The sequence below is a fragment of the Gobio gobio genome, assembly GCF_949357685.1.
Source record: "Gobio gobio genome assembly, chromosome: 1".
Lineage (NCBI taxonomy): Eukaryota > Metazoa > Chordata > Actinopteri > Cypriniformes > Gobionidae > Gobio > Gobio gobio.
Genome location: NC_137097.1, coordinates 13,805,430 through 13,877,518, shown reverse-complemented (window position 1 = coordinate 13,877,518; position 72,089 = coordinate 13,805,430). Strand labels below are relative to the sequence as shown.

At 41.8% G+C, this 72,089-nt stretch overlaps 2 protein-coding genes across 2 annotated transcripts; one reads left to right on the top strand and one right to left on the bottom strand.

The window, feature by feature from the left end:
* Positions 1 to 25,159: 25,159 nt before the first annotated feature.
* Positions 25,160 to 26,012, top strand: LOC307117351 (putative nuclease HARBI1; the record flags this gene model as incomplete). Its single annotated transcript, XM_079802155.1, has 2 exons — positions 25,160 to 25,829; positions 25,897 to 26,012. The coding sequence occupies 2 exons, from the start codon at positions 25,160 to 25,162 to the stop codon at positions 26,010 to 26,012; spliced, it is 786 nt and encodes a 261-aa protein (XP_079658281.1).
* An 8,057-nt stretch (positions 26,013 to 34,069) lies between these two features.
* Positions 34,070 to 47,121, bottom strand: LOC307129160 (uncharacterized protein). Its single transcript, XM_079821364.1, has 3 exons — positions 47,062 to 47,121; positions 44,317 to 44,514; positions 34,070 to 34,845 (listed from the first exon to the last, which is right to left on the bottom strand). The coding sequence occupies exons 2-3, from the start codon at positions 44,456 to 44,458 to the stop codon at positions 34,229 to 34,231; spliced, it is 759 nt and encodes a 252-aa protein (XP_079677490.1). The 5' UTR covers positions 44,459 to 44,514; positions 47,062 to 47,121; the 3' UTR covers positions 34,070 to 34,228.
* Between the last annotated feature and the right edge of the window lie 24,968 nt (positions 47,122 to 72,089).

The window sequence follows — 72,089 nt, the reverse complement described above, 5'->3', positions numbered from 1 at the left end:
GATAGTCCCTGTTCTGTCTGCTATGGTGCAGTTTTTGACTTCTCATTCCGCTCCATAGGCAGTAACCGGCGCATCATTGGAGTAATTCATAGAATTATTAGATTATATCCTTACATATAATCCAGTCATGTGCAAAAAGTTGATAACAATTTTTGTTTGTCTCATATTCCTTATTACTAAGTAATAATTTCTTTATGATGTCAGAACACCACACCAAGAGAAATGTCTGTCTACTAGTTTTACTAGATAATTCCTGTATTAAACTTAAAACAGTGACAAATGTGATCATGTTTGTTTGAGTGTTTTTCACAATATTGTAAAAACGTATGAATGTTTTTTATCAAGTTACCATGTGTCCTTACAACATTACAGAAATGAAAATTACCATATTAGATATATGAATTTCTATGCTGTTCTGTGATTTTAGACTCAGCAGTGAACGGGACTTTTATTTTGGTATCTAAGAGTGACGTCATAAGGCCGCGCCGCTCCTGCATCTGCTGTGATTCTGCTGGAGGAAGGTTTGTGTTTTGAGCGTTTAAAGTGTTTAAAGCAAAGCAGAATGAATGATATATTATTAAATGTAACACTGCATTGCTTTATCTAACATTTATCAGCGTTGTGTGAGTAAAGTAACAGAATAAACTCATTTCGCTCTTTATCGTGAATCAGTTCAAACATGAGTTCAGTCTCTGGCGAGTGACGAGAGAACCGCAGCTTTAGACTCTCCGAGTCAATTGAACCGATTGATTCACAACAAATGATTCAGTGATTCGAAGTGCTATATTTCTATCTCTATCTCGATTTCATTATGAAATCTGCAATAAAGAACATAAAGTCATTATTTGAATCAAGACGGGAGAACAAGTGAAATAAATCATTAAATAGAAATGCTGAGTATATTAAGGATTTGTATAATTTGTATTCTTTTATTAATTTGTTGTGTTAGTTTTGAGTATTTTTGTCTCATCAGGGGGCCGTTCTTCATACCTCGCTTCTGAAATTATTTGACAGATCCCAGATCTTCTAATCTTAGAACTATTTCTAATTTGGTTCTTCAAACGAGTTTGTGTATTATGTTAAAATATCTGGATTAAATTGTCTGAGATTACTGTGTTCACTGAAGAGGGCAGATGCATCGATACTCCAAACCACGATTGGCTTCAAGACCTTATGAAAAACTTGACAAATTTCTGGAGCTTCATAAACAAAACAGCCAAGCAACCAAAATGACATAAATCCTTATTATAATAGATATTATAATAGATCCTTATTATAATAGATAAATTAAATGTGCAGTTGTATCCCCCCAGTCATTTATATTAACGATTTCTAGTATTTCTACAGGCTTTACATTTTTATTTTAATGTTGTAATTAGCAATTAATTTAATTTGACCTTTGAAGCAGATTTGTTGCGTGTCAGCATTAATATACTAAAAACATATATCCATCTAATAAAGTTTCTTAGGATCAAGATCAAGTTCTCTGCATCTCATGCGCTGCATTAAGCCATCCCAAAATCATTATTGCCCCTGGTTCAGTAATGAACTCTTGTAATAAATGAGTTAGCGATGTATGAAGAGCAGACCCCAGGTCAATTAGGTCCATTAACTGGACGACTGAACTAGAGCTGATTGACACTCAGAGATTAAGGGATTGGTTTTTCTTTCTGTTAATTATTCTCCTCTTAAACAGGACAGAGTATTCAAACACAGAAAAACTCCTGGAGAAGCGACTGAGATCCACGTCTACATAAAGATGGAGTTTATTAAAGAGGAGAGAGAAGACATGAAGATTGAAGAAACATTGAGAGTGAAAGATGAAGAAACTGAGGAACAAACAGAGAAAGAGGAGAGAGAAGAGATGAAGATTGAAGAAACATTGAGAGTGAAACATGAAGAAACTGAGGAACAAACAGAGAAAGAGGAGAGTGAAGACGTGAAGATTGAAGAAACATTGAGAGTGAAAGATGAAGAAACTGAGGAACAAACAGAGAAAGAGGAGAGAGAAGACGTGAAGATTGAAGAAACATTGAGAGTGAAACATGAAGAAACTGAGGAACAAACAGAGAAAGAGGAGAGTGAAGATGTGAAGATTGAAGAAACATTGAGAGTGAAACATGAAGAAACTGAGGAACAAACAGGTTGGTTTCATTCTCAAAGCTCAATCAGTTGATCCTTATTAAAATGTCCATCTCTAGAGAAATTAATGATGTTTTTGAAGAGTCCTGATTTAAAGCAGTTTTATTTGACATGGAGTGAGTCGCCTCATGTGGACAGACATGTTGAGATCACATGACCCGACAAACACTAATGCTGCCTTCAAAGCTTTTTACAAATGAAAAAAAAAAAAAAAATGTTACAAATGAAAAGTGGATATAACATTTTGTGTTTATATATTAATATGACTAATGATAATTTTGATTATTATTATTGCTAAATGAAAATAAGAAATATTACTATTACAATAACATTCATTATTAAAAAATTTAAATAGAGGATTTAAGAATAAATATTACAGTATAATAATAATATTTATATTTTACAGAAAACTAAAAAAATTATGGGTTACCTGTTGAAATATGAGCCTCTTATGAATCCACTGTGGGGATTAAAACTCCTGTACATTGAAGAAAAACATATGGATTGTCATATATTTATTTAGAAGTATTATTTTTCTTATTTTCTACCCAAAAGTTTAATTCATACTGGAGGCCAGAGGGCGCCCTCGAGCAGAAACTCCACATTTGCATCAGAGAAGTAATTGTTTTCAGGAAATCCCTATGGGAAATCCCTAATGTGAAGCTCCTGTAGGCTGAATAAAACGCAGATAGAAACGCTTTGACTGATTAAACATGAAGATAATACTATAGATACAAGATATGGTGTATTTGAGTTCTTCAAGCCTTCTCGGGTATTTTCATAATAATAAAGTATTCAGTGCTGATTGACATTCTGTGATAAGAAGCCACATCAGCTCGACTGACTATATGAAGTGAGTTAAAACGTATTTTGTTGAACAGCAGGTTTATGAACATTTCACATTACTAGTTTGTGAAGATATTTGTTATAAGCGACTCAAACGGAGCAGCGTTTACTCCTGTTCACAGAGCCGCTCTTCACTGAAACACTGGGCATATATTTATTTAATTAAAATCGCAGCCTTTGCGCTTTCATAATCGCACATAACCCAAATCGCGATTGCGGTTAAATTTCGATTAACCTTGAAGCCCTAATTATAACTGACTGTCACTATTGTTTTGTTTTTCTCCCTCTGATCTCATATTTTGAGAAAGAAACACAAGTTTGTCCACATTGTTGGGAAGAAGTGAGCTCCATGTCTTGCTCAAAATAAATCCGGCCTTTGAGAAGATGTGCTCCGATGGACTAGATGGGGAAGGGATGTAGTGCAGGCACTTAGCACTTACTTTGGATCATCTACGGTTGTGTTAAACCTGTGCTCTATAAATAAATCATGACTTGACTTGACTCTAGCAAGCTTGAGATAACGTTCCTCATTTCTTTCCACCATGTCAGTGGCCAGAATCAACCTTTGTTTTGTCCTTAAAGTACATGTTCATTTCTTCCTTCTCTCCTTCTTCCTGCTGCTCTTCCTCAATGGCCATCAGCTTAGATATTAGGGATGGGCATTTTTGTCAATTTCTCATTTCGATCATCGATAGGTCTCAAAAACGAGTACTCGGGGGCGGGGCATGTGCAGGGGGCGGGGCATGTGCAAAATACTGTTATGAAAATGGTTGTTGACATACAAACGTGACATGAAAACAGGTATATGAAAACATGAACATATAAACAAAAAATAACTGCTAGATTATGATGCATAAATGTCTTTGAAAAAGAAACATCTTTATAAAATGACCGTCTCAAATAACCAAGTCAATAATATCGAGCATTGCATTTGAGCTGAAACTGTGAAATAACACCACCCTGCAGAGCTTGCTAGCTGGTTAATAAACTCAACCAAACGCACCCTATATCAGATTAATATTAACCAATTACAACTTAAATCAACACAAACGGACGTGAATGCGCACGTGAACTTCAGCGTGCTAGATTTTACAAGCTGGTTTGAAACAGAACATTTTGAATGCGCTCTTCCCTTAACAACGCTGATACACAGACAACGAATTCCCACAGAAACAACATTTTATTAAAAACGTGTTCTCATTATAATGCTATGACAGATTGACTGCACATCTTGCACTTAATTTTATTATTCATGATCGAAGTGTTTACAGACATCACTGCGCGTTTTCGAACTCATAACGGAAAACAACTTTAAATAAACTAGTCTACTGTTAAAAAATACGAGAACAGTATAGCACTGCTGCATTACTAATATCCATGATTCTGAGAAAGAAATAGCCTATCTGAAAAGAATATGACCGTCTCTAAACCATTTTATAATGTCGAGCATTAATGCATTTGAGCTGAAACTGAAGAGAATGAACAACAGCCGGTATAACGGCAGCGCTTTGCTAGCTTATTAAGCTCAACCAAACGCGTTTTATATTAGATTAATCAGATATAGAAAACATAAAAGTAATCTTACAACGTGCATCTGCAGAAAAGGACGCGAATGCGCACATGAACTTCACGCGCTAGTCTGAGTGTTCCCGCTAGTTTCTCTGTTGATTTCCTTTAACTGCTGATACACGGGGAACTAAGCACAGATCATTTACAGCATTCTATTTCCATCGTGTTCTCATTATAATGCTATGTAGGCTATGACAGATTGGCGCTGCACATCTTGCAATAACCATTTAATGATCACAGTGATTCCAGACATCACTGCAGTGCACGCCTCAGTTTCACTTTATTTTGCCGCGGTCAGGAGGCGTGCTGTATAACGCTAACCAATCAGACCTCAGGTACCGCGCAAAATGGCGCAATAACCAATAAAAAAAGAGACAATTTTTTTTTTAAGTCAGGGTGATCATCGTTCTCATGATCGATGGTCGCTGTCACATTCGAGTACTCGATTACTCGACCACTGTTGCCCATCCCTATTAGATATCTCCACCTGCTTTTCCCTTCTTTTCTGACAGAGATGTATTTTCTTCCCGTGAGAGGAGCTCGGTGAGAGTGATCATAGGTTTCAGCACTGACACAATGTTCTCCGCTGTCCGCCACTGTGTTGTTGTGAGACCGTTTGGTAGTAAGCACAGCTTTAACAGGCAATCTCTGTTCCAGGAGAAAAAGCTTTTCCAATTGTCTATGAACCTTATGTTATTCTGCACACAACACTTAGCAAACTATCATCACTCAATGTCTGGTTGTCTAAGTATCTCATCCCTCTGGTGAACATGAAGCGGGCCATATTACAATGCCTAACATCGTACTTGTGAGTTCACACACCTCTTTAATGTTAATTTTGGTGATCTCCGACTTGCGAAGTCAAACATCATTAGTGCCGACGTGAATAATATTCTTACGATTAGCATTAGTCAGCACTTTTAAATTTGCTTTGATGTCAGGCGCTCTGGCTCTCTGTAAACATGTGACTATGGTGTCTGGTGTCTCTGTTTTCAAGTTCTGTGTAATAGAATCGCCAATAACTAGGGCACTTTCAACCGGACACTCAGTGGGTGCGTCACTGAGTGGGGAGAACCTGTATGATGATCTAATCTGAACAGAAGAGGGGTGTTTTGCCCGTAACTATGCCGTCTCTCAGTTGCCCTGCTGCACAAGTACTGTTTTTGCTGGAACCGAACAATGCACAGAGTTCACTAAGCCAGTTGCATCCAAAGCAGTGTCTAGGGCTATTACATTCTTACTATTCTGATTTTACGTTTTGATCATTGAATAATTTTCGTGTTCATCACTCTAAAGCTGCTTTGAAGCAATATGTATTGTATTAAACAGTATTTAAATGAATGAATTAACTTTATTTCTAACTATTACAAAAATAAGAAAGAAACACATAAAATATACACAAAAACTATAATAAAACAGAAACAAAAATTCAGCATAATAATCACCCAGTTAGAAAAGAGATAGGCTTATCAGGACCTACCCCCAGTATTTACCTAAACCAAATCACAATCGAACAAGATAAATCAAACGTACCATTTAAAATAATACAGAAACAATACTCCAATGTACATCCTACTTTATCATGCTATGAAGATACAGAAGAACTAACCGAAACAAAAATCAGGCAGCATTAACATCTGTTGTTATCAAAAATAAATCTTTTGTACCTTTTTTTTTTAATAGCAAAATATTACACTTTGTTTGATCAATTTGTTCAGACTATTCCACAAAATCACCCCACAAATAGAAATACACATACTTTTCAAGCCTTCTGTTGTCTCCAATTTAAATCCCCTCTCAAGTGATAACCCCCCTCTCTATCTGTGAACAGTTGTTGTTCCTGGCCGCTGTTTTTTGCTTTATAGATTATTTGTGCCCCAGATCATTAAACTTTAGAGTGTGCAATTTTAAATACAGTAAATTGGTATGTTCACGATAACCTACTTTATTTAATATCCTAATTGCTCTTTTTTGTATTGTGCTTAATGTTTGTAAGGTGGTTTTGTAGGTGTTGCCCCATACTTCAACACAGTAATTTAAATACGGTAACACAAGTGAACAATACAAAATATAAAGTACATTTTTAACTTATTCATTTCTGTTGTGACCACCTCCAAAAGCTGCTGCAAATTTTCCCCATAACAAAATATTAGTATCATCCACAAAATCACAAATTTTAAGAGTTTGTTACCCTACATATGTCATTTATACATAATAAATAATTTGGGACCCAAAATTGACCCCTGTGGGACTCCACAAGTGATACCCAAACACCAAACATCGGTACTCCCCTTTTTTTAACAAATTGAAGTCTGTTACTTATGTAACTTTTCATACAATCTAGTACAACCCTCTGATACCATACCTTTCCAGTTTATTGATTAATAAACAGTGATCAATTGTATCGAAAGCTTTTTTCAGATCTATAAATACTCCTATAGCATACAGGTGCTGGTCATATAATTAGAAAGTTAATTTATTTCACTAATTCCATTCAAAAAGTGAAACTTGTATATTATATTCATTCATTACACACATACTGATATATTTCAAATGTTTATTTCTTTTAGTTTTGATGATTATAACTCACAACTAAGTAAATCCCAAATTCAGTATCTCAGAAAATTAGAATATTACTTAAGACCAATACAAAGAAAGGATTTTTAGAAATCTTGGCCAACTGAAAAGTATGAGCATGTCCAGCACTCAATACTTAGTTAGGGCTCCTTTTGCCTGAATTACTGCAGCAATGCGGCGTGGCATGGAGTCCATCAGTCTGTGGCACTGCTCAGGTGTCATGAGAGCCCAGGTTGCTCTGATAGTGGCCTTCAGCTCTTCTGCATTGTTGGGTCTGGCATATCGCATCTTCCTCTTCACAATACCCCATAGAACACAGTGGACCAACACCAGCAGATGACATGGCACCCCAAACCATCACTGACTGTGGAAACTTTACACTGGACCTCAAGCAACATGGATTGGGTACCTCTCCTCTCTTCCTCCAGACTCTGGGACCGTGATTTCCAAAGGAAATGCTAAATTTACTTTCATCAGAGAACGTAACTTTGGACCACTCAGCAGCAGTCCAGTCCTTTTTGTCTTTAGCCCAGGCGAGACGCTTCTGACGCTGTCTGTTGTTCAAGAGTGGCTTGACACAAGGAATGCGACAGCTGAAACCCATGTCTTGCATACGTCTGTGCGTAGTGCTTCTTGAAGCACTGACTCCAGCTGCAGTCCACTCTTTGTGAATCTCCCTCACATTTTTCAATGGGTTTTGTTTCACAATCCTCTCCAGGGTGCGGTTATCCCTATTGCTTGTACACTTTTTTCTACCACATCTTTTCCTTCCCTTCGCTCTGTAAACAGCCAGCCTCTTTTGCAATGACCTTTTGTGTCTTGCCCTCCTTGTGCAAGGTGTCAATGGTCATCTTTTGGACAACTGTCAAGTCAGCAGTCTTCCCCATGATTGTGTAGCCTACAGAACTAGACCGAGAGAACATCTAAAGGCCTTAGCAGGTGTTTTGAGTTAATTAGCTGATTAGAGTGTGGCACCAGGTTTCTTCAATATTGAACCTTTTCACAATATTCTAAGTTTCTGAGATACTGAATTTGGGATTTTCCTTAGTTGTCAGTTATAACCATCAAAATTAAAAGAAATAAACGTTTGAAATATATCAGTCTGTGTGTAATGAATGAATATAATAAACAAGTTTCACTTTTTGAATGGAATTAGTGAAATAAATCAACTTTTTGATTATATTCTAATTATATGACCAGCACCTGTTTTTCTTGTTATATATAGCACTGGTAATGTCTTCAATTAACTCCATTAATGCCATGGCTCTAGATCCGTTCGACCAGAATCCATACTCGCTATCAACTGACAATTCATGCTTCTCAATGAAATTATCCAATCTATTTACATACAATTTTCCTAATATTTTCAATAACTGAGAGAGTAAAGACAACGGCCTGTAATTAGTATTGATTACGGATTTCTCTCCAGCTTAATATTGGAATGACTTTAGCAATTTCCATTTTGCTTGGAAATCCGCCTGTTTTGAAAGACAAATTACAAATATAAGTTAGCGGTTTTATAATTGCATCAATGACATCCTTAATTAAAGCCATATCAATGTCATTCTAGTCTGTAGACCTTTTATTCTTAAATTTGCTAACAATTTCAATAATCTCCTTTTTCTCAGCTGGTTTCAAAAACATTGAGTTTGGGTTGCTGTCTAAATAATCCACAACCTTCACCTCACCTTCTGTCTGTGGACTATTCATTTCCTCTGCCAGTTTTGGTCCCACACTTAAAAAATAGTTAAACCCATTGACCACATCATTCATGTTGCTTACAGTCCTCTCATTATCTTTAAAATACTGAGGGTGTTTTATATTCATTATTTTATATTCATAATAATTCTTTTTTTTTTTTTTTATTAAGTGTTATGACATGTCATTTGATCCAAAACATAAACAATATATAGATCAAAATGTGCTTCTTTGAGCGCCTTGCGATTGCTTAGCATCTCATTGGTTCTGGACATATGGTATCTGACAGACTGCGGAGTGCGGTGCACATAAAGTGGCAGAGAAGTTTGTGGAGAGATGATCGGGCTCCAACAAACTTCCTTGGTCCATTTCATTGCGGACTGTTCCAGTAAAAGAAAGGGCGATGACCAACTCTAAAATAGCAGGACATTTTTAAAAAAGTCAAGCTTTAATTGTAAAGCTCATATATTAGCCTCATATATTATATGAGGTGCCTCATATATTAGCCCTCTGGTGCTCTTCGCTCATTTCTGACCGGAAAATGTTCTGTTTTGAAATGTTAAAAATCACAGCATGGTGACTTTTCATGCATGAGGTATGTAAACACATACAAAAATTGGGGTCATGATTTGAGCATACTAATTGGTCGTAAAAAAAAAAAAAAAAAAGTAGCGTTCATTGTCTTCGGTCATAAATGACCGACCATAGGAAATTAATGGGAAATCGGCAAAAACACAAAAATTCACTGAATATTTGTGTGTACAATCTACAAATCGGCCACAATGTTGAAAAAAAGTACACAGCAGTAAAGGGGTGACACTCTAAAGCATCAAGAGTGTGTTATTGACACATCCACTCACACACACACGCACACTTATACACGCACACACCTATGAAAAACTGAGCCTATGAACCACATTTGGAATTTTTTTAAATCACAGCTTCATCAGAATGATATGAAACTTGGTATCTTTTCTAGCATTAGGTATGTAAACACATAAAAAAAAAGCTAAACAAAATTGAGGACATGATTCGAGCATGCTAAGTGGTCGGTCAAAAATGACAGCATAGGAAATGAATGGGAAATCTGCAAAAACACAAATTCACAGAAAACAATCTATATTTCTAACAACAAAAAATATCTAAAACTTTATAATAAATAGTCTGAGATTTTTTAAAACATGTATTCAAATCCATCAACAACAAAAAAAACATTAAATGTGTTCAAAACAGAACTAGGGAATTCTCAAGCCTCTCCATAGAGACCTCTAGTGGTTACACCCATGGTTGCATGATTTCTTAAATAATTCCAAAAGAGGACGCTAATCTGCCTTCAAAAATTCTTTTTTTGAAGGCCTAGTCTCTATTTTAACCTGAAATACTACAATAATAAAAAAATAAATAAACAAAAATGTTTTTGTATAATTTTCAATGGCAAACCATATTATTGCATACATATTAAAAAATACAATCAAATCATCTCAAAATACAAAATTAAAAAGAAAAAAATATTATTGAAGAAAAATAAATTGCATTGGTTTTACTGGGGTGGAGGAAGTTTAATTTTTAGGTGTCCGGTCACTTATGACCGGGAAGACAACCAATGCAACCCCTAAACGAAGAGCACCAGAGGGATAGTGATAGGTTTTTATGTACATCTCAGCATTAACCCTTTAGTTAATCACCCACATTATCCTCATTATTTTAATCCACTTCATATGAATATAAGTGTGGCCTTTTTCCCCCCTTTGTTTTCGCTCTCTCTCTCTCTCTCTCTCTCTCTCTCTCTCTCTCTCTCTCTCTCTCTCTCTCTCTCTCTCTCTCTCTCTCTCTCTCTCTCTCTCTCTAAGTGAAACATACCCTAGACATATGTTTTTCATATAAGGAGGCTCTACTGGGTCTCATGGAAAAAGGGTCCCGAGTTGCTGGTGGAAATAATGATTACCAGATGTGTTGTATACATTATACTGATATCACGTGGCTCACGTTCTTATACCATGAGATATATATATGATGTAATTCTTTTCCATTGGATAAGTCTGTTCTCCACCTCCTTTCTTTCTCTTATATCTATCTGAGAATTGTCTGTTAAATTGAAGATTTTCCTTCCCTCAGATCTGAGAAGTCATTGTCTTTGAATCACCGAGAAAAATGCTGAGAAGGGCACAAAACGGGACAGATTAATTTAACCTATCAGTTAGGTAAAAAGTCAAGCTTTAATTGTAAATACGATGCCTCTTATATTAGGTATGGATTTACGGCAACAGGCGATTCCGTGGTGCCAAATCCATTGTATATGCAAATAATTGATAGGCTGTTACTGTTTTACACAGTGCTATGGTTAAAAACGATGCATCTTAAAGGTAGGGTAGGTAGGATTTGGTTAAAAAACTTTTTTTCCAAATTTGTTTAAACTTTCTTTATATATCAATACATAATTAAAATGTAAGTACTCTGAAAAAGAAAGTATGAAAATTGAGTGTCTGTAGACCTCTCACGACTGTTTTAAAGACAGCTCATTTCCATTCACTCCACCTTCTCCCTTCTGGGCTCTTTCCAAAGCCACGCCCCCAAAACACATGAACGCGCCACGCCCACCGCTCAGCTAAGCTGGAGGAAGACGCATTATTTACCTGAGACGAGCGGAGAAGAAGGAGCGGAGTGCATGTAGTGACATCATGTCAGAATCACATGTAATTAAAAAAATCTAACTTTATCATTATGAATATAAACAAATAAGATGTCTTTTAGTACTCACTCTCAAGCTAGAATAACGATACTGGTAAAGTTTAAAATACACACACAACACAGTGTCTACAACACACACACATACATGTGTAAACATTGGTAGAGTATATGAAAACAAACCAAGGGCCGAAATAAACGTGCAGGTAAAGTTCCCAGTGAACATGGTAAAAGAGTTTAGACAGAGGGTAGTAGCTAAAGCTAACTTGGTTCTAAAAAAAGTTCCTGGATGCGGTGTACTAGCTTTTACCCATGCATTTTGTTATCTAAAGTTACATTTTGCGAAATTCAACACGACAGCGATCAACTTGAGCTAAGCATATTGAGTATTTATCATCTCTACTAATGGCTCGCTAAGTGTATAACATTGTAACTTTATGCTAAGTAATGTTATGTTAGCTATATTAGGCAGCTACGTGTGCTAGTGAGACATGCTTCATGAAAACATAAACCAAAAAAATGTATAATCAAAATGAAAGATTACCTGTCCAGCAGAAATACAGCCTCTTGAACTCAAACGGGTGTGGCAGGGTTGCCAGGTTTTCACAACAAAATCCGCCCAATTGCTACTCAAAACTTGCCCAAAACAAGCCCGATCGTGTTTCTCCGCTAAAAATCGCATTTGGGGGGTAAAATATGTGTCTTTTTGGTAGGGCTGCCTGCTAAAATTCGCAAATCCCGGGGCAAAACATCACATAATTGGGGTCGCTTCAACCCGCGGACATGAAAAACAGCCCGCGGCAACAGTTTTTGAAGTAGCCCGACTTGGCAACACTGGAGCGCGCGCATGTGGGCAGATCCTGGAGCAAAAGCGGTGGTAGCCATGGTAGAGAGAGAGAGTGACAGTCGCCCAAGCCAATCACTTGATTCGGCCCGAACGAAAATAATGAGCGGTGTTTATTGCAGATTAAAAAGTCTAGAGTCACTCGATTTTTATACTCTCTTTTTCAGAGTACTTAAATTTTAATTATGTATTGACATATAAAGACAGTTTAAACAAATTTGGACAAAAGTGTTTTAGATCAGACTTACCTACCCCACCTTTAAAATTGAGGCATTAAAATTGACAACTGGTCCCTGGAATTTTTTTTATGCATATGCAGGTCCCTGGCACAAAAAAAAGGTTGAGAAAAGGTTCTGAGATTAAATGTAGCCCCTCTTTCTGTAGCTTAGTGGGTATAGGATCTAGCATACATGATTTTTGTTTTGATGCCTTAAATGTTTTAATGTCTTGATGTCTGTTGTTTTGTACCATTAAACGGGGGTTAACTTGTATTTGTCTCTTTTAGATCTGATGGCACTGAAAGTGGAGAGTCAAGAACTAAATGAAAAGGAAGAGAAAGATCCGTATGGGCAAAATAATGATTTCATAACTTGCTCACAGACTGAAAATATTTCCTCACAAAAAATCACTCAAAAGCCAGGAAAGAGTTTAATTGAAAAACGACACCTTAAAGTCCACATGAGTGTTCACGCTGGAGAGAAGCCGTTCACCCGCCAAAAGTGTGGAAAGAGCTTTATTAAAAAAGAAAACTATAAAAAACACACAAGTATTCACATTGTAGAGAAGCCTTACACCTGCCTAGAGATTGGAAAGAGTTTCACTCAAAAAGGAAACATTGAGCAACACAGGAAAGTTCACACTGGAGAGAAACCTTACATCTGCCAACAGTGTGGAAAGAGTTTCACTCAAAGAGAGCATCTTAAAGCCCACATGAGTGTTCACACTGGAGAGAAACCTTACACCTGCCAAGAGTGTGGAAAGAGTTTCACTCAAAAAGGAAACATTGAGCAACACATGAAAGTTCACACTGGAGAGAAACCTTACATCTGCCCACAGTGTGGAAAGAGTTTCACTCGAAAAGAAAACCTTAAAGTCCACATGAGTGTTCACACTGGAGAGAAACCTTACACCTGCCAAGAGTGTGGAAAGAGTTTCACTCAAAAAGGATACATTGAGCAACACATGAGAGTTCACACTGGAGAGAAGCCTTACACCTGCCAACAGTGTGGAAAGAGTTTCAGTCGCAAAGTAAGAATTGAAGAACACCTGAGAATTCACACTGGAGAGAAGCCGTTCACCTGCCAACAGTGTGGAAAGAGTTTCAGACATAAACAAAGCCTTATGGTCCACATGAGAGTTCACACTGGAGAGAAGCCTTACACCTGCCAACAGTGTGGAAAGAGTTTCACTCAAAAAGGGCATTTTAAACTCCACATGAGAGTTCACACTGGAGAGAAGCCGTTCACCTGCCAACAGTGTGGAAAGAGTTTCACTCAAAAAGGGCATCTTAAAGCGCACATGAGTTTTCACAATGTAGAGAAGCCTTACATCTGCCCACAGTGTGGAAAGAGTTTCAAGCAAAAAGGAAGAATTGAGGAACACATGAGAATTCACACTGTAGAGAAGCTTTAAACCTGCCAACAGTGCAGAAAGAGTTTCACAATAGGAAAGGGCAATAACTTCTCGTTTGCGACATACCGGTAACATTGTTCCCACAATAAGAATTTGTCTTTCTGTGATAATAACGATAAAGCCTAGATGATGATTTTTTTCTGTATGTGACCATTCGCATCTCACGTCCAGAGCGAAAACAACTATGGTGGAAGGCGGAGGTGAAGATGAGGTGTTTATCGCTAAACGAGGAGAATTCTCTACAATCTGGAACTGGTTCACACAGATATACACTATATTGCCAAAAGTATTCTGGATGCCCTCCAAATCATTTAATTCAGGTGTTCAATCACTTGCATGGCCACAGGTGTATAAAATCAAGCACCTAGGGATGCAGACGCTACTACTAACAGAGTTTGTAAATTGTCCTAAAGAAATGAAAGGGTTATGAATATTGAGAAAAGGTTCTGAGATTAAATGTAACCCTTCTTTCTGTAGCTTAGTGGGTATAGGATCTAGCATACACATTTTTTGTTTTGATGCCTTAAGAATGGGTCTCTCTCAGGAGCTCAGTGAACTCAAGCGTGGTACCGTGATAGGTTGCCACCTGTGGAATTAGTTAATTCATGAAATAATCTCACTACTAAATATTCAACAGTTAACTGTTAATGGTATTATTACAAAGTGACAGCAATTGGGAACAACAGCAACTCAGCCATGAAGTGGTAGGCCACGTAAAATCACAATAGTAGGGTCAGCACATGCTTGGGCGCACAGTGCGCAGAAGTCGCCAACTTTCTTCAGAGTCAATAGGTACAGACCTCCAAACTTCTGTGGCCTCCAGATGATCTCAAGAACAGTGTAGAGAGCTTCATGGAATGGGTTTCCATGGCCGAGCAGCTCATCCAAGCCTTACATCACCAAGTGCAATGCAAGGCGTCGGATGCAGTGTAAAGCACACCGCCACTGGACTCTAGAGCAGTGGAGACGTGTTCTCTGGATTGACCAATCACGCTTCTGGTCTGGTAATCCGATGGACGCGTCTGGGTTTGGCAGTTGACCGAGGGGGGGCCATCCCTACTTCAGCATAGAAGTAGGCCTGGCCTGACACAAGGGTCTGGGCTCGAAAGGGCAGACTTACTGGACTGGTGTCGGCGTAACAGTGCTGGAGAAGATCAGGGCTTCAGGGAAGCTACCTGAGAAAATATTGCATGTATCCAGTCCGTGGAGTGGACGGGTGAGCAAGCGAAGACACCTGAGCCTAGTCCAGTACCACTAGTGGAGGCGAGTACATAGTCGGACACAGGCTCCACTCGGAGATTGTAGAATCTTGTGAATATGTTCGGTGTCGCCCAGCCTGCAGCTCTGCAGATGTCTGTTAGCGAGGCACCATGCGCTAAAGCCCAAGAGGAGGCCACACTCCGAGTGGAGTGTGCCCTGACCCCAAGGGGGCATGGATGACCCTGCTGCTGGTATGCCAAAACAATGGTGTCCACTATCCAGTGGAACAGCCTTTGCTTTAAGAAAGCCTTTCCCTTCAGCTTCCCACCATAACAGACAAAGAGCTGGTCTGAGGTCCTGAAACATTGCGTCCTGTCTACGTAAGTGCAGAGAGCGCGTACTGGACAGAGCAGTGCCAAGGCTGGGTCTGCCCCCTCCAAGGGCAGCGCTTGCAGGTTCACCACCTGGTCTCTGAACGGAGTGGTGGTAACCTTGGGCACAAATCCAGGCCGGGGTCTCAGGATCACGTTTGAGTTGGCCGGCCCGAACTCCAGGCACGCTTCGTCAACCAAAAATGCCTGAAGGTCCCCCACCCCCTTGATGGAGGCCAATGCGGTCAGGAGCGCTGTCTTCATTGACAAGAATTTAAGATTGACTGAACGCAAAGGCTCAAAGGGAGGCCTCTGCAGAGCATCTAAAACTACTGAGAGGTCCCAAGAGGGTACGAGGGGAGAGTGAGGGGGATTCAGTCTCCTTTCTCCACTCAGGTACCTGATGACCAGGTCGTGCTGACTTACCTTTTTGTTCTCCAAGAGGTCGTGGTGGGCAGATATTGCGGCCACATATACTTTAAGGGTGGAGGGAGACAGCCTTCAATAAGGCGATCTGGCGCTGGAATGTGTTTGTGAAATCATGCGGAGCTCGTGGCCGCTGTTTTCAGCAGCGGTGGCTCGAGCAATCGATTGCTGTTGCGGAGACTTCATTCACGAAATATACCCTAATGTGTCCCTGTTCTTGATATACAATTACTGATTAACATCTTTGGTTTTAATGAGAAAATAAATAAACTATACTCAGCGGATCTATGTATTTATTTACTACCATAAAGAATCGCTGGACTGCAAAATATTGTGTTATAGCAGACGTAAGGAACTATCATCCAATTTCTGGACACACACACACACACACACACTCCTATCGCAGATTTTTTATTTATTTATTGACCTGAGGGAAGGGTTCTGGCAGACCAATCACAGCGCTTACGGTCCGCGTAGAATTGACGCGTTGTTACATTTTTGGAGAGGTGCGCGTCAGGGTACGGCGTATCCAACGCGTCTATGCGTAGGGTACGCCGTACCCTCTGCGTGCACTCGACGCAGAAGTATAAATTGGCCTTTAGGCAACCTTTTGTTTTTTGTTTTGGCTAGACCCTTTCCTGAAGATTGATTGCTTACATTTTACTTTGTTACCTGAAATAAAATATTTTTTTGCCTAATCTAGTGGTTGACTCACATCCTCCACGTTTACGTTTCTTTTTTAAAAACTTTAATGGAGTCCTATACCCTCTCCCAACACTAGACTGGGAGAGCTTGTAACAAAATGGAAGGCATTCTTGATAGTGTCACTCAGCTCACTCTGGCTACTCGCGGTTATCTGTATGTATGTTTTAGGCAACAATAAAACAAACTAGAATTATACATTTCCTGAAGAAAATGTGAGTGGTGCTTGGTTGTCACAAGCCCTATCGCTGGGTGACAAACTATTGTAATATGCAGACAACATTTTGAAAATAACATCTTATAATCTATAATTAGTAATTTATAAATATATATCTATAAATTATCTATAATCTTCTTTTAATATAAATTTTCTATACGTAAACGCCATCTCCCCCTGGTTTTTTGCAACCTAGCTGTGCGCACATCCTGTATGTTTTACAAACAGTAAATTGGTCTAAACAATAATCCCAAGTAGTTCATGTAGTGGAAACACGTGACAGGTTTGCAAAATCTTCTATGAACTGCAATAAGTGTGAAAACACCTTTAGTAAAACTTTTGCATATAAGCACAATGAAGTTGCAGATTTTATTATTAATGATTAAAGAACAGAACAACAATATTAGGTCCATATTCTGATTATATGCAAGCAATAGTCTGTCAGTATAGCAACCATCATGTAGTTAACGGGGAACAGGGTTCCCCAACTTTTCTCCACATCAAATTTAAGGACCTTCAAGTATATTTCTAGGCTTTTAAAATGAAATGTTCAGAGACATGGATCAAGGCGAAATCTTATCGAAGTGACAACAAAGAAATCCCTGGTGATACAATTAGCACTATTGCTATGCACATACTATACATATTTCATACATTAGAAATTTAGCAATAGGACACACTCCACTGCGACCACAGGAGATACAGTGGTTAGCTTTGTTGACATCTAAGCAGATGATGCAGATCCCACCCATTATGGTTTGCTTTTGTTTGGTTGGAAGTACTCCGGACGCTGTAACACTTTGTCCTGTAGGAGGAGGGCAAAGATTCTATTCTGGACCATCCTCAATCCCAGCCCCTCTGTCCAAACTCATGCCGGCTGTCAAATCTAACGATGAGGAACAGTGGAAAGATGTTATCTCTCAAAAGTGTATACACAGATTACATAATATATAGTCCAATTAGGGGCTGTATTCACAAAGAATCTTAGGGATGAAAGTATCTCAACATTCTAGGAGAAATTTAGCACAAAAATTAGCTCCTAGATTTTAATCCTAATTTTTTTTTTGTGCTAAAATTACATTCTTTGTGAAGACAGCCTAGGGCTGGGCGATATGGCTGAAAACTGTATCACGATATAAGTGTTTCATATTGGTCGATATCGATATTTTTTTAATTAATTAATTAATTTAATTGATATTTTTTATGACCTATTTAAAAAAGGACCAGGAGAAAAATTAAATTTAAACATTTTTATTTTAAACTTAGAAATCCCTCACTTATAAATGCAGAAATGTCAACACAACCATGAAAAACACTCAAATAATTAAAATGTAAACATAAGTCTAAAATCACAATGAACACTTATTAACTCTTAACATTAAGGTGCTAAATTAAATAATACGTAAGAAATGCTTAATAAAGTGTAATAAAATAGTGCAAAGTGTTCAATATAAACATAGAGAAACCTGAGAAGAACTATTTTCTGCAAGTTTAGTGCTAGGAAGTTCACTAGCTGATTCACCTTCTAGTGAATAAAGTGTTTTAAAATATGTGCAGTGTTTTGTAAACATAGGAGAAATTAAAATAAAACTGAGGTAGACTTTACATCTGTAACATAAAAAACAAACCTGATACAGTAAGTAACATTGATTGAAATATAAAACCAGCATAGAAATATGAAAAAGTCACTCTTCAAGTTGTTCTTACTCTAAACATACTTGAACTATTCAAGTATATTTTCACTTCAGGTTTTGTGCTAAGAAGACCAGCTGGTTGACCTTCTCTGGGTCTAAAGCATGTAACAATATTACCCCCAGTACTAAAAATTCTTTCTGAGGGGGTGCTGGTGGCTGGGATGCACAAATACTTTTTTGCCAGCTGAGACAATCTGGGGAAGTTGTGTTCATGCAGTCTCCACCAGTCCAGAGGTTCAGACTCACTGTCTGCATCAGGGCACATCAGGTACCTTTCCAGCTCACTCTCCACTTTTTGTTTTTCAGTGAGAGGCAAAGCATCCTCTTCTTGACACTGTTTTCTGAAGAAGTTCCCCAATGACTTGCGTTGCTTCTTTATGCCCAGTGGCAGAGGTGGTCCACTGGCAGCTCCTCCTTCTGCACCTTGGTCTGCTGCTCCCTCAGAAGGCCCTGCCTGTGAATGGCCTTGGTCTTCATCCATGATCTCAGACACTGCTCTCATTTGAATGGCCCCTACCTTCTCTGGTCTGATGTATTGGCATTTAAACCTAGGGTCCACAAAGGTAGCCATGTCAAGGAGATCATCTGTCTCAGGAGCAGCATATTTCTCGTCGAGATAAGACATTATTTTTGTCTTCAGCTCTTTTGTGAGCTGAGTGTCCCCCTCATTATCTTTCAGCAAATTGGAGCGGAAAAGGTGGAGCACAGGCTTCACATACGAGACCGTCACATATGACTCCCCAGAAAGGGAGTCTGTAAACTCCAGGAGAGGAGTTAAAGCCGCATGCATTGACTCAAGGACGTCACTATCTTGCCATGTTGGGATCAGGCGCCTGCTGTTTTTGTCAGAAGACAGAACTTCAGTGATGGCCTTGTGTTGCTCTAGGACCCTTGCCACCATCTTTTGTCTTGAGCCCCACATGGTTAGTGACTCTGTGACCAACTGGTGTGTGGGAAGATTGAGACGTTGCTGTGCTTTAGAGAGTGTACTCTTTTTCTTCCATGAGTAAGAAAAGGCAGAGACCACACACCTACAGCCCTTTCCACTCTTTTATCCTTTCCTGCAGCACCTGCAGAAAAACAATGCCAGGGTAAATAACTGATAATAGATCACACACACACACACACACACACGTCTGGTGCGCTATCCTTCTGGGGACTCGCCATAGGCGTAATGGTTTTTATACCGTACAAACCGTATTTTCTATCCCCCTACACTGCCCCTGCCCCTAAACCTACCCATTACAGGAAACATTCTGCATTTTTACATTTTCATAAAAACTCATTCTGAATGATTTATAAGCTTTTGTGCCCATGGGGACCTCAATTTAGGTGACATGAGTCCCCATGAGTCTGTCTACAGTCAAGTTGAAGTCCCCATCAGGCTAGAAAAACATGTACACACATACACGCGCAAACACACACACAGACAGACAGAACACACACACACACACACACACACACACACACACACACACACACACACACACACACACACACACACACACACACACACACACACACACAGAGACAGACAGACACACACACAGAGAGACAGACACACACACACACACACACACACACACACACACACACACACACACACACAGACACACACACAGAGTCCATTGAAATGATAATGAGTTGGGCCACTGCTACTCACAGAAGCACTTAGTAAATTTATAATATTCATAAAATTTAAAAAATATATATAATAGAAAGAATGAAATCAAACAATTGTTTAAGGGAAATTGTATTTTATTAACAAAATTATTAAAAGGTTACATTACAACAAAACCAAATAAAGAAAACCATATACAATAACAAAACTAAAGAATCTAAAAAAAACTTTAAAAATTCAGTCCTCATCCTCCTCTTCGTCATCTGCAAAGTACTGGAGATAAATAAAAATCAAACGAATAATTAACACCAGAATTGCAACTAGAAAGTTTGACAGCCTAAATTGAATATATACATTACTCAAAATCATCATAATTTGCCCCTTGGCCGGGGAGATTGGGGCTGTTGGGTGGAGGAAGAGGAGGCGGAATATTTCCTCCTCCTACGATTTCCTCAGAGGAGGATGTATGTTCGCTGTCCTGCAAAATAACACAATACAACATCGGTCCAACTGCACTTCATACGGTAATCTCTGTCTAAAACAGATGCACTGTTTAATGACAAGTGTACTCACAGTACGGCTTAAAATCACAGTGGATGCCTTTGGGAAGAAAAAAAAAAACATGGAAAAAATAAATGATAAAAATTTAATTTTTTACCACAAGCTTTAATTTGTTATAAATCAAATTAATAAAGATTAAGATTTGGCCAAATTAAAAAGTATTTTCTATCAATATTTCTACTTACCAAACTCCCACTTCCACAGTAAGTGTTTACCCCACTGTCGCTGGTCACGCTGTTTCCCATCCCACACAGATATTTATTTATTGTAATTGATGTTGACAAATGGGACTATTTTGCAGGAGGACTATCCATGCCAGACGACGAAACAAAGAAACTCTTGGAGAGTTTTTCCGGCAGAATGTTCTCAGGCCTGATGGATGTAAAGTACAGCTCCAACCACTACGAAAAAAGACCAATGAGTTATTAAATGTAAAACACTGGTGGTAAGCAATAAACAGTTTGTACCATAGTAAAACTTACAGCTTGCTCCTCTTGGGTCAGAGCGATCTGAATACTCGTGGTTGTATCCCTCTGTATGCCAATCACAACCCTGTCACCCAGCTCGGTCCTGTTCACCCACTCTGCATCCTGGAAAATATTGAAAAGATGTTATTTACAAATGCATAAGTGTGCCAACATTAAAGCATTTCACAAGTGTAAACTCGATGAAATTACCGTCAAGGCTTCCACGGCTCTTGGACGCTGCATATGGACAAACACCAAGAGCGCCTTGCAATAGTAGCGGTAGAGCGTCTTGTCGGTGTTGGAGAGCTCTCTGCCCACCTGCAGGTCCCTCTGGATCCTGAGCACGTCCAGCTTTGCCACTCTCAAAATCTTCTGGCAGTCTTTAAAGCCAGGAGCCCTCTGAACGACCAGGCTGTTTGGAACATAATAGACAAGACTATCAAAGTTATTGATAAAAATACTAAGTAAGAAAAGCATTTATATTTAAGTATTGCCCTTATGTTTGAGGAAGATCAGACGGAGCAGCAGCAGCTTCTTTTTCCAGGTCACTGTCAGACTCACACTCTCTGGGCTGGTTCGTGATAAAAAAACCATGTCGAAGAAGCTCCTTGACCATGGTGAGCCGAGAGCGTCAGTCAGGCAGGAGCACACAGAGCTGCTCGAAGTCCCAGGTCCTGTTGCTGCGGACCCACTCTCTGCCCGAAGCCTTGGCTTTCTGAACCTCGGCTGCTCTTTCCTCTGGCGTACTGCTCTTCATGCACACCCTGGCCAGATGAACTGAGAGGTTGTCCTGGGGCTTTTGGCACAGCAAGCAGTGCACAACGGTGCGATCAACAGACCTTCAAGACAAAATGACATGATATAGAATCAATAACTAAATAAACTAGTTTTAACAAGAGGTTCAAAGTTGAAATCAGGTAATGTGCTCCCAAATGGTCACCACTCCAGAACATCACAAGGCCAATTTGACCTATTCTCGGTCACTTTCATTCACACAGAAATCTTTGTGTCTTTAATTCTCTAAATGAAGGAAACATCCTCTGAATGAACCACAAATAACATAAGCACATACAGTTAAGAAACAAAAACACAAGCCTTACCTCTTCTGAGCTTGTGCAGCCATTACAAAAGTATCAAACAAAGTCAAATGGTGTCCTCCAGCTGATTATACTGTAACAAACTAATGTGTCAATCTATTCATAGATAAACCTGAAGCTCTGTTCAAATTAGCCAATGAGGTCGCAGTATTACACCCAAGCCCCCGCAGGTGAGAATGGCCCATAGAGCTATAGGACAAGCTAAAAAACTGGTTTGAGTCAGCTCTCAGAAAAATATGTTTTTATAAGATTCAAATTAGTTAAAAATAGGTAAATGTGATAAAATATTTGTAATCTAGCTGAACTGAAAAGAATGATATAAGTGTTACAAAAGATGTCCTGTATTTTTGAACAAAGGTTAGGCCTATGTTGGAAATATATTTTTTTTAAAAAACGAGAAGAGTAGACCATAATGATATACGAACTATTTATAAGAAATGTATATTTATTTATTTGTTTAACTTTTATTTAAAAATTTTTATTCAAATGATTAGTCATCCTCTTCTTCCTCGTTGTCTGCAAAATACTGGGGAGAAAGAAAAATCAAATGAAAAATTAACAACACAGTTGCAACTGGAGAGTTTGACAGCCTACATTGAGTATGTCTTACCTCATCATCAAAGTCCTCCTGAGATGGAAGAGCTGGGAAATCGGGACTTGGAGGAGGTGGGGGTGGAGGTGGTGGTGTTGATGGACGATGAGGGAAAATCAGACCGTGAAGAGGAGGAATAGCACCTAGGATCTCCTCCGAAGAGGAAGAGTGCTCGCTGTCCTGCAAAATAACACAATACAACATTGGTCCAACTGCACATCAAACGATAATCTCTGTGTAAAACAGATGCACTGTTTAATGACAAGTGTACTCACAGTGCAGCTTAAAATCACTGTGGATGCCTTTGGGGAAGAAAAAAACATTGGAAAAATAAAATGAAATGTGAATTATTACCACAAGCTTTAATTTGCTATAAATCAAGTTAATAAAGATTAAGATTTGGCCGAATGACAAAGCATTTTCTATGAATACTAACCACATCACTTGCTCCTGATGTCACCAAACCACTATCACTGCTCGTGTCACCACCGCTGTCACTCATTGGCCCTCATTTATCAAAAGTGCGTACACCAAATTTCCAGCGTACACCCAAAACCACGGTGACTTTGAGATTTATCAATATGGACTTTGGCGCACGGCACGCTCAAATCCTACGCCAGCTCAGGAGGTGGTGTACGCACGTTTTCAGTTAGTGCGAAAATGCAGAAAAACAATTCCTAACACCACAAAACGCACTGACAAAAATATGCTATATTATGACCCACTGTAAAAAAACAACAACATAGTAATTATAAACTTCAGTGTTTATTTTTGTGCAACATGGACTTCAATGTTTAATTTGTGTGACTTTACCAAAGCATTTGATTTGTAGGCATATGTATTCCTCCACTTGCGAGCCTGTGCGCTTTGCCTGACGTTGGTTAGGCCCGGCAGCTGCGCACGGACTGGGACTGAACATAATTCAGACTGACAAAATAATAAAAATGACATTCTTCTTCTTTTAAATAATAATAATAAAATAAATAATAATAATAACGACATTCTTCTTCTAAATAACAATAAGCGTCATTAATAATAAAAATAATTATAATAAGAAGAAGAAGAATCTTACAAATTGTCATGCAATTATTAATGTGAATGAATGGTACTCCACATCATATCCTCATCATATTGTACACCCCAATACATGTGACGTGATACGAAATTAAATGCTAATTGTTTCAAAACACGTGCTGTAAAATAATGCATTGTGATAGTTCATTTCTCATCCAAACAGCTATTTAAACTGGATTTTCACCATACACCAATTGTTAGGGGTGTAACCGTACACAAAACTGATGGTTCGGTACGTACTTCGGTTTTGAAGTCACGGTTCGGTACAAGTTTGGTACAGCCGTTTTACAAAATGGCTTTTTATTTATTTTTATTAAACAGTGGTTTACTGAAGTAGAAAAAAAAGTGTCTGTCCTTGAATGAATTAAATTATAACAAAGTTTATTGAAGATATTTCTGTAAATTATATAGGGAGCCCTTACTTGCACATTAATATTAAAGGTTAACGATAGAGCCCAAACTATTAGCCTAAATTCAGTTGCTATTTATTTTTAGATATAATATTCAACACTCAAATAACATTGTACGCAAACATGTATTATTCTAATTATAAAATATTTTTTTCACAAATTCGTTGTTGAAATATAATCATTTATACACAGTGTCTGTCATTTTCATGACAGGTTTATTTTCACTGAATGACTGCCTGAGGAAAATGTGATGCTAACGCTAACGTTACATGACATTGTTTAGTTTACAAGCAGTTATATTGACGTCTTTCCGCCGTTGAAACACTGATTTAGCGATTACACCACATATGATACGTGACAGTAAGCTGTAATGTATCCTCAGCATACCTTCAGTTGGTCATTCATGTTTATTTAGGAAGAGATGATCGATCGCCTTCACAGATGATCGCGTTCATGAGCGGCCGCTTGAACTGTGACCAGTGATCAGTCACGCCACATAGAGCGTCAAAATGGCATTTATCGTTTGAATTTCGTGATAAAATGGACTGAATACTTATGTTTGTGTGGGAACTCAGATTGAAGTGTGTTCCGCACTTAAAACAAGTTGACTGTTAACTGTTAAAGATTGCACTCGGAAACCGTTTCGGTACAGGTGTGCACCGAACCGAAAGCCCTGTACCGAAAGCGGTTCGGTACAAATACGTATACCGGTTCATCCCTACCAATTGTCAATGATGGCTGACCTGGCACTTTTAGAAGACGCATATGCGCCCTTGAGAAGGGAAAGAGTGTTTCAGGATAGGCGAGATCTTCTGAATGAATCAGATGAATGGCTGATGAGCAGATTCCGTCTTCCAAGGCATCTTCTCCTGGAGCTGTGCAATAACCTGGAGCCCTACCTCCAACGTGAGACCCGGCGGTCAAGGGCCTTACCTGTTCCAGTCCAGGTTCTCTCCACACTGGGGTTCTTGGCCTCTGGAACCTTTCAATGGGAGATTGCTGACAGGTCTGGCATATCCCAACCCACCATGAGCCGCATGCTGTCATCCGTGCTGGCTGCCATCAGGATTCTCATCCCACACTACGTCCAATTCCCATACGACAATGCCCAGCAAACAATGATTAAAAGGGGGTTTTATGAGATTGCTGGGATTCCAAATGTCATAGGTGCAATTGACTGTACCCACGTGTGTCTGAAACCACCATCGGTTAATGATTACGCATACATCAAGCGCAAAAATTATCATTCAGTCAATGTGCAAATTATTTGTGATGCCAGACTCTGCCTATTAAATGTTGTGGCACGATGGCCTGGAGGCACCCACGATGCCTTCATTTTTGAGCACAGCAGCGTGCGCAGACGGCTGCAGGAGGGCGCATTGAGGGGTCATGGTTATCTTTTAGGTGAGTAATAAGAGCAAATTCATTTTGAAAAATATATTCGTTTCATAATCTCTCTTTTCCCATTTAGATGACAGGGGTTATCCTCTTTTGGACTCTTTGATCACCCCTGTGACAAACCCCGTGACGCATCAGGAGCGCAACTTCAACCACGCGCACACAGGAACACAAGCCACTGTGGAGTGATGCCAGGGGCTCCTAAAAGGCAGATGGCTCTGCCTGGCACACGCGGGGGGCACCTTGCTCTATTCGCCACAGAAGGTGTGCAAGGGCATGTGCCGTCTTGCACAACATGGCTGAGATAAACCGTGTGCCATTTGACGTGCTGGCCCCAGACCTAGAAGTGCCAGTGGAGCAGTGAGCAGCACCACAGGCTTTAGGAGCTGTTCAGCTCAGACGGGACCTTGTTCGGTGGTTTTAAGGGTAAGTTAAAATAACACAAACTTCGTTTTCATTGTTTTATTTTTTTATGTTTTCATTTATTTGCTTTAATGTCGTATTTATTGACACTAATGAATGGTTAATTTCGACCAGTAGTCTACAAATTTCTGTCTGTCTCTCCAGGACCTCATCCGTCAGGACCCTTGGCCGTGGTGCACGGGAGGCTGGTGGACAGGCCTCGGCTTCCCCCACTTGCACCTGCTCAGGCTCTGGGTGGGGCGCAAGGATGGGCTCAGACTCCTGGATGGGCTGAGGGGGCGATGCCTCGAGGGCGCTGGGGCCTGCAGTGTCATCATCTGCAAAACAAAATTTAAATAAAATGAGTTAATTATGGACGTGTCTTTTTAAAAAAAAAATTTTATTGGTCTATCAAATTTAAGTTTACTTACCATGAATGTCGTCGGTATCTCCCCCACCGGTGATGCCTTCTAAAGACACTGTTTAGATGAGGGCTGCCACCCGCTCCTCGTTCGGTGTCAGCTGGAGGCTTGGATCCGGTGGGCCTCCCCCAGTCTGACTCTGGCTCCTCTTCAGTGCCGAGACGCGCCTCTTTGTGGCAATCTTTAGATCTGACCACTTTTTTTTCACCTACAATAAACAAGAAAACTCATACTTAACTTGATCACTATTGGTCTATATTAAGCAATAAAACATTATTACCTCTGCTGGAGTGCGCTTCTCAACCCCCACACTATTAACAGTACTCGTAATTTGGGTCCATATTTTGTTTTTGTGGGCGCCTTTAATCCCACTCTTTAAACTCCCAAATAAAACAATTTAGTTTTTTTACACTTCCCTGGTGATGGTCTCGATCTCCACGTCAGAGAAGTTTCGCTTCTTTGCCGTCTTCCGTGTGTCCATGGCATAAAATGTGGGCGTGGGGGAGGCAGAGACTTGAATATATAGAGGCGTGTTATTCTAATGATGATCGTTTTCAGCCGCAGCATTTATCAAGGGCAGGTATTGCGTACACCTGGATTTCAGAGGTGCGCACAGCTTCATAAATCAGGCGGTGAGAGGAGTGTAAGCATAATCTTACGCCAACATATACGCCCGTTTCTACGCAAGATTGATAAATGAGGGCCAATGTGTGACTGGCAGAGAGCCAAAAGGATTTTGTTTGTTTTATTTTGTGAGAACGGGAATAAAAGTTATTTGCTGACTCCAACTTCTTCATCCTTCTTCATTTGAACTTTGAACTTTGAAACAGTTTGTGTTTGAAACAGTTTGTGTTGGTCTTGTTGACCCCGCCCCCAGCGCCTGACGTGATCGGTTCTTACTTCTAGCCCTGTTCTAGCCCAGCAATGTTTTGGTGCTACTTAAGAACCACTTTTCCTGGCTCGGAGCTGGGGCTTTGGGTGTGGAAACACAAAGAACCGATTTGAAACTAGGCTCTGGCTCCGATCTAGCTCTAGCCCTGCCTTGGTGGAAAAGGGGTAAGAGTTTGCTGCATCACATTTTTTCTTATTTGACGATGAGGGTCCACGCTCTGATGGCTCTTTTGCTAAATAATACACATGGTCCCCCATTTGTTTCAAATTTTGCTTCTAACAAAGAATGGTCTCTGCTTCTATTAAACCAGACAACTTCTTCAACATAGTGACAATGCAAGCTGCCTCTAAAAACACCAACGAAGAACGACAACGATGACGAAACATGCTCTGTGGATCAGTTTGTTCATTTAGGGCTACTGGAGAAACATGGCGGTGGAAACGGGCGACTTCCATATAAGGGGACCTGCGGCGTATGTTGATAGAAATTACTCATTCTAAGGTAATAGAAACATTACGGTTCTTTATACACCACTGAAAACATAGTTGTGTATTATATTGCATTGCATTGCTATCAATAGGTCCTCCTAAATATTACACACTTGACCTTTAAGTTTCAACCTGTCAAACAGCTGTGATGATGGTAAAGCACCAGCTCAACAGAGCTCCTCCTGTAATCAGCGCAGCGCACAGCAACTTTATTACATATGACAGCGAAGTGGCATTGTGTTTCAGTCCTGGTCAAACATTCTTTTGGTGGGAGGTAAAACTTTCATGGTGGTGCCAGCTCATCGTTTGCTGTAAATGTATAATCCTAGACCTGCCTGTAGACCTGTTCGCAATTTGGTGTTGTGGGAATTTCTCACTTGAACTGAGTTAGTGGGTCCCTAGACATGAAAAATCACTGGAGGTGCTCATCCCCCATAGTGCCACGAATAACGTAATTGTCAAATCAAATATGGTCGCCATCGGATGAGGATGAAAATCCATATAAAACATAAATAAAGAGTGAAATACAGTACATTTAGCCTCTCCGTCATCCCAGACAAAAGGCCTGTGTGGCCCACTTGAGGAAAAAACTCTGATTCTCATTCGCTCAGTCTCAGTGTAGCATTAGTCAAATGTTTGAGACATCCAATCAAATCGAAGGAGGCGAGATTTACTGTCCACAGAAACAGAACAGCGCTGCACTTTGTAACACCTGAATAATGCGAGGTAAGATATGAACATGACGAGACAATACAGAAATATTTGCCAACCGTTGAAGAAAAAAAAAGTTAAACACTGACATTAAGTTCCAGGGATTTAACCTACTTCTGACCTTTTCAAATTCTTACATTATTTCACAATCATTTGAAAATTATTTTAAAAAACTCACAACGTAATAATGTCCTGTTTCAGGAAAGTGTCATATAATAAAATGAAAATATAATTTGATACTTAGTTTACATGCATTATTTTACACACTGGTGATAGAAGGTTTTAAATAATTAAGACTTTTCTATTGTTTTTGAAAGGCTAAATGTATTTGATAAAATCAGTAAAAAACACAAAATATTAATACACTTAGAAAAGAAATAGATGTTTGTAAATTGTAAAATGAAACTCCAGTCTTCAGTGTCACATGATCCTTCAGAAATCATTCTAATATGCTGTATTTTTCATAAGTGTAAACATTTGTTCATGACAGGAAATGTTAAGATCCTGAAAGGACAGATACTACAACCACTAGAAAGGCACCATTAAAACCATCCACACTCTACACTACATTCAACAAACATGAAAATCCCTCACCTTTCGGCGAAATTCGCATTCAATACACTACAATCAAGTCTTCCAGACATTGTGTTGTCTGGACTGATTTTATGGATGTATTTAACTTTAGTGATATTAAACTTCCCTGTATGGGGAGCTGAATTGCAGATCTGGTGAAAACATATCCACATCACTATGATCTGATGCTTTCACAGCTGCAGTTCTCTCATCTAATTTATTTTGTTACTAAAAGGAAAATGCACAGCACATATTTATGTTAATTTAAATGCCACTTGGGAAGTTCACCTAGCCTGGTTAAAACCAGACCATTCTCAGTAGTAACTGAGTTATGGTCTGGCAAAGCTTCATAGACAAATCATTTCCAAAGGGGCGTCACCAACGGGCGTCGCTCAAATGCCTCTCGGCGCAATTGGATAGACCTAAAACCAATCAGAGCGATGAGGGAGATGACGTATGCAGAGCGACGGAGAAACTGGACGGGAAACATGTTTCTGACTGGCCGTTTCTCAATATGCGTTCTTGTCTGTACCACTGTCTATGGTCTGTGCTTGTGTTCTCAAATAGGAAATGTCCCCGGTTTCCATTTCAGAAATCTGGTCACCTTACCTAAACCACATATTAATGTTTAATTATTTTTAAAATGTAAACGAAAAGAGCCATGGTGTTTTATACTTCGTTTTATTATAAATATATAAGATAATGAATGTAGGCCTAACTACGCGTTGCCTGAACCACATGTGTGTGGCTAATATGTTTAAGTTTTTTTTGTTTTTTTATGAAATGAGGCAGTGGTGTTTTATGACATATTTCGTACGCGAACTTCTGACTTGCGTCCGTGACTTACCAAGTTTGACTCCGAAGAATGAACTCCCGATGACTGTAATAGTTTTTAAACATATTATAGCCACACAAATGTAGTGAAGGCAATGCATATTATCTTCAATGCATGTATATAACAAAACGAAATATTTAAAAAACCCGGCCTCTTTCCGCTTACATTAAAACATAAAAACATGTAATATCATGTGTGCATAATATAGCCTATGATTATCACTGTAATAATATGAGATATGACAAAACCCAGTCTCTTTTTGTTAAATGTTAGTTTAATGCGTGATCAATATCCATTATAAAAGTATAAGTAAAAGGTATAAGAAGCTATACAATACATAAAGCAATTCAGTCAAAGAAAGTCAGCGCTAGGAGACTACAACAGTAAAGTTTAATAGCTTACAAATATAAAGTTATGAAACTTCACTTTGCCCTCAGACAAAACGATCTGTCAGGGAACAAATGATAGATTAATGAGAGCAAAGATCAGCCGTTAGATCTACACAAGACGAATCATATCTTCACATCAGAGCCAGCGGCAGACGGCAGAAGGAAGGACTGGCCGAGGAAAGGCGCCTCTCGGTGGGGTTGAGCAATTGAGCACCGCTGGACAAATTTTCAAAAAGGCGCTCTCTTCATAAATAAACCACAGATTTTGGCTTTAAAAACAACTACATTCTCGCCTGAAAAGGACTTAAAACTATATTTTGTGAAACATTAACACTACCAGAGGGCTCTCGCTAAGACAAGCAAGCTGGTATCAGACTTTTGCCGAATCCAGTCGGTAAGACAGCGATAACATCTTTTTTTAGATATGAAGGCTTCTTGTGTTGTTCTTTGCTCTGGTTTTAACGGAATGGAAAAGTTTAAATCGCTTAAAACAGCCGCGATAGCTGATAGTGATGTTCCACTGCTGCATCCATCTTTGTAGTCAGTGTACAGAATCTGCTTCACTGTCGCTGCGCTGTCGTCATCGTGTAAAGCCCGCCTCAACGTTTCTGATTGGTGCCTCGATTTCTGGGGCTTAGAAATGGGTTTGAATGGGCTCTTTGCCAGACTACTTGCAGAGCAAATCTAAATTTGCCGGAAGTTGTCTGGGTTTTCCCAGGCTAATGTTCACCTGCACCAAAAAGGCCTGAGGGCTGGTGAAAGGCCTCTGTATAACTTAAACTCTTATGTGAACCTCAAGGTTGGCTTTGTTTCTATAAGTCTTTTCAGTGATGCCACATGAAATTATTCACTCAGGTATGAGTTATCACATCAACCCTAAAGGCCAAAGTATACTTCACTTTTTATATGTGTGAGGGTCAGTGTACAGTGCGTATGACATCAGAACGATGAGCGTACTCTACTGTTTTTGTAACATGCGCTTTTAATTTTTTTGTTGTTGCAGAAATTAGTTTATCCACAAGGTAGCAACTGTGCTCTATAGGGTGTCCATTCACAAGTAGTCAAAATAAAACAGACCAGAATGCATGCAAGCTACAATGGAGGGCTACTACACTGCAAAAATGCTCTTCTTACTTAGTATTTTTGTCATGTTTCTAGTCTAAATATGTAAAAATTCTTAAATCAAGATACATTTACTAGATAAGTAAAACTACATAAGATATTTTTTCTTGTTTTCTTGAAAATAAAATCAAAATTAAGTGCGTTTTTGCTTAAAACAAGCTAAATGATCTGCCAATGGGGTGAGAAAAATAATCTTATTTCTGATTGAAATCTTGTTTCTTGTTTCTGTCCCAAACAGAAATAAGATTATTTTTCTCACCCCATTGGCAGATCATTTTGCTTGTTTTAAGCAAAATCTCACTTCATTTTGATTAACACTACTATAATTATTACTATAACTTCTTGTGATCATCTTGTCTGGATGATTGTTTTGTAAAATCAGGTAAGATTTAAAACATTAGTCTCAATTCAACATGTCCCGGTAGTTATTTATGTGGTAAAGAAAATCTGTGTACTAAGTGTACAATGAATACACATTATTATTTAAATGTCACACTAGTCTTGTCTGAACTTGTTCGTTCGTCTTTGGCTCAAGCTGCACGTTATTATTTCCCAGACGTAGTTTTAGTATTGAGGTCAAAGTCCTCTTGACTTGCATTCGCAGATTTGACGCGTTTCCCCCTATTACAGCGACTTTCTTTTTGCATGTTCTGCAGGTGACCATCTTCGATTATATTTCCTTTAGGACTTTTGTAAAAGCCAAAATATGACCACACCTCAGATTTAGTCCTTTTAGAAGACTGAATAATAACTTCTGCCATTTCTTCTCATTCAAAAAACAACATCACACACTGCGCCTGCACCAGACTGACGCTGACTGGACAGGATTCACCAAAGGTTTTCAAAATCGTGATAATCAAACACGGGTTAAATGATAATTACATTTTATACGATAATACTAACCGTCAGTACATTTAATTTTATGACATAAAACCATTCTCTCATAAGTGAATCTTCATGTGGCGCTTAAAGGTGTCTCTATATCTGAAACTCTCTCCACAGAGATCACAAAAGAACGGTTTCTCTCCAGTGTGAACTCTCATGTGGCAATCAAGGTTTCCTTTATGGCTGAAATCTTTTCCACAGCTTTGGCAGGTGTAAGGCTTCTCTCCAGTGTGAACTCTCTAGGGTTGGGCATCGTTTTGATTTGAACGATTCTGATTCCGATTCCGATTCTTAGTTTCGATTACGGTTCTTTTCGATTCTCGATTCCGATTCTTTGAGGGGTGGAGTCACAACATGTCACAGGCTCATTTCACAGAGGAAAATTGTATTTTGATTCAATAATGAGTTTTAGTTTTGGGACTTTCTCCGATGGCATTTTCACTTGCTTTGCTGCAAAGGTGAATGGAGTTCCACACCGAGTCCCGGTTTAACAATAGCATTAACAGCAGTCATTAGGACTGCTACTAGCGTGGGCAATTTGCGTATAGCTACATTTATCTACGAGGGGGAAAAATAACTTCAGTAACGTTGTTGTTCACCACAATTCGCAATTTGGTCAAGGGGTTTACACTACAATCACTTACCTGATTATGATGAGGTGGGATAATGTTAGTTCACCCTGAAATGAAAATAAAGCCATCTTTTACTCACCCAGCTGTTGTTCAAATGCGCGTGTTCCAGTGTGTGCGCACTCCAAGCCGCAGTAGCCTCGTACAATATTGTCATGACAACCGGTACACAATATTCACTTAAGGAGGTTATATTATTAGTATTATTTCTTATCATATACGTTATAGAAAAGACGAGAATCGCGTTTTTTTCTATTGAGCTTGATTTCTCAAAATGGTGCGCGCGCGCGCGTGTGTGTGTGTGTGTGTGTGTGTGTGTGTGTGTGTGTGTGTGTGTGTGCTTATCGTGGGTGCAATGACAACAGTGCGAGTTATTATAGTAGGCATGAGCGCCGGCGGCTGCTGACGGCTCATAGTGTAACTTACACAGAGGAGCGCGCTCAGAATAACGGCCGAGCTCAGTGTTTTGACTGAATAATACGGTTTCTTTCTCGCAAAATCTATAGTGTGCCCCCTGAACACTTTCCATATGGCGCGCGTCTCCCTGTATCATTGCGTGATACATTTGTTTACTTTTTGTAATGTTTTAGCTGATCGCCATTCACTGCCATAATAGGAAGGAGCGCGTGCAGGAACAGTATTTTAAATGTCATAGGACATAGGGCACTGGGACAACATCAGGGTAAGTAAAAGAAGGCTTTATTTTCATTTCAGGGTGAACTATCCCGTTAATAACGTTGGTTAGCGCAGGGTTGCCCGAGGGACAGACCTGCGCAGCATTTCAAACACGCTACACTCGTTAATTTATAGCTACACCACATATTTGTAGTGCATCCTCCCGTGCAAGAAATACGTTTGTCATGTGTTGCACTGTGCCGACCCAGGTTTTTTTTTTTTTGTGAAATAAAGCCACACTTTTGAGCGCTGCTTACCGTGCTCCATGGCTGCAACAGAACAAACGGGCGCGGCAAGCACTTCCGAAAACCTCGCGCGTTTGGAACCGATGATCGGAATCGAAAACAAAATTTCTAAACGATTCCAATGGCATCGTTATTTTTTAAACGGTTCCAAGTTGGAACCGGTTCTCGATGCCCAACCCTAGAACTCTCATGTGCATGTTAAGGATTCCTTTTCTGTTGAAACTCATTCCACACTGTTGGCAGATGTAAGGTTTCTCTCCAGTGTGAGTTCTCATGTGACGATAAAGACTTCCTTTTTGGTTGAAATCTTTTCCACACTGTTGGCAGGTGTAAGGCTTCTCTCCAGTGTGAACTCTCATGTGTATGCTAAGAGTTTCTTTTCGGTTGAAACTCTTTCCACACTGTTGGCAGGTGAAAGTCTTCTCTCCAGTGTGGATTCTCATGTGTTCTTGCAAGTGTCCTATTTGATTGAAACCCTTTCCACACTGAGGGCACGTGTAGGGTTTCTCTCCAGTGTGAACTCTCATGTGGTCTGTAAGATTTCCTTGTTTGAAACTCTTTCTACCCTGAAAGCGGGTGAAATAACGTATAGTTTCTTTCTTTCCAGCTTTTTCTCTGCTTTTTTTAAAAGTCTTTTCAGTCTGTGAGCAACTAAAATATTTTTCTTCAGTTATGAAATCATGATCATTCTCATTTTGATCTTTTTCTTCCATTTCCTTTAGTACTTCACACTCCTCTTTCAACGGCATCAGGTCTAAGGCAAAAAAGACAAAAGTTAACCTAATAGCACAACACAACAGGCAAAAAAACATTTGTACATGTAAAGCATTAACCCCTAGAGGTCCGGCATGACCAACTCACTTTTTTTCTTCTCAGTGTGAAAGAGACTCAAAATACTCCATTGATTTTAGTCATTCAGGCAAGTGTTATACATCATTATAATCTGTTACGTTTCTACTTTTATTTTTGTACACTCACAATAAAAACTAATTGTTGTGCTATTTGCGTAACAAACAAATGTGAAATCTGCCACCTCTCTCAATGAAGTCCATTCTGATACTCTTCAGAAAATGAACTGCAACTTAGTGAATTCTTGTCACACAAACATGAGACATAAGTCTTAATCAGAGGTCTTCAACCCTGCTCCTGGAGACCCACTGTCCTGGAAAGTTTATTTCCAACCTGCTTCAGCACACCTGCCTGTGTATTTTCAACAAGTGATCCTGAAGAGCTTGATTAGCTTCTCCTGTCTCTAATTAGGGTTGGAGCTAAACTCTGCAGGGTTGAAGACCTCTAGTCTAAAGAAATTATGAAATATAAGGTTTTAAATAATGTAAATCAAATAAAACTAAAATATTCCCTGTTTATATATTGTTTGAAAAGAGAGAGATGTCAGTCGTTCGCATACTGCCTCATTTGCTAATGGACCACGGCCACGGAGTGCACGCTCTATTCAAAGGCTAATTCTGAGGAGATTAGGGCTGAAACGATTCAGAAGTAACTCAAATTAAAAAAATTATCCGTTTAGTCCATTTAACTACACGGTCATGTTGCAGAAAGACATGATGGACATAATTAAAACATTAAAAAATATTTTAAAAACAATTGTTGAACCCCAGTTCCTTCATATGGTCGAGAACATCTCGATGCGGAACTGCCATCTGGTCCGATTGAGCGCATGAATGCCCTGTAGTAGTAGTGGAGCCAGACTAAGACCAAAATGATAAAGTGATAAAGCTAGACCAAATGGAAGAACCCGAGATTGCTACACTTTACCCCCGCAACCGAACCTCAGGAACTTCCTATGTTGTGGTAGAAATGCGTCCTTGAGATCTATCAAGACAAACCAGTCCTCTGACTTGATTTGTGACACGATTTGCTTTAGCGTGAGCATCTTGAACTTGAGATTGTTCACAGTGAGATGTAGAAGTCGCCGATAAAAAAAATTGGATGTAAACCCCCAGTACATTAAAGTACTGGCTCATTTTCTACGGTCCCTTTGTCCAGCAGAGCTTTTACTTCTTGCTCCATAACCAGAGCCTACCCTGGGTCCCCCACTGTGGGTATAACCCCACTGAATCTGGACATGTGAGACCCTTTTCTATTGTCAGCAGGACCCATTGAAATATTATTTATATTGATTAAATATTTGGCAGTAGTTTACACACTACCAGAAATTCTACTGAGGGTACCAGTCTCTCTCGAGACTGGCCTCTGGTTCCTACCGCACAGGTAGGAAACAACCTAACAGACTGCTCTGGGACCTTTCCGCAGAGGATCGCTGGAAACCGCTGCGCTCCAAAGCAAACAAGGTAGCAGGATAGGCAGAACGAACCCCTGAGGGCAATAAGGGGAAGTGGGGGCCGTATAATGAGGTGTTAACTCTACCCTCAGACACCAGTGGCGTCGGGACTTCTTCGCAAAAGCATTCCTAGAGATAATGACAATCCTCCAATATCCGAGAGTCGCCCTGGCCCTAAGTCTTTCTGCGGGGAAGCGACGCTGTTTTGGTTTTACTCTGTGTGAGGAGCTTGTAGATGTCCAGGGCTGCTCCCGCCCAGCAGCCCCAGAGACAGGACGTTGAATACATTTTTGGAACGCCACCGTCTGTTTCAATTCCTCCTGAAACCTGTCTGATGTAACTGCATTGCCGAACAGACCAGGAGGGGAAAGCGGTGTGTCCAAAATAACCCTTTTATCCTTCTCATTTATTCCTGACAGATTTAGCCATATATCTTATATGGTAGTTACATAGCCCCTACACCTGAGTTATCATGAAAAAAGCCAGGAGTGTTTTGACAATATGGGACCTTTAAAATTTAGTTAAGTCATCTAATTTGGGTTTTGTGGTCTTTGATCAGCCAAAGAGAACCCCATCACACCCATCCTGATCTCACCCCACTGGTTCCCAGTTGCAGTCAGAATGAAATGTAAGGTTTAGCCGCTGGCTTTCAGGACTGCCACTGGAACGCCACCTCCAGACCTCAACTCACTCCTAAAAGTATATGTTCCCTCCCACCAGCTGTGGCCACTGAATAAGCGACCCCTCGGCTCTGTGAACTCTGTTGGATAGGTCCACCCGCACCCATGATTTTCTCTGATTTGTGTATCCACACTCGATCGGCACAAAAATTTGCGATGTTATGGCAACATATAACTCTGCAGTAGGCTGCACACAGTCAATGTCAGGCATATTCCTATTACATTTTTCTTTTTCAAAAACACTGATGATGCATTAATAATAATAGTATGAAATCTTTGTTAACATTAGTTCATAAAAATCCAGCTGTTCATGGCTTGTTCATGTTAGTTCACAGTGCATTTACTAACGTTAACAAGATTTTAATAATGCATTAGTAAATGTTGAGATTAACATTAACAAAGATTAATAAATGCTTTATAATTGCAGTTCATTATTAGTTCATGTTAACTAATGAACCTTATAGTAAAGTGTTACCAAATTGTTTATTATCTTATTATCTTCATGGCGGGTATACAACCTCCCACCTCTCCCCTCAAATGACAGAAATGCCCATTCCTAGAATAGTTGTAATGTTCTTACATTACGTTAAATGTTGACTAAACGTTTATCTCTAATGGCCACACGGTGCCTTTTTTTTATGTTAATGAGATTATTTTAATGTTTGCTGCTAATTTCATTTGTTAGTTTAAAGCTACACTGTGTAACTTTTTTAGTTTATTCTTAGCTAAAAACACTTAATTCTTTCAAAAATATATGTGCTCGTTAATGTATATTTACTTCTTTCAAGTAATAAAGTATTCTCGTAAGTTTATAATATGCCACTGAAAATACATACGGGTGAGGGGTTCGAATGAAGGTCGCCATGTTGCCCCTCCATCTTGAAAGTACATTAGCCAAAGAGGGACATACCCGTAAATTCAAGCTTCACCTTTCGCGTTTTAACACTCAATGGCACCGTGTCGAATGTGGACGAGGTCGAACTGGAAGCCATGTTAATCTTGGACTAAATCGGCCAATGTAGGAATTAAAACGAAATCGGAATTGAGAGGAACAGAAACTAATATTCACTGGATGGTCATATACCTTTTCACTGCTAGATGGGGGAAAATATCACACAGTGTAGCTTTAATATAAAACTTCGTAAAATTATTTAATGGTTCGCTCTCCCACGTGCAGGACTCTGTGTTTTACTTCAATTGTTTACACACTTCCCTCGCTAACTTTCCTCCAGATTACACTCATAATCCCCAAATCAATGGCCATTTCAATCTCCAATGACATTGTGGAATATGATCACAATCTTCTATAGCACAACATGTTAGATAAACAGAGAGAGCTTCTGAGGATGAGAAAAAATCCCTTATAGACAATAAATGTAAAGCTGATCAGTCACATTTCATGCTTTGCTTTATGCAAAACACAGATTTTGTTAGATACTGTTATCTAGTGTAATTAAGTGACATAAATTAATGGTTTTCAAATAAGATCCAGAAGTAGATTTTGGGTTTAATGTCACACAAGTAATTATAAAAGACTATTACTGAATTCTTTTTGTGTGTCGTTATAATGAAGGGATGTCAGATCTTCACAGGTTCACTTGAAGGCAGCATTATTGTTTGTCTGGTCATGTGACCTCAACATGTCTGCCCACATGAGGACAGACACTCATATGACATTCTTCAAAAATATCAACCATTACTGTAGAGCTGGAGATTTTAATAAAGATCAAATGACTGAGTTCCCTTTCGTTCAGTCACTACGACGTAACGTTAGTGACTAACGAATGGGGGTTTCGCTTAGAAGCCTATCAACTTCGAGTTTTGAGAAAACGCCCAATGGCGTGCCAATGCCATGGGGCATGCGGAATTTGCATACGTAGCTCCGCCTCACTGCGTGAGTATATAAGGAAGTACGAGGCAATATCGCATTATGTTTCTGCTTTCGGAGCCAAGAGTACCTACCTCTTCACTCCTACAGCCTTCTGAGACTCTGTCAGCTTCTTCGAGACGAGCAGCTTTCCAGTCGGTGTTGGTGTGACGGCGCGTTCCAGTGATCGCATACTTCCTGCCTGCTGATCTGTGCAGTGGTCTGCATCCAGCTGGTGTGTGTTTCCCTGGGCACTTCGGCATCGACTGTGAAGTTTCCTCTCACAAAAGAGCTTGCACGTGACGCGTCCTTTTCAGGATGTTTCGTCCGTGCACTTCTGGGTGCGGTAGATCGCTTTTTTCTTTCGACGGGCACGAGCGCTGTGTGACGTGTTTGGGCTTTCAGCACGCTCAGGCAGCGCTCGTGGATGACTCATGTTCTCTCTGCGGGAACCTGGCCATCTCAGTGCTTCGATCGAGACTCCGTGAATTCCGTGCTGATGCCGGAACGAGAGTCCCCTCCGTCCCCCCCCAATCTGCGGTCTCCTCTGGAGGCGGCACTTTGGCTGGTGACCAGGGTGATCTGAGGGTGACGGTGTGGAACAAAGCTCCGACGCTAGTTCCTCGGCCCACACCCCCCTCTCAGGCACTTGACCCGGCCCGCGCTCAGGCGTCTACATCGGGGCCGGCTCCTGCTGTCCCGACTGTGGCGTTTGGCGCGGCGGAGGAGGAAGTGATGTCTATCGCCGCATCACAAGGTGGGCTGGAGTCATCTGAGGATGAGGATTCGGCTGTGCTGCCACCTTCGGGTGTCCCAGCATTGCCCGAGTCGGACCCAGAGTTGACAGCCATGCTCTCTCGGGCCGCCGCAGCGCTTGGACTGGAGTGGAACCCTCCGCCTCAGCCCGAGCGTTCGCGGTTGGATGATTGGTTTTTGGGGGCGGCGCGTTCGGACACCCGTCCGGCCGCTCCTCCAATACCTTTCTTCCCCGAGGTGCATGAAGAGGTCGCGCGTTCCTGGAAGGCCCCGTTGTCTTCCCGTGAACGTTTGGCGGCCTCTTCCGCCTTCACCTCTCTCGATGGAGCCGCGGCTCATGGGTACACTGGGGTCCCCCCAGTCGAACGTTCTGTTGCGATGCAACTGTGTCCACAGAGCGCTTCGTCCTGGCGTGGTGACCCAAAGCACCCCTCCAAGGCCTGTAGGTTTTCGTCATCTCTGGTGGCGAAGTCCTATAGAGCTGCGGGGCAGGCCGCCGCTTCTTTGCATACCATGGCAACTCTTCAGGCTTACCAAGCCAAGTTGCTGTGCGATATGCACGAGAGAGGGGCTGATCCAGGGCTCAGCAATGAGTTGCGTGCCGCCACCGACCTCGCTCTCCGGGCGACGAAGGTGACCGCGCGCTCCCTGGGTCAGGTGATGTCCACAAATGTGGTCCAGGAGAGACACTTATGGCTCACCCTGTCTGATATGCGCGACGCCGAGCGAACACGTTTCCTCGACGCCCCCATATCACAGGATGGGCTATTCGGCGGAGCGGTCGAGAGCTTCGCCCAACAGTTCTCGGCCGCTCAGAAGCAGACTGAGGCTATAAAATACATCCTGCCCCGGCGGTCAGCTGCTGCCTCCACCCCACCGCCCGCGCAGGTGCCTCAGCCTGCTCGCCGCCGAGGACGCCCTCCCGCGGCTTCCTCCGCCTCTGCGCCACCCAAGCAGCAGCCTCCACCCGGGCCGCGCAGAGGCAGCCGCAGGAAGGCGTCCCAGTCCGCTCCAGCCCCGCAGCCCGCGAAGAAACGCCAGGCTAAGCGGCGCTCCTGATGCGGACGGCTCAGGGATGGGCAGTTCTTTCCAGGAGACGGCGGCAGGGCCGCTCCTTCCCCCGGTGGAGGGCCGGGGGAGAATCTTTTGTTCAGCTGCTGGCCCCCGGGTCAGCAGCACCCTAATGTGGTTAAAGAAAGAACTGACAAACCCATCCCTGAGCCCCCAGAGATCGGTGACGGCAGTGCGCGCCACCCTCGGGTCTCGCCACTCTCGTCCCTCTCTGTCGCCAGCCCCCTGGCAGAGCAGACCCCCGTGGAACGCGAGTCCTTCCCTGGTCTCCTCTGTCAGGGCGCAGCCGTTAACCGTGCTCCGACCCGGGGACGCCCAACAGCCTCCCCTGTCCGCGCCGGTAACGCTGCCTCGCTGCCCCACCCAGGGTACGTCTGTCGTCCGTATGACCCCGTTGGTGCAGTCTCTGGAAGCCTGGCTTCAGCTTCCGGGGCTGTCCCGCTGGGTTGCCCGGACCATCAGGCTCGGCTACGCGATTCAGTTCGCGCAGGCTCCTCCCCGTTACAGGGGAGTCCGCTATACCATGACCGGGGCCCATGCCCCCGTCATGCGTGCGGAGATTGCCACTCTACTGGCGAAGGGTGCGATCGAGCCTGTCCCTCCAGCCGAAATGAGGTCGGGGTTCTACAGCCCCTACTTCATTGTACCCAAGAAAACCGGTGGGTTACGGCCAATCCTGGACCTTCGCATCTTGAACCGATCCCTTCACCGGCTTCCGTTCAAGATGTTGACTGCGAAACGCCTTTTCGAATGCGTTCGTCCGGACGATTGGTTTGCAGCGATCGACCTGAAGGACGCCTACTTCCATGTCTCCATCCTTCCTCGACACAGACCGTTCCTACGGTTTGCTTTCGAGGGGCGGGCATACCAGTACGCAGTTCTCCCATTCGGGTTGTCTCTGTCCCCTCGCGTCTTCACGAAGATCGCCGAGGCAGCCCTTGCGCCCCTTTGGCAGCACGGGGTCCGCATCCTGAACTACCTCGACGACTGGCTCATACTAGGCCACTCTCGAGAGCAGGTTTGCGGACACAGAGATCTGGTTCTCCACCACTTAACCCGTCTGGGCCTTCGGGTCAACTGGGAGAAGAGCAAACTCTGCCCAGTGCAGAGGATCTCTTTTCTCGGTATGGAGATCGACTCGGTCGCCATGTACGCGCAGCTTTCGAGCGAGCGCGCGCAGTCTCTGCTGACTTGCCTCCGACAAATCGAGAGCAAGAATGCGGTTCCACTGAAACTTTTTCAGAGGCTCCTGGGGCATATGGCATCTGCAGCCGCGGTAACGCCGCTCGGATTGCTTCATATGAGACCGCTTCAGCACTGGCTTCGCGATCGAGTCCCGAGATGGGCATGGCAGTCTGGCACGCTCCGGATCCAAGTGACTCGGGCCTGCTTACAGACACTCACCCCGTGGTCGAACCTCAGCTTTCTACGGGCCGGTGTGCCCTTAGAACGAGTTTCCAGGCATGTTGTCGTCTCCTTCGATACGACATGTTGTCGTATCGAAGGAGACCGGACCTCCTTACTCAGAGACGGGGCACCCATTGGCACCCGCGTCCCGACCTTTGGAACCTCCACGTGTGGCTCCTAGACGGGACCCGGCAGGTTTGAGTGGCCTACCACCTACGGTGGTCGCCACCATCACTTCCGCTAGGGCAGAGTCCACTCGGCATGCCTATGCGTTGAAGTGGAACCTCTTCGTCACCTGGTGCTCTTCCCGCCAAGAAGACCCCTGGAAATGTCCGATCGGGTCCGTGCTTGAGTTTCTCCAAGAGGGGCTGGAGCGAAGGCTGTCTCCCTCCACCCTCAAGGTATATGTGGCCGCAATATCTGCCCACCACGATCTCTTGGAGAACAAAAAGGTAAGTCAGCACGACCTGGTCATCAGGTTCCTGAGGGGAGCTAGGAGACTGAATCCTCCTCGCTCTCCTCTCGTACCCTCTTGGGACCTCGCAGTAGTACTAACTGCTCTGCAGAGACCTCCCTTTGAGCCTTTGCGGTCGGTTGATATTAAGTTTCTGTCTATGAAGACGGCTCTGCTGACCGCATTGGCCTCAGTCAAGAGGGTCGGGGACCTGCAGGCATTTTCGGTTGACGAAGCGTGCCTGGAGTTCGGGCCGGCTAACTCTCACGTGATCCTGAGACCCCGGCCTGGATATGTGCCCAAGGTTCCCACCACTCCGTTCAAGGACCAGGTGGTGAACCTGCAAGCGCTGCCTTTGGAGGAGGCAGACCCAGCCTTGGCATTGCTCTGTCCAGTACGCGCTCTCCGCACCTACGTAGACATGACGCAGTGTTTCAGGACCTCAGACCAGCTCTTTGTCTGTTATGGTGGAGAGCGGAAGGGAAGTGCTCTCTCAAAGCAAAGGCTGTCTCACTGGATAGTGGACACCATTGCTTTGGCTTACCAGCAGCAAGGCCGACCATGTCCCCTTGGTGTGAGGGCACACTCCACCCGGAGTGTGGCTTCCTCTTGGGCTCTAGCGCATGGCGCCTCGTTAGCAGACATCTGCAGAGCTGCAGGCTGGGCGACACCCAACACATTCGCCAGATTCTATAATCTCCGAGTGGAGCCAGTGTCCGACTATGTACTCGCTCCCCCGAGGGGCCGGTAAGGACCAGGTTCAGGTGTCTTCGCTTGCTCGCCACTCCACTCCACGGACTGGATACGTGCGATATTTCCTCAGGTGAGTTCCCCGAGAGCCCTGAGCTCCTCCAGCACTGTCGACGCCGACATCAGTTCAGTCTGCCCTTTCGAGCCCAGACCCTCATGTCCGGCCAGGTGCCCCATGTGCATGGTTCCCTCTGGCGACCCCCACATGTGTATTTCACCGTAAGTCTCCGCAGTGAGCGGGTTTCTTCCCTTGGCGTGTCCCCGCCACCCCTAGGGTTAAAAATCCACCTTCGGCTGGTACCCTAGAGATCTTCCATATGCAACCCTCTCCGGGTCATATGTGTCTCTTAAGTCCTCCCCACGGGTAGGCATCTTGGCATTCCCTCACTGGGATATGCTTCCCAGTGTACCTTGGTAATCCTGTGTTAAGTGGGAGTCCTTCGTCCGTACTAGTCTTACGACAGGGTACTCACACTTACGCAGGGCGCTGGAAGACAGCTGAGTGGCGGGATTATATTGGGACCCCCATTCGTTAGTCACTAACGTTACGTCGTAGTGACTGAACGAAAGGGAACGTCTCGGTTACGGATGTAACCCTCGTTCCCTGAGGAGGGAACGGAGACGTAACGTCCCCTTGCCACATCAGCTGTGTTGCCTGGAACGCAGGAGTTCAGTCTTGGCTCCTCAAGCAGGTAACATAATGCGATATTGCCTCGTACTTCCTTATATACTCACGCAGTGAGGCGGAGCTACGTATGCAAATTCCGCATGCCCCATGGCATTGGCACGCCATTGGGCGTTTTCTCAAAACTCGAAGTTGATAGGCTTCTAAGCGAAACCCCCATTCGTTAGTCACTAACGTTACGTCTCCGTTCCCTCCTCAGGGAACGAGGGTTACATCCGTAACCGAGACGTTCAGCTTTGAGAATGAAACCAACCTGTTTGTTCCTCGGTTTCTTCATGTTTCACTCTCAATGTTTCTTCAATCTTCACTCTCCTCTTTCTTTGTTTGTTCCTCAATTTCTTGAATTTTTCCTCAATCTTTATGTCTTCACTCTCCTCTTTAATAAACGCCATCATTATAATAGTGTCACGTGGATCTCAGCCGCTTTAGCAGGAGTTTTTCTGTGTTTATCCTGTTTAAGATGAGAATAATTAACAGAAAGAAAAACACTCAAAACCAAATCTGAGAGTGTCTCAATCAGCTCTAGTTCAGTAGTTCAGTCTCTGGTAAGAGAGTCAGAGAGAATTAAAGGGTTAATTCACCCCAAAATGAATATTATCCCACGATTTACTCCCCCTGAAGTCATCCTAGGTGTGTATGACATTATTCTTTCAGATGAATACAATCAGAGTTATATTTAAAAAGTCCTGGCTCTTCCCAGCTTTATAATGGTAGTGACTGTTGGGTCACACAAGTCCATAAAAGTGGATCTATACATCATATAACTGCTCCACACGGCTCCAGGGGTTAATAAAGGCCCTCTGAAGCGAATCAATACGTTTGTGTAAGAAAAATATCCATATTTAATAATAATTAAATGGATGGAGTCATATTTAGCTAACAGGAAACCGAGTGTACATATTGGTAATTCTTATTCTACATACCTTGACTGTAATATTGGCCTACCCCAGGGGTCAGTGTTGGGCCCAATCTTGTTTAGCCTGTATATTAATGACTTGCCTTCAGTCTGTCAATCTGTTAATGTATGCAGATGATACAGTTCTTTATTTGCATACCAAGAACAAACAACAGGCTGCAACTAAATTAACCGAAGCATTGGTGCATGTTTCTGAATGGCTAAAAACGTCAGACATCTTAACATTAACAAAACAGTCTGTATGTTCTTTTCGAAGAGGTCCTCACTTGTACAGCAGGCTGATGTATTGATTGAAGGAGAAAAACTCATGGTTGTGTCAGATTTTAAATACCTTGGTATTATTTTAGATTCTAATTTAACTTTTAAAAAGCATGTTAAACAGGTGGCTAATACCATCAGATATAATCTGGCTAACTTCAGACACATAAGGCCATATTTAACCACAGAGGCAGCAAAACTTTTTATGGATGCCATGATTTTTTCCCACATATCATATTGTTTTACAAGCTGGTCCCAAGTAAATGTGACAACTCTTCAAACCAATAGAAACCCTTTATAAGCAAACGTTAAAAATATTAGAGTTATCAGTTATCACCATTGCAATATTATTACTAAATCTAATTTATTCAGTTTTGACAATTTCTTACATTTTTTAGATGCTTGTCTCATTTTCAAAATTGTACATGGGCTTGCGCCACCACCACTGGGTGAATTTATACAACAGAAGAGCAGTAGTGGAAGGGCAACTAGGGCAGCTACCAGGGGAGACTGTGTTGTACCGCATAGACGTAGTAGGTTTTGCCAAACTGTCTTCTCAGTACGGGCTTCAAATTATTGGAACTGTCTCCCTGTTGAACTTAGAGAGAGCACCAGCTATTTAGCATTTAAATTTACACTTAAGAAATGGATTAAAAACACTCAAAACTGCAATCATCTATAGTTGGTTTAGCCTATCTTAGGTACTGCCTCCTTTGTATTGTACTTATTATTATCTATCTATTCTCTTAAGGTGATGTGTTTTCTGTTTTTTCATGTATTCTTTTTGTACTATGATGCTGTGTTGACCTGCCAAGGGACTACAGATGAAAATTAGCTTTATAGCTAACTCTGGCGCATTTACATTTTGAGTGTTAACAAAAAAATGTTGATTGATGTGCTTTGTCCCTTTCAAATAATTTTTTTTTTTTTTAATGTCAAAAACAAGATTATTTTTCTCACCTCATTGGCAGATCATTTTGCTTGCTTTAAGCAAAAACTCACTTCATTTTGATTTTATTTTCAAGAAAACAAGAAAAATATCTTATGTCATTTTACTTATCTAGTAAATGCATCTGGATGTAAGAATTTTTAGATATTTAGACTAGAAACAAGACAAAACAACTAAGTAAGAAGAACATTTTTGCAGTGTAATGTATTACAGATACAGATTACTATAGCCTATAGACACATCATGGCATTTTACACTTTCATGAAAACATTAGCAGTTTGTTAAAGTTGTCAGGACACATGTTAGTGTTTGTTCTCGTTCATTTACATTGTTTAAGCAGCACGATTCGAATCACTGAATCATTTTGCAAAGTATTTGATTCAATTGACTCAGGGATTCAAAAAGCTCAGTTTCTCCATCATTAATCGCCAGAGACTGAACTCGTGTTTATGATGAACTGATTCACGATAGAGGAAGAGAAATAAGACGCCAGAGATTGAACTCGTGTTTATGATGAACTGATTCACGATAGAGGAAGAGAAATGAGACGCCAGAGACTGAACTCGTGTTTATGATGAACTGATTCACGATAGAGGAAGAGAAATGAGACGCCAGAGACTGAACTCGTGTTTATGATGAACTGATTCACGATAGAGGAAGAGAAATGAGACGCCAGAGACTGAACTCGTGTTTATGATGAACTGATTCACGATAGAGGAAGAGAAATTAGACGCAGCTTTTCTGTTACTGGTGTGGATGAGACTTACTCACACAAAATATCATTCTTTAAAAAACCATTGCAATGTTATATTCAATAGTGAATAAACTATGAACGTGTTATATCGATTTAAACATATTAAATGCTTAAAACAAACCTTTCTTCAGCCGAATCACAACAGATGCAGGAGCGCAGCCTTATGACGTCACGCCACCGCACCAAAATAAAAGTCCCGTTCACCCTCAGCTGACTACGATCACAAAACTGCATAGAAATGTCTGCACCATTTTTTTTCAATTAGATAATCCCTATATTAAACTTAAAACAGTGACAAATGTGATAAAAAAAACATGTTAAAAATAGTTTATATCATAAAATCTGCCAGTTCAATAAATCTCCTGTTTATAAATTACACACAAATAAATAATTATTTATTCATTTTGTATTGTATTAACGTGTTTCCCTGAAAGTATATTTTAAGATTGATTTATAAAGTGGCAAACACAAGAATAATTATTGCTGACCTCTGGTTGTTGCCCATTTTATAAGACTACATTAACATATGTAGTCCTAATAATTGACAATACACACACATTTAGTCACAAAAAAGACAAATCTGTCATTTCCTCATCCTCACATTATTCCAATCTAAACCTGTATGACTTTCTTTCCTCTGTTGAACACAAAGGGAGGTGTTAATGATAACCTTAAAGTTAATGTTAGACTTTATTTGGTTCAAAGGTGAAAAAGAACATTATTAATATCTGCTGTTCGCCTAATGTCTAACAAAGTCATATAAGTTTGAAATAACAAAGTGTTCAATGATAACAGTTTTTTCATTGTTCATGTAAAATGAAATTCCAGGACTTTCAAGGACTTAAAAAAAATTTAAAGGACTACAATCAAATAATTTTATTGTAATTATTATAATAATTATATTGCAATCTAATTACTTGTTTGCTCTAAAACGCTAAAATGCTTATATTTTAAGATTTTTTTTTTCCAAACACAAATGACAGATAAGGCATCCAAAATACAATGTAGAACTTATTAATTAATATATATTACATATGTAAAGTTTATAATGGCTATTATTGGTCAATAAATCATATTTTATAATATTGGCAGACCTGATTTTGAGAAACAGTCTTCTCAGCAGGTTACATTGTGATGCCAGTAGGTGGCAGCAAGGGGCTTTCTTAATTCTGTGACCCCAGTAATGAGGGTAGGGTCACATGATCTGTAGGTCACAGAATTCGGCACAACACTGGAATGAAACGAGGTTGTAAACAAAGACATTTTCTGAACATTGAACAAAACCCACATGTATTTTTTAAATACCGCCACACGGAGCGTTGCTGAAACAGCTGCTGTGTTTATTCAATGGCCATAAAGGTTTTTGACTTCACATTCCGCTCCATATGCATGTGTGCATGTACAGTTATATTCAATAGTGAATAAACTGATTTCAAAAATTTAAACAGATTAAATTCTTTAAAAAAAAATCACAACAGAAGCAGGAGTGCAGCTTTATGTCTTCTTCTTCTTTATTTGCGGCAGACTAGACGTATCAGTGACATATTGCTGCCCTCCTCAGATCATTTAAAGAATTCATAGATTTATTATATTATATCCTTATAATCCAGTCCAGTGCAAAAAATTGATAATTTGTTTTTGTCTCATATTCCTTATTACTAAGTAATGATTTCTTTATGATGTCACATCACCAAGAGAAATGCCTGTCTACTAGTTTTACCAGATAATCCCTGTATTAAACTGAAAACAGTGACAAATGTGATTAAACATTTTTTTGTTTGAGTATGAGTTTTTTCACAACATTGTAGAAATGTATTTTGTTTTTATCAAGTTACCATGTGTCCTTACAATGTTACAGAAATGTAAATTACCTTTGTGTTATTAAATGTATTTCAATAATACATTCAAGTGTGAATTTTGTCATCTTTATAGATTTTTTTCTACGTTAATTTCTATGCACTTCTTTGATTTTAGACTCAGTAGTGAACGGGACTTTTATTTTGGTATCTAAGAGTGACGTCATAAGGCTGCGCCGCGCTCCTGCATCTGTTGTGATTCTGCTGAAGAAAGGTTTGTGTTTTAAGCTTTTAAAGTGTTTAAAGCGACACAGAATGAATGATGTATTATTAAATGTAACTTTGCATTGCTTTATCTAACATTTATCAGCGTTGTGTGAGTAAAGTAACAGAATAAACTCATGAGTAACAGAAGGAGCGGCTCATTTCTCTCTTTATCGTGAATCAGTTCAAACATGAGTTCAGTCTCTGGAGAGAGAACCGGAGCTTTAGACTCTCCGAGTCAATTGAACCGATTGATTCACAACAAATGATTCAGTGAGTCGAAGTGCTCCATTAATATTTCGATTTCTACAAATCATTAAGTTAAACTAATATATTATGGGTCTGTATAATTTTATAATTTCCTTCCTTTTATGAATTTGTTGTGTTAGTTTTGAGTGTTTTTGTCTAATCAGGTCATTTAAGTCCATTAACTAAACTACTGAACTAGAGCTGATTGCGACAGATATTTTGTGTGGATTTGTTTCTGTTAATTATTCTCATCTTAAACAGGACAAACACAGAAAAACTCCTGGTGAAGCGACTGAGATCCACGTCTAAAGATGGTGTTTATTAAAGAGGAGACTGAAGACGTGAAGATTGAAGAAACATTGAGAGTGAAACATGAAGAAACTGAGGAACAAACAGGTTGGTTTCATTCTCAAAGCTGATTTATAACCTAATATTGTGTTGGTCCCCCTTTTGTTGCCAAAACAGCCCTGACCCGTCGAGGCATGGACTCCACTAGACCCCTGAAGGTGAGCTGTGATATCTGGCAAGATGTTAGCAGCAGATCCTTTAAGTCCTGTAAGTTGTGAGGTGGGGTCTCCGTGGATCGGACTTGTTTGTTCAGCACATCCACAGATGCACATGGAAGTGAAAAACTTGTTGAAACTCAAAACAATGACACTTCACTTGTAAAATGCTTTAATTTGTCTGATAAACCTGCACTTAATGTCTCAGTTTTAGTGAAAGATGGACTACTGATGCGGACGTGGCATAAAAATAATACTATCGAGGATGAGTGGAATGTTGTTCATCAGGTTGTGCTTCCTTCAGTTTTTCATCAGCAGGTGCTGTCATTGGCACACAATCATTTGCTGTCGGCTTCATCCAATTAATTGCCATAGTTTTTCTTGCACTTAATTAGAGTACATGCAAAATATATTTAGTTTTTACTACAGCATGATCTCAGCCTTTTACCCCTTTGCAAAATGTGGATATTTTCAGACAATCCCAGAATATATGTGTGTGGTCTCCTACCTTCCCACACCCTCCAGCATTTCTCTGCTTCTGCACTGTTAACAAATATTGATATCGCCAATGGTGTTCTAAAAAAACTAATTTTTGTTTTCCAGTCAAACTCTTTCCAGTTGTGACTATTGATTCCCTTATTACATTCTGCATATATACTTTCCTGATCAATTATGATAAGACCCTTCTCAGTGCATCTAAAAGTACCTTCCCATCTGGAGGGTAGAAACTCAGGATTATCTGCTGTAGACATGGCTCTTGATAAGGTTGCCACTCCTCTCAGACTTATGTTCAAACTCTGAGTTTGCTTAACCCAGATATTTTTTTTTATTTTCATCTTTTCCAGAGATTGGGGTGTTGTAGCAAATTAGCTCAAAAGGGAAATATGTATAATTAATTATAACAAATTATAATTCATTATAAATATTTGGATTTGTTTTAGAATTGACTGTAGGAGAATTAATATTACCACTATTTAATCAGTTTGTCCAACAAACAGATAGCATAATCAGTTCTAGGAAATAAATGATCTTTCTGGCCAAAAAAGAATAACCTTTTCCTTTACTGTATAAAGTACTAGCAGGGTAATAGCATGTAGCTAGATCAAGACGTTTAAGTGACTTTGATTTTGTGAGTGGCAAACACAGAGGCAATAAAGAGTGGATATAATGGTTTAATAAATGATACTGGGTAGGCTACACACACACACACACACACACACACAACTAAACTAAGCAAAGATTATGTACAAAATAAAGAAAGTGAAGAAACATCAAAGAATCAGGTTCACCTTTAAAGGGGCACAATGACTTAGAAACGCATCTAAAGGTTGCGAACGCTACTTGCATTGACTTTGGTTGCTGAATAAGTCCAGATGCAATAGAGTCCAGAGTTTCTTGATGTTTTCATTAGGAGTGCGCTGAAGCGATCGTTGTGTTTTTCATGTTGATTCCCACAAAGTTAACTTGAAGATAGTTGCCAGAAGGAGGAAATGTAGTGTCTCAAAAGAGATTGAGCAAAGATGTGCCTAATCAGGGAAAACTTAAAGGCCCTATAAGTTTACACCCACTTGGTCAGGTGACCAATCAAAGATGACCAGCAGAAAGTCTTTGTTCTACTACTTGCATATTTATGGTGGCATGGAGAATGTGCAGTTTTTACACAAAGGTATGGCAGAAATATTATGATGCATTTTAATCAAAACAGACTGTACACCATAAATTCTGAAATTAAAAGAGGTTTCTTTTGATACCAAGCAAGATGGGGATTTGAAGACATTAAATCAATGATACAGCATCTTTGAATATCTAGGCTAATATAAAAGGACACGCATTAAAATGCAGGAGAAATAGTGTATACAGTTGGGAGAGATTGAATGTGAGTAAAAATAGAGTCAATGTCCTTGTGTATTGGAAGTTTGTCTCTAGTCTTTGCCCAAATGGCTGGCGTCTGGTCTCCTGTGCTGCCTTTGATGGTTCCAGGCATCATCTCTGCTAAGGTCGTTCAGGAGAGCAGAGGTCATAACGGCATTTGAAGAGAGGTGGTTTGCGACTCTTTGGGCCGGGCCAGTGATCAAGTTTGACCAAAGGGAAAGGGGGAAGGTTTTTATGGTGCCTAGAGCATTTTGATCATGCCCATCCGTTACAGTGTCATAAAGACTAGTGTTGACAATTATTCAGAGCACTGTTCCATGTTAACCCATTCTGTTTCAGCATCATTGTTAATCCATGCCACTATTGGTACAAACTGGGTGTGCAGGAAGGAAACAGGAGGCGGACTTCAAATAAAGATGGGTTTTAATATAAACGTAGGAGAACTACAAACTGCTAACATAAACGAGAACGGACCATGAGTAGGCATGTGCCGGTATCACATTTTCATGTTGCGATTAATTGCTGAAGCTTTTATCACGGTATACGGTATTATCACGATATTGAAATGTGTTGCAAAAAAGTGTTGTCATTCTATAACAGGTTTAATAACTTTCTTATAACAAAAGAACCAAACATTTAAATACAATAAAGCAATACACACAAATGTATAAAGTAAACAAATATTTAAAACAGATTAAAGTGCAAAAGAATTATAAAGAACAATAGGTAACACTTTACAATAATGTCTCACCAGTTAATGCATTAACATTAACAAAGAATTAATAACTACATTTTTACAGTTATTATTCTTTGATAATGTTAGTTAAAAAAGCAACTGTTAGTTAGTGTTAGCTCAGGTCCATTAAATAATACAGTTACAACTTTTGATATTAATAATGTGTTATTAAATGCTGAAATTTACATCTAACTAAGATTAATAAATGCTTTAGAAGTATTTTTCATAGTCAGTTTGTTAATGAATGAACTAATGTTAAATAATGGAGCCTTATTGTAAAGTGTGTGACTGAATAACAATCAGAACATATTCAAACAATATCTAGGGCATGTAATTTAGTCCAGATTAAAATATAAAATGTTTAAGTTTGAAAATGAATAGCCTTAAGTCTTTAAGTATTTAGGGGAAACGGCTGCATTTCTGCTGTTCCGTCAGCGCCCTCTGCTGTCAGAGAGTGAATGTGCACTTCAGCGTGTCTTGTTCACGCGCTCAGCCATGTGCTCATGCACGTTGAGTTTGTTTACATCAGTGCACGTTCCTCTTTTACATATTGTTCATTTTAAACGGTTGATGGGTAAAGTATTCTTAAAATGCATTCTAAAAATCTGAATAATTCGTAATAAATAATTATTCACTGTATTTTGAAGTGCCCACGATAACAATATTGTGCATGTTCATTATTGCGGTATATCGTATTACCGTTTACCGGCACATGTCTAACCATGAGTGCAGAGGAGTGAGTCAATATAAAGGAGTGTAGATGATGACGAACAAGTGCAGGGAATCCGGGGAAGAGATGATGAGGAAGGGAGTTCATGTGTGAGACATGGAGGATCATGGGAAATGGAGTCCGGGACAGGCGTGGATTGTGACAACTATTTGGTTTTTCCTTTTTTATTGACGATTATGTGCACAGCTACCAGATACCTGGAACCAATTCCACTCCATAAAATCACATCCCGAGCAGTTGAGCAGAAAAGTTCTTTACAACTTTTGGTCTACAGAGAATTGTCCAGACTGATCAAGGGGCTAATTTTCTTTAAATCGATCAATATTACACATCGTATACACAGTGCTTATCACCCAGAGAGTCAGGGGTCATTGGAAAGGTTCCATCAGACCTAAAAAGCAATGATTAAGAAATACTGCATCGAGACATGGTCTGAGTGGGACGAAGGAGTTCCTTTGCTTTTATTCTCAATCTGTGAAACGTTGCAGGAGTCTCTCAAGTTCAGCCCATCAGAGCTGGTCTTTGGCCATACTGTGAGAGGACCACTGAAAGAGAGAATGTTAGGCATTGAGGACTCTAAGAAAACAAATGTGTTAGATTATGTCATTAAATTCCATGATCGGCTTCAGAAAATGTGTGTGCTATCCCCCAACCCCACACCACTACCACTACTCGTGTGAACAGGAACTAGTTGTATGTTGGTTTTTGATACTTTAAATGTCTAAATGTTTTGTTGTCTGTTGCTTTGTGCCATTAAACTGGTGTTAATTTGCATTTGTCTCTTTTTGCCTTAGACCTGACGGTGCTGAAAGAGGAGAGTGAAGTACTGAATCAAATGGAAGAGAAAGATCAATATAAGAATAATTGTTTAATAACTGGGGAAAAAACTTTTAGTTGCTCACAGGCTGAAAATACACGAAAAAGGGGTGAAAAGAAGGGAACTAGAAGTAATTTCACCTGTCAACAGTGTGGAAAAAGTTTCAACCGAAAAGGAAGTCTTAACAGGCACATGAGAATTCACACTGGAGAGAAGCCTTGTACCTGCCAACACTGTGGAAAGAGTTTCGCTCCAGGAGTAAGCCTTAAAAGACACATGAGAGTTCACACTGGAGAGAAACCATATACGTGCCCTCAGTGTGGAAGAAGTTTCACTCAAAAAGGAAGCTTTAACAGACACATTGGAATTCACACTGGAGAGAAAAACTACACCTGCCAACAGTGTGGAAAGAGTTTTGATCGACATGAAAACCTTAAAGTCCACATGAGAGTTCATACTGGAGAGAAACTCCACACCTGCCAACAGTGTGGAAAGAGTTTCACTACAAAACAACACTTTGAAGACCACATAAGGATTCACACTGGAGAGAAGCCGTTCACCTGCCAACAGTGTGAAAAAAGTTTCAACCGAAAAGTAAGCCTTGACAGACACATGAGAGTTCACACTGGAGAGAAGCCGTTCACATGTGGGCACTGTGGGAAAAGTTGTAGGTATAAAAAAGTGCTGGAGTACCACATGAGTACTCATGTATGAGAGAACTGGTTTTATATGTCATCATTGTGGTATGAATTGAGAGACTAAATAATTTGCTGATTATTTTTACAGTACTAAATCACCTTAGAGGCCTGAATTCCCAAATAATGTCCAGTGACTATTAGGGATGCACCGAATCCAGATTTTTGGGGTTCGGCCGAATACCGAATCCACTGGTTAAGATTCTTCCGAAACCGAAAACCGAATCCTACTCCCATCCTCAGTCCGTTATCACAGTAAACGCATTAATGAAGTAAACAACATCCACAGCACTGTAGTAAGAGCTTTGACCAATTAATATTATCAGTTTAATGTTTTTTACGCTTCTTTTGTTTGTTTGTTTGCTGCATGGTTAAAGAAAAATATGCTGTATTTGTTCACTAATTGTTCACTGTATTTGCGTTACCTCTGTATTCCCGGGGCATCAGTGCCATCTGAAGTGTGGTTTTGGTCGAGTTTACTAAAGTAAACGTTGTCACGTATGTTCTTTTCGCCGTTGTTTCCTGATGGTTTATAGAACAATTACCCCGAGTCGCCCTCTTTCGTTTCAAAGAACAACACAACGGCGAGTGCAGAGGCTTGCGCTGCGGAGACAGACGAAAGTATAAACAAGGCTTGAGAGAGGGTTTTCTGCCGCTGGTCTACCTGTCAACAGGCTGCGCTCCAGACTAACCCACATCACTTAGACATGTTACTTTAACTAAACAAAACAACATAGAAGGTGTGGATTGATAGGCCTGCTATTTTTATTTGACAAAAAATCTATTCCAGTTCTTCAAAGCTTCAAATGGATTCAGTGTATTCTTGTTTTGTCATCTTAATTTGGTAATAATTTAAGTGAAAAATATTTAGTGTTAGTCTATTTTATTCTTTTTATTTATGTTTTATCTGATCTGTTTGCTGCTGTTTGCACGGTAAAATAAACCTGTGAAAAAAGTGTCTTTTCAATGGGTCACAGACACTCGTCAATCGTATTTTTATTTAATGCCAATTCAATATTATAATCTTGTCAGGTTAATAATCAGATAATGAGCAGCAGTTGTCGGTTGTGAAAATTAACTGTCCCTACAGCAGTGTATTTTTAATTTACTTTAATTTTAATTAAGAATAGGCAACATTATGCCAGGATGACTGTCCTTCCTTTGTCGTACCTGAAGTTGCTGCATTTGGCTGCTGTCTGTAGATTCCTTCATGCACAACTCGTATTCTTTCGGATGTTTCATACGCAAATGTTTTAACAGTGGCTGTTGTTTAGGGTCCTTGTCACCACGAGACAAATCGGCATTGCAAATTGAACATGTAGCTCGATTTGAATCGCCTTCTTTTGACTGAAAGTACTACCAAACAACAAGTTTTCTGTTCACGAGTTCCATTTTCACTTTTTCACAGCCTAGCTACTGCATTCGATAGTCCACCTAGTAAACACCTTCCCATAATCAACGGCGGCGTCATTACTTTCGACCAGCAGAGTGCATGTAGTGCAAGCCTAGTGTTCAGATTGGTGGAAAAAAACTCTAAGGTTCGGTAGAAACCGAACCCGGTCAAAAAGCCCAATATTCGGCCGAAATCCGAACCCGAATCCTGGATTCGGTGCATCCCTAGTGACTATGAGAGGAGTAAAGAATAAAGAATAAAGCCAGTCAAATGTTACAATTTTACATTTGTCAACAGAAGTATAAATCTGTATCAAATACATAAAACTCTGTAGGCCTGCACAAAATAATAAATAAAAACTAATATAACATGCAGGCTTTTTGATTCAAAAGATACAGAGATGTGGAGATTATCTACAGTTGGGCCAGTGCGAGCCAGGGCTTTCAACAGGCCGGGCGGGGCTAATAGCCTCTGTCCTGTAGCGTTGAGCTCAAAATCACACTGTGTTTTCCAGTACTTTACTAAACCCTCCCTTAACTCTTCTCTCTGAAACATCATCACACAACCTCATCATTTCACCAACAAAGGGAAGTGTTATCAGACTGGAAACTAGAACGACTGATAAATGTTTGATAATAAATTAATTTGTGTTAGGATTGCACAGTAATCATACAGAAATAAAGTGGTTTTTACCATTATTTCACAAAAGAGGGAGGACACGCACTTATTCAGTTACGTCTGTTTCTGTTTATTTGTAGTCACATCCATCCATCCATCCATCCATCCATCATCTTCCGCTTATCCGGGGCCGGGTCGCGGGGGCAACAGTCTAAGCAGAGTCGCCCAGACTTCCCTCTCCCTAGCCACTTCCTCCAGCTCTTCCAGGGGAACCCCGAGGCGTTCCCAGGCCAGCCGGGAGACATAGTCCCTCCAGCGTGTCCTTGGTCTTCCCCGGGGCCTCCTCCCGGTGGGACGTGCCTGGAAGGCGTCCAGGAGGCATCCGAAATAGATGCCCGATCCACCTCAGCTGGCTCCTCTCGATGTGGAGGAGCAGCGGCTCTACTCTGAGCTTCTCCCGAGTGACCGAGCTTCTCACCCTATCTCTAACGCCGCATTCACACGGGGCTTCGGCGTCAACGCTTGACGGAGGGCGTGGCTGAAGCTTGGTGCCTGACGCGACCGTCATAGTGACAACAGCTAATCACATTACTTGCCGCTTGGACCACACAACACAAAAAAGCACCTTTTTTGACAGCTAGTCTGTGAGACTATTTTGTGTATGAAAACTTATCACTTTAATATTTGATTCCTCATTTGGCTGGGGGATAGCTCTATTTGAACCACACATGATATGATATGCTGCCTGTCATTCAATGATAAACAGAGTACACGGACGAAATACAAGCATGATACATTCCAGATTCTCCAACCGTCTCTGCCGCCTCCTTCCAGGCCTGGTCTCTCCAGTTTGTGTCCCGGTATGTAAATAATGATTGGTAGTAAAGGACCGGGTGATTACCCACCGCAATTATTAGATTTTCCTCCATTTTAGATCGTTCTTTACTCTTCATTCACTCTTCATTCACCGGTGTTTTAAACGAACGCGATTGGCTAGCGTCTGCTCTAGGATATTTGCATAGGGTGATCTGATTGGATGACGCCTGCGTTGGCGCTTGAAAAGTTGAGAAATCTTCAACTTTTGCCGCTTGCAACGCGAGTGAAGCGCCGCGACGGAACCCACAATTCAGTTCGGCAACGCATGACGTCACCCATTCAAAGTAAACGAGAAGCGTTGACGCCGACGCCCCGTGTGAATGCGGCGTAAGGGAGCGCTCAGCCACCCTGCGGAGAAAGCTCATTTCGGCCGCTTGTATCCGGGATCTTGTCCTTTCGGTCATGACCCACAGCTCATGACCATAGGTGAGAGTAGGAACGTAGATTGACCAGTAAATCGAGAGCTTTGCCTTACAGCTCAGCTCCTTCTTTACCACGACAGACTGGTACATCGACCGCATTACTGCAGAAGCTGCACCGATCCGTCTGTCAATCTCCCGTTCCATCCTTCCCTCACTCGTAAACACACTCACAGAATAACACAAAAACCTGGGGCTTTAGTCCAAAAGCATGCACATTAAAACATTCTCATATGTTCACTTCACATTTCCTTAGAAAGAATGATCATTTCTATAATTTTTCAACCATCTGAGGAGCTTTGAGCACTCTCTCCAGTCCCAGTATAGTGTTATCATTTCAGCCAGAGAAACAGAGGGAGCTCTGAGTTATTATGGAGGAGGCTATATTTTATGACTTATGCACAGCTAAATATGAATATCAGGCAGTCCGATATAAAGAGACAAGGCATATTGATAGATAAAATATTGTCACATATTCCCTGTGTGTTTGTGGACACTTTGTGTTATTTCCTGTCCTGTGCCATGTGTTGTAGTCCTTTGTAGTTTTTCATGTTGTATTAGTTCTCCCAGGGGTTTCCCATTTAGCCACTCCCTCTTATCTTGTTAACACTAGCTGTGTCCCAAAGTGAAGGGCGCGCACTTCGAAGGCCACATTTGAAGTGCGATTGCGTCACAGCGGCACTACGAAGGGTGTCCCAATGTGAAAGCTGCACCTCTGAAGGCCGCATTTGAAGTGCGATTGCGTCACAGCAGCGCGATGAATTCTGCCGCAAGTCGAAAGCGACTTCAAAATGCGCCCTCCGTTTCTCAAGCAAAGGAAGGGTACAGCAGATGGAACCTTACCACAACCTCGCAGGCTACCCTATCCCAGAATTCATAGCACACTGGTGACTACAGGATTTGACTAGTCCGCATTCCCGTGGCACTCGATCAGATTTCTTGCGGCGCGGGATTACATTTCCCAGTGAAAGATGGTAGCGGTCGGCAAGTCTAGCCTGGATAACCTACTATTGAACACAACAGCGCAATCGCTTGAACTTGAAGTAAACATAACGTTTAGTGCATTCGCACAGTCCCCAGTTCCCTGCCCTGAGCAACCTGGAAAAACGTCTCGGTTACGTATGTAACCCTCGTTCCCTGAGGAGGGAACGGAGACGTACGTCAGTGACTGACGAATGGGGGTTTCGCCTAGAAGCCAATTACCTTCGAGGTGTTTAACAGCGCCCAATGGCGTGCCAATGCCATGGGCATGCGGAATTTGCATGCGTAACTCCGCCCCACCGCGTGGGTATATAAGGAAGTACGCTGGCAACATCGCATTATGTATCTGCTGCGGAGCCAAGATCTGAACTCCGCGTTCCAGCAGCACAGCTGACGTGGCTGAGGAACGTACGTCGGAGTGACTGAACGAAAGGGAACGTCTCGGTTACGTATGTAACCCTCGTTCCCTGAGGAGGGAACAGAGACGTACGTTCCTCAGCCACGTCAGCTGTCAAAGTGCACTTCACGTCAGTGACTGACGAATGGGGGTTCCAATATAACCGCGCCACTCAGCTGTCGTACAGTGCCCTGCGTAAGTGTGAGATCCCGCCACTTAAGGCCGTAGGACTCCCACTTATCACAGGATTACCAGGGTACACTGGGAAGCATATCCCAGTGAGGGAATGCCAAGATGCCTACCGTAGGGAGGACTTAGAGAATACACATATGACCCGCTGTGGGCTGCATATGGGAAACTCTAGGGAAGGTGGATTTTTAACCCTAGGGGTGGCAGGGGCTTGCCAAGGGAAAGACACCTGCTCACTGAGGAGGCTTACTGTGGAAATACTCGTGTGGGGGTCGCCGGAGGGGAACCATGCACACGGGGCACCTGGCCGGACATGAGGGTCTGGGCTCGAGAGGGCAGACTGAACTGATGTCGGCGTCGACTGTGCTGGAGGAGCTCAGGGCTCTCGGGGAGCTCACCTGAGGAGAATATCGCACGTATCCAGTCCGTGGAGTGGAGTGGCGAGCAAGCGAAGACACCTAGAGCCTGGTCCATTACCGGCCCCTCGGGAGGGCGAGTACATAGTCGGACACTGGCTCCACTCGGAGATTGTAGAATCTGGCGAATGTGTTGGGTGTCGCCCAGCCTGCAGCTCTGCAGATGTCTGTTAGCGAGGCGCCATGCGCTAGAGCCCAAGAGGAGGCCACACTCCGGGTGGAGTGTGCCCTCACACCAAGGGGACATGGTCGACCTTGCTGCTGGTAAGCTAAAACAATGGTGTCCACTATCCAGTGAGACAACCTCTGCTTTGAGAGAGCACTTCCCTTCCGCTCTCCACCATAACAGACAAAGAGCTGGTCTGAGGTCCTGAAACACTGCGTCATGTCTACGTTAGCGCGGAGAGCGCGTACTGGACAGAGCAATGCCAAGGCTGGGTCTGCCTCCTCCAAAGGCAGCGCTTGCAGGTTCACTACCTGATCTCTGAAGGGAGTGGTAGGAACCTTGGGCACATATCCAGGCCGGGGTCTCAAGGTCACGTGAGAGTTAGCCGGCCCGAATTCTAGGTACGCTTCGTCAACTGAAAAAGCCTGCAGGTCCCCGACCCTCTTAAGAGAGGCCAATGCGGTCAGCAGAGCCGTCTTCATCGACAGGAACTTAATATCAACCGACCGCAAAGGCTCAAAGGGAGGCCTCTGCAGAGCACTTAGGACTACTGAGAGGTTCCAAGAGGGAACGAGAGGAGAGCGAGGAGGATTCAGTCTCCTCGCTCCCCTCAGGAACCTGATGATCAGGTCGTGCTGACTTACCTTTTTGTCTCCCAAGAGGTCGTGATGGGCAGATATTGCAGCCACATACACTTTCAGGGTGGAGGGAGACAGCCTTCTAGAAGCCACACGTGGAGCTTCCAGAGCGTTGGACGCGGGTGCCATAGGGTGCCCCGTCTCTGAGAGAGGAGGTCCGGTCTCAGAGGGATAGGCCAGGGAGGGGCTGTCGCAAGGAGTAGCAGTTCTGAGAACCAGGTCTGGCCGTGCCAATACGGGGCGACCAACATGACCTGCTCCTTGTCCTCCCTGATCTTGCACAGTACTCGTGCGAGAAGGCTCACTGAGGGAAACGCATATAAGCGTAGGCCCTGGGGCCAGCTGTGCGCCAGTGCATCCGTGCCGAGCGTGCCCTCGGTCAGGGAATAGTACAGGCTGCAGTGGGAAGAGTCGTGGGAGGCAAACAGATCTACCTGTGCATCGCCGAACTGTTCCCAAATCAGCTGGACCGACTGGGGATGGAGTCTCCATTCTCCAGGAAGTGGCTGAATCCGTGAGAGCTCGTCGGCTGCACGGTTCAGTTCTCCCGGGAGGTGGATAGCACGAAGGGACCTCAGGTGCTTCTGACTCCATAAAACGAGATGGCGGGCGAGTTGAGACATACGGCGGGAGCGTAGACCGCCCTGGTGGTTGATGTACGCTACAGTGGCCGTGTTGTCTGTCCGGACAAGTACGGGTTGACCCCTCAGCAATGCTCGGAAGCGGTGCAGGGCGAACCGTACTGCCAGCAACTCGAGGCAATTGACATGCAGAAGGCGCTGGGGTCCTGTCCAGGAGCCCGCGGCTGGTTGTCCATTGCACATGGCACCCCAGCCCGTGGAGGAGGCATCCGTTGATACAACAACATGCCTGGAAACTCGTTCTAAGGACACGCCGGTCCGTAGAAAACTGAGGTTCGACCACGGAGTGAGTGTCTGTAAGCAGGCCCGGGTTATTTGGACCCGGAGCGTGCCAGACCGCCATGCCCATCTCGGGACTCGATCGCGAAGCCAGTGCTGAAGCGGTCTCATATGTAGCAATCAGAGCGGCGTTACCGCGGCTGCAGATGCCATATGCCCCAGGAGCCTCTGAAAATGTTTCAGTGGAACCGCACTCTTGCTCTCGATTTGACGGAGGCAAGTCAGCAGAGACTGCGCGCGCTCGCTCGTAAGCTGCGTGCACATGGCGACCGAGTCGATCTCCATACCGAGAAAAGAGATCCTCTGCACGGGGCAGAGTTTGCTCTTCTCCCAGTTGACCCGAAGGCCCAGACAGGCTAAGTGGTGGAGAACCAGATCTCTGTGTTCGCAAACCTGCTCTCGAGAGTGACTCAGTATGAGCCAGTCGTCGAGGTAGTTCAGGATGCGAACCCCGTGCTGCCGTAGGGGCGCAAGGGCTGCCTCGGCAATCTTTGTAAAGACGCGAGGGGACAGAGATAGCCCGAATGGGAGGACCGTGTACTGGTATGCCTGCCTCTCGAAAGCAAACCGTAGGAACGGTCTGTGTCGAGGTAGGATGGAGACATGAAAGTAGGCGTCCTTCAGGTCGATCGCTGCAAACCAATCGCCGTGACGAACGCATTCGAAAAGGCGTTTCGCTGTCAACATCTTGAACGGAAACTTGTGAAGGTAACGGTTCAAGATGCGCAGGTCCAGGATTGGCCTCAACCCACCGGTCTTTTTTGGTACAATGAAGTAGGGGCTGTAAAACCCGGACTTCATCTCGGCTGGAGGGACAGGTTCGATCGCACCCTTCGCCAGTAGGGTGGCAACCTCCGCTCGCATGACAGGGGCATTGGCCCCGACCATAGTAAAGCGGACTCCCCGGAAACAGGGAGGAACCTGCGCGAACTGAATCGCGTAGCCGCTCCTGACTGTCTTCGCGACCCAGCGGGACAGCCCTGGAATCTGAAGCCAGGCTCCCAGGAACTGCACCAGCGGGGTCATTCGGACTACAGACGTACCCGGTGTGGGGCAGCGATGCAGCGTTACCAACCCGGACAAAGGAGGCTGTTGGGCGTCCCGGTGTGGGGGTGCGGTTAACGGCTGCGTCCTGACAGAGGAGACCAGGGAAGGACGCACGTTCCACTGGGGTCTGCTCTGCCAGGAGGCTGGCGGCAGAGTGGGATGCGAGTGGCGGGACCCGTGGGTGGTGCGCACTGACATCACCGATCTCTGGGGGCTCAGGGATGGGAGTGTTAATTCTTTCTTTGACCAGATTAGGGTGCTGCTGGCCCCCTGAACAAAGGATTCTCCCCCGGCCCTCCACCGGGGGAAGGAGTGGTCCTGCTACCATCTCCTGGAAAGAATTTCCCATCCCTGAGCCGTCCGTCTCAGGAGCGCCGCTTGGCCTGGCGTTTAGCGGGGAGCGGGGCGGCCTGAGGGTACTGGGACGCCTTCCAACGGCTTCCTCCGCGACCCGGCCCGGGTGAAGGCTGCTGCTTGAACCGGGTGGGAGGGGCGGGAGCCTTAGGAGGGCGTCCTCGGCGGCGAGCAGGCTGAGGCGACTGTGCCGGCGGATGGGTGGAAGCAGCAGCTGGCCGCCGGGGCAGTATATGTTTGATTGCCTCAGTCTGCTTCTGGGCGGTTGAAAACTGTTGGGCGAAGTTTTTAACCGCTCCGCCGAAGAGGCCAGCCTGGGATATGGGGGAATCGAGGAAGCGTGTTCGCTCGGTGTCCCGCATATCGGCCAGGTTTAGCCACAAATGTCGCTACTGGACCACATTTGTGGACATCACTTGACCCAGGGAGCGTGCGGTCACCTTCGTCGCCCGGAGAGCGAGGTCGGTGGCGGCACGCAGCTCATTTAAGAGCCCCGGATCAACTCCACCCTCGTGCATGTCCCTGAGGATCCTGGCCTGGTAGACCTGGAGGATCGCCATGGCATGCAAAGAGGCGGCAGCCTGCCCCGCAGCTCTGTGCGATTTCGCCACCAAGGTTGATGTGAATCGACAGGCTTTGGAGGGGTGCTTAGGATCGCCTCGCCAGATCGAAGCGCTCTGAGGACACAGTTGCATCGCAACAGAACGTTCAACCTGGGGGACCCCAGTGTACCCTTTGGCCGCGGCCCCATCAAGGGTGGAGAAGGCGGAGGAGACTGCAGACCGGTCACGGGAAGACAACGGGGACTTCCAGGACCGGGCAATCTCCTCATGCAGCTTGGGAAAGAAAGGTATTGGGGGTGGGGACTGACGTGAGTCAGCGCGGGCTCCCAAAAACCAATCATCGAGCCGCGAGCGTTCGGGACAGGGTGGAGGGTTCCACTCTATCCCTAAACTCGCGGCTGCCCGAGACAGCATGGCTGTCAGCTCTGGGTCCGACTCGGGCAATGCTGGCGCGCCCGAAGGCGGCAGCACAGCCGAGTCATCATCCTCAGAGGACTCGAGCCCACCTTGTGATGCGGTGACCGACATCGCATCATCCTCCGGAGCGCCAAACGGAATGCGCGAGGGAGCCGAAGCTGGCCCCGCGATTTCAGTCTGCACACTCACGGGTTGCGGTACGCTAGAGGGGGGTGTGGCCCGAGCCATGAGCGTCGGGGCTTTGTTCCACACCGTAACCCTCAGGTCACCCACGGGGGGCACGGTAGATCGGGGTGTGGTTGAGGGCACTCTCACTTCATTACGAAGATCCTTGAGTCTCGACCGCAGAACCGCGATGGTCATGTTCCCGCAGTGGGAACATGACTCATCCACGAACGCTGCTTGAGCATGTTGAACGCCCAAGCATACCAGCAGAGATCGTGCCCATCGGAGGAAGTCAACGACCGGCCACACCCAGAAGTACACGGGCGAGACATCCTGAAAAGGACGTGCCACGTGTAAGCTCTTTTAGGAGAGAAAGCTTCGCAGAGACGCCGAAGCGCCCAGGGACCACACACCAGCTGTCAGACGGACCACTGCGCAGATCAGCAGGCAGGCAGTATGCGATCACTGGAACGCGTAGATCCAACGCCTCTGGAAAGCTGCTCGTCTCGAAGGCTTGACAAAGACTCAGTTGTAGGCTTGAAGGAGTGAAGAGGTACTCTTGGCTCCAAAGCAGAAACATAATGCGATGTTGCCAGCGTACTTCCTTATATACCTACGCGGTGGGGCGGAGTTACGCATGCAAATTCCGCATGCCCATGGCATTGGCACGCCATTGGGCGCTGTTAAACACCTCGAAGGTAATTGGCTTCTAGGCGAAACCCCCATTCGTCAGTCACTGACGTACGTCGGAGTGACTGAACGAAAGGGAACTTTAATTTCCCTTTAACTTTAACTTGCATAAATGTTATTTATTTCTCAACCATTCTCTCAAGAAGAGGAATCAGTCCATTCTCTACCTTTTCGCTCTTTCTTTCTTTTTTCTTTCTTTTTTCTGCACTTTCTTTAAATACAAATTAGTTTTTTCGTCCCGCTCCCGCAATAGGATCTATTCCACACACCCTCCCGCTCGCACTTCAAATTCACTCAGTGCTCACCCGCTATAAATTATTTTATTCCCGACCCGACCGATCCAGCTAAATTTAGATTTCGTTTCCAGGATCTCTCTTTTAAATTCCCCCTACAGAAAGAGAGAGACTGGGGATAACAAAAGTAATAGGCTATGTTGGCCATGCAATAATTTATTTATTTTTCTTATCACACTGTGAACACCGTAGCTAAAAAATGTCACAGACAAAAATAGGCTAAATCAAATGCGACATCTGTCACTCAAAACTATAAGTCAAAATGCAAATAAATGAAAACTGCTGACTTTACTAGCTGTACTGCAAAATAAAGTCTTTTATATGAATGAATGTCGCTCACTGACGACGCTCCATTACCGAAAGTCTCCTCCAAAGGCTAAATGTAAAGTCGTGGCCGGGATGCACAGAACAATTTCTCTATATTATTATAAAAAAAAATTTTAATGTAAGTTATTTGTAAATGAAACAAAGTAATTGCTGTCTATTGTTCACCCTTCCTGCACTTCGAAGGCGTGGCCTGGCCTTCGAAGTGCACGACCTTCGAAGTGTGCACCCTTCACTTTGGGACACAGCTCTTGTTTCCCTGTGTATTTATACCCCACTGCTTCAGTTGTTGTTTGGTCGGTCGTTGCTTCTGCAAGTGTTCCTGTTGTTGTGCACCTGCAAGTGTTCCTGGTCTTGTGCTCGTGCCTGTTTACATTCTTGTATTCTCTGTGTTTAAGTCTTTAATAAATGTTCAAAGCTGCATTTGGATTCTCATCTCTACCTCCACGTTACAATGTAACCAAATGAATACATGGTTGTGATATTAGTGTTTTGCATCGCATATAAATATATTTCTTATACAGTGATCAGAATCCACATCAGATCAAAATAAATTATTTCAAACCCTCGCTGCTGTCTGAGTTTTGAACTATAACTAAAATAATACTTAGCTGTGTCCTACATAATAAAACTAAAGTACAATTACAATGAACTAAGGTACAAAACAACAGTGAATGTCTCAAAATGAAATGGAACAACAAAAGTGTTTTTATAATTCTTTAAACTTTAACTTTAAACCCCCTTGAGTCGACCATCGCAACAGCGTGATCAACTCACTTTTTTTCTTTCTGCCGTTTTTTATCATTCAGGCAAGTGTTATACATCATTATAATCTATTAAGTTTCTACTTTTATTTGTGTACAGTCACATTAAAAACGTTGTGCTTTTTGCAAAGTAAAGAAAACAAACATGGTGCGTGATCTGCAGCCTCTCTGTAAATTATGTCTAATCTGATTCTCTTGAGAAAATGAAATCTAACTTAGTGAATACTTGAGACATATGTTTAAAGAAACATTCAAATGTCAGGTTTAAATATAAATCAAAGAAATAATATAAATAAACAATGAAAACAAATATTCTCTGTTTATGTAATCTGTTTGAAAAGAGAGAGATGTCAGTCGATCGCGATCGTCTCATTATCCGCTAGTGCGACCACGCCCACAGCGCGTTGTTTTGATATTCAAATACTGACGCGACCCATGAGAACAGATCAACGCCCACATCAACTCAAATAAACACATCAGCCGCCCTGCATGAGTTTTACATCGTTTTGAGATAATTTACCTCATGAAAAGCTGTTTATTTCTAAGAGCAATGGATTCAGCCGATGATTCTGAGGTAACTTTCTGTTAGTGTCTCTGAATATTAAACGCTAAAATACAATTAAAATATGAATCCTGCTGCAACATAAAATGTCATAGACGTAAGACTGTTTAGACAAGAATTCTTTGGCCTGTTTTGGAAAGATTATGAAGTGTTTATTGTAAAATAGTCTAGTGTCACATCAATAAAGCTTTTATTCACAAATTTCAGTTCAGATGCTATAAATATAGTACCAATCAAACGTTTTGTGTAAAATGTCAGTTGTAAAATGTATTTAGTTTCATATTGATGTTTAAATATTATAACCTAATGTTATTTTTTTATTTAATATATGTTGTATTACAATATAACAGTCAATAGCCTTAGCGCTGGTGATCATGCATTGCACGCATGTCTCGCAAAAATTATATTTGAGTATTGTGTGTATTATAGTTTAAAAAATCAAATGATTCAGAAAATGTTTGCCATTGAAATGACTGGGAAAAAAGTGTCCCAATCAACCTGAATTCACCCTATACTTTTAGAAATCATAATTGCATTGCAGTTTTAAATCCCAAATATTTTACTTATAACATTAATCATTACCCATTATTCAGTTATTTGTACACTGAATACTGAATTGGGTTCAGTGTCACAATATTACTGTTTATTAGCATGAGACTTCTTTCAAAAACATAAAAAATAGTAGTCAAATCTTTTTATAATTTATAATAGGCCTTTGTAATGTGCCTTTGTTAACTATATTCTAAATAAACTACAACAAATTATATTTATTTTGTCTTGTTGCTCTCTGACACATACCTGAGGCTCATTCATTATGCAGCTCATTATGCGTTCTCTCCGGTGTGATTTACATCATTATTCATGATCGTTCACGCCTCCTCGCATATGGCCTTTGTTAAGAAAAAGTGTCTTACAAATTGTAAATGAATATATTGTTTTATGTGAATGAGTAGGCTCAATGATTCTCACATCAGTTTGAAGCAAAAACTCTAGGCAAATACACCCAATAGTCAAAAGTCTTAAAGACACATTTGTTTTGAGACCTTATTTTAGTGACTTACATTTTTTAGTTTTTTCAAAAAACATGCATAAACATTATTCTCTCAAAAATACAAGCATGTACATACACGTTGCTCTCATATTATGGTAGCCCAGTTTGTGCTGAATACAGTGTAATTGCACTTTTGCCATTAATATGTTTATAAGCAACTGAAAAAAGCACAAATGTTGCATGTCAAAATTTGTAAAGGGCCCCAAAACAGTGCAGAATCCAGAGGGTTAAATGAGTCATATCATCAAGGTTTAAGTGCTAAGATTGTAGCGTGGCTTGCATAGGCCTATTGTAGACGAAATGGAAGATAATCTATAATAAACATGCTGAAGCAATAAAAACATATAGGGTAGCCAAGCGTTAACTTGAGCAGCGTGCAGCTCTTCATTTAGATCTCACGACCAGCAGTGCTGAGTGACGATGACCTTGTTCAGATATTGTTGCACAATTAAAATGAAAGATGGCACAGAGGATATCCTGTTAGTTTAAATAACAAGTTTTAAATTATTGTCAAAGTGAAATACTTTTTCTTGACAAAACTGTGTCCGTCCATTATTGCCTGACAGGCACGCGGTGAGAGTGGGTGAGGTTGTGCCCTCTGAATGTAGATACGATTGCTGAATTGCGTTTACATTAAACTGAGATCCGAACACAATGCGTCCTCGACTACCTCTGGACCAGAGGGCTATTGCACAAAAGCAAGATAAGGGATTAACCTGGGATTTTCCAGTTATCCTGGCTGAATTTAGCCCTGACTCAGTTGCATGAAAGCAAGCTAAATTAAGTTACTATAGAGATTTATTCCAGAGCAGGCTAACAGCCAGGCTAAGATTATTCCTAGAGATTTATCTGTTACTTCCGCTGTCAATCACTAGAAATTAATGTGATTTACAGCCACTCCATGGTCTTCTGTAAATTTTTTGCATCATTTTAATTATCATGCATTAAAATACTAGATATACTGTCATTCATTTAAGTATACCTACTGTTATTTTAGCGTTATTATGAAGACTGCTGTTCATATTGCTGTCAGAGGTTTGACAAATACATACAGTATATTATTGCAGTTGTTGAGATTATAAGAAATGGTGGATGAAGTTGCAACAGTGGTTTCATTTAAGTCTGTGACGAGGTCAATATGTAGTATATACTGTATGTCTGTGTGGCATTTGACACATCAAGCTTTCAACATTTTTACAAATTCTTTGGATGAGTAAGGCAAAGGGGAGATGTCCAGAGTGTTTTGAATTGGCATAATGTATAAACAGCCTTTTCCTCCAACCGTTTTAATGAGGTAGGAACCTGTGTTTCCTTCAGCAACCACATTCAGCTTTCGCTGACCAGATCCACCTGAAAAACATTTATCCGTTATTTGTTTAAAAAGACAAATCTGAATAACAAAAATGTTTTAGAAATTAATATTCTATTCCATTCTAACATTGAGTAGCCAAGGTAGACAAACTAAGATAGTGTCAAAAGTAGAAAATTAAAAATAGTTTTGAAGCAGAGATGCTACTAAGGAACAATCCAGTGTACTGATATTTAAAGCTGAAGTCACAATGAAACAATCAAATATCAACCAAGTTATCATACCAACAGCTTTATATAGCATCCAGGCTCCCTCCAATGATTCCATTTTTGAATATGTCTCTAACAATTTAGATATCTGGTGGTATTTAAAAACCAAACTTTATTAAGACAAGACTTGCTTGATAAGAAAATCACACTATTAAATATAGTGAACTGAATGATATATAGGGAGCCTAATTAAGCTGAATTAATACATTTTGTAAGGCCTTGTTTCACAGACAGGGCTATATAAAAAAAAATGGTTTTATAAAAATGTCCTAGAAAGCTACATTATTGCTGTGCATCTTGAGACAAAACAACAGCACCAACATATTTTAAGATATCTCGGTGAAAGTAATTTTTTTATTAAAACAGCTCAAACATGCATTTAGTCTGTGTCTGTGAAACCAGGGGTAAATATCTCAAATATGCCAGCTTTTAGGTAAATGAAAAGTAATTTCAAGAGTCACTTTATTCGTAGAACTTGAAGTGCAAGACCTCGGAGTGATCAGCATCCTCTGGGATGGCAACAGTCCTTCGTCCTAGTTCAGCTTGTAGAAGTATCAACTCAGAGGCTTTTGGGGTCCGTTCAACACTTTTATTTAGCAGGAAAAACTGGATTGGCGTTGACCTGGCTGTGAATCTGATGTGTTAATCATGTATTAAACAGTCTTGAGCTTAATCCCAATAGAGTCAAACCATTTATTACAAAACGTTGTAACTTCTAAATGTTTAGGACATTATGATGAAATGTAGGCCTATATGCGTTATACTACTTGAGGATTGCCACTATCACTGCATGAAAAGTGGGATTTTCGACCCCGTAAACGCCTGTATACTCCTGGAAATCTCCCTAATTTTCGGCAGTTTTCGACAATTTAGAGGCAGCGAACGTCGCGTTCGTCTGTGCCACAAATTGTCGTAAACGAACCATGACGTAGGTGGAGAGCCCCCCGCTGAGAGACCGCGCGGAGGTGCGACGCCTCTAATTAGCATATGAATAGCAGCGAAACCAGAGAGTCAACGGCCTGACCTGAATTTACTCACTCACTATTGGCTGAAGCCACTACATTTAAAAAAGAAAAATCCCTCGTGATTGGTTGGCAGATCACTGCAAACCAATCATTATTGGTCCCCCTGGCTCATTATAAATGTAAACCCCAATAATAATAATAAATATATAATTTATGTTGTAATAATTTGTTTCATATTAATGTTATTGTGCTATGAAGTATTCATACCATCAAGGACTATATGGGAAAATTATACGGACCGTGCCGTTTATTCAAAGAAAGAGCTTCATTTATAAGCATACAGCTGTTGATTCAAAGAAAGGGCTTAATTTATAAAACACAGCGGTTTACTCAAAGAAAGAGCTTTATTGTTAAACACACAACTATGTACAGTGCAGCAGTAATGTCTCGTAATGTAATGTAAAGTTCGGCATGCTCCAGGCTGCGAGAGGCCAGTGGCCGCACAATCCATCCAGACACACCGTCAACAAAGCCGGCTTCCTCGTCAGACATGAGTTCAATGGTCGCGGACTTCCAAACGTCCACCTCATCCAGCACACTCTCGCTTCCAGCAACTGTAATACAATCCATAAAGACAATAAGCAACCTGAAAAATACTCACATTGACAAAAAACGGATCTAATATAATAAATCTTACCCTTTTTCTTCTTGATCGACTCAGGTTGTTTGTTAAGGTGCTTTGTATCTGAAGCTCCGGCGTGTCGATTCATAATACGTCTTACAGGCAGCTGGAAAACAATTACATGAGACCAGTGCTTAATTTGTAAAGTGGGAGGTCCCGGAGCGCAGAGGGGGGGTGGATCCGGCGACTCAAAACGCAGGTTGGAGGTAACGGAACAAAACATTTTTTACACTGCCTATAGCAGTGCTTCTCAATCTTTTTTCAATAACGTACCCCCTATCATTTTTTTTTCTCAGCCAAGTTATTAAAAATCATTTGAGATAGAAATAAAAGTTATGACTATAGTGATGTGCCCAGTCAGAATTATTAGATTTATTAAACAAATGAAAAACATTTGCAATAATAATATCACTACCGATAACGATCATCATATATAAATAAAATATAGGCCTATATTTTAAATATATATATATATATATATATATATATATATATATATATATATATATATATATATATATATATATATATATATATTCGGGTGACATTATTTTTTACCACTTTCATTAAGTTTTGCTTTGTAGAAAAAGTCTTTCTTTGAAACGAATTTTTTTTTTTGTATAAATTGTATATTAATTTTAGTAAATGTTGCATTAACTAATTGCTTGTATTTAATAAATAAAAAGCAAATATAACAGACAATATAATAATCGTGAAATGGAGGCACCGGTGCGCCGCGTTCAATTGCATTGCGCGTGAACTGCAGCGCATCTAATCATAAATACATTAAACTCAGCATAGGCCTATGAATACATTAGCCATTAAATATATTTGTTGCATTGGATGGTATCCTTTCTACAACAGACTATGGCTTTCTCGCGGCTCGCATCAGCAGAGCATTGCGTCAATAGACCGCAAAACAAACAAGGCCGCGTGTAGCCTATTCAAGGCAATTTTTATTTTTATTTCAGAACATGCACTGCACGGGTGCGACATGTAAAAAAATACACTGCATGAAT

What these genes read in the sequence shown, in the direction of transcription:
- LOC307129160 (XM_079821364.1), bottom strand. Translation starts at nt 44,458, where the DNA reads ATGATGGCGTTTATTAAAGAGGAGAGTGAAGACATAAAGATTGAGGAA. An exon ending in AGAAACCGAGGAACAAACAG is followed by an intron (nt 34,846 to 44,316) that starts GTTGGTTTCATT and finishes TTTTTGCCTTAG; the next exon opens with ACCTGATGCCGTTGAAAGAG.